Source organism: Odocoileus virginianus, chromosome 3 (genome assembly GCF_023699985.2).
Source record: "Odocoileus virginianus isolate 20LAN1187 ecotype Illinois chromosome 3, Ovbor_1.2, whole genome shotgun sequence".
NCBI lineage: Eukaryota > Metazoa > Chordata > Mammalia > Artiodactyla > Cervidae > Odocoileus > Odocoileus virginianus.
This window is the reverse complement of record NC_069676.1, coordinates 8283518-8352400: the sequence shown is the minus strand read 5'-3', so window position 1 is coordinate 8352400 and position 68883 is coordinate 8283518. Positions and strand designations below refer to the sequence as shown.

At 38.5% G+C, this 68883-nt stretch overlaps 4 protein-coding genes, 1 long non-coding RNA gene and 1 pseudogene across 5 annotated transcripts; all 6 read left to right on the top strand.

Annotated features, from left to right (window-relative positions):
- Window positions 1-8272: 8272 nt before the first annotated feature.
- LOC110146557 (olfactory receptor 7A17-like) lies at window positions 8273-9265 on the top strand. The gene has a single exon (XM_070460267.1). The coding sequence runs from the start codon at window positions 8276-8278 to the stop codon at window positions 9263-9265; it is 990 nt and encodes a 329-aa protein (XP_070316368.1). The 5' UTR covers window positions 8273-8275.
- Window positions 9266-15728: 6463 nt separating this feature from the next.
- LOC110146546 (uncharacterized) lies at window positions 15729-49426 on the top strand. The gene is made up of 3 exons (XR_011484617.1): window positions 15729-16034; window positions 43140-43208; window positions 49177-49426. It is a non-coding gene; the product is annotated as an uncharacterized lncRNA (long non-coding RNA).
- Window positions 20641-21480, top strand: LOC110146556 (olfactory receptor 7A5-like). The gene has a single exon (XM_070458391.1). The coding sequence runs from the start codon at window positions 20641-20643 to the stop codon at window positions 21478-21480; it is 840 nt and encodes a 279-aa protein (XP_070314492.1).
- Window positions 28207-29031, top strand: LOC139032061 (olfactory receptor 7A10-like). Its single transcript, XM_070458388.1, has one exon. The coding sequence runs from the start codon at window positions 28207-28209 to the stop codon at window positions 29029-29031; it is 825 nt and encodes a 274-aa protein (XP_070314489.1).
- Window positions 43227-45162, top strand: LOC139029628 (olfactory receptor 7A10-like). Its single transcript, XM_070458399.1, has one exon. The coding sequence runs from the start codon at window positions 43621-43623 to the stop codon at window positions 44587-44589; it is 969 nt and encodes a 322-aa protein (XP_070314500.1). The 5' UTR covers window positions 43227-43620; the 3' UTR covers window positions 44590-45162.
- A 15403-nt stretch (window positions 49427-64829) lies between the features above and the next one.
- Window positions 64830-65789, top strand: LOC110146554 (olfactory receptor-like protein OLF4; annotated as a pseudogene).
- Window positions 65790-68883: the final 3094 nt, after the last annotated feature.

The window sequence follows — 68883 nt, the reverse complement described above, 5'->3', positions numbered from 1 at the left end:
AAGACGCATACACAACTTTTTGCTAAGATAGATCCCATCACAGACCTGTGGGTGCATGTCCACACTTATTTTGGGGTGGGACCCCCTCCCTTCTCAACTCCCAAGGATCCTCCCTGCACATGTACAGACACGGAAGTCTTCCTTGACCTCAGGAGTGGGCACTTTATCTCTTTACTTCAGCAGAAATCAGCTTCTGCCTCTAGATTTGTCCTTGGAATATCTGGGTGAGAACAAAACTTCAATTTTACTTCACTTGACCAACACCAGCTGTCCAGTCCAGGGGTGGGGCTCACCTATCTTCTACTTCAAGACCACAAAAAAGAAAAAGTCTAAAAATATGGAAAAGTCTCAGGACAAATCTTATACTGCTTAAAATAAGACATACTAAACTCTTACTGTGTCTGCATATACCTTTTTGTGAACTGTTGATTTATTCCTTTTGCTTATTGTTTCTTGGATATTCAATCTGTATGGTGTTTCACATCATACACATATTACTATTTATGCTATTGGAATAAAGGTACTTTTTCCTCTTGACATCAAGGAGACCTTACAGGTGCTGGAATTTTACCAAGCTGAAGAAGTTATTCTTCTTCACCACAATGTCTTAGAGAACATTTGAGCTTACTAGATCATTTTCCTGCAATATCCATTTCATTTCTTTTAGTCTCTCTTGTACTTATATATATATATATATAAAAATATATATATAAATATATATAAATATATATATATATATTTATAGATATATTTATATATATTAATATTTATATTATATATAATATTATATATATATACTTATGACTGTTCTGCATCCTCGTTGCTGCATGCAAATTTTTCTAGTTGTAGCACTGCTACTCTTCATTGTGGTGCGCTGGCTCCTCATCAAGGTAGCTTTTCCTGTTGCTAAGCATGGGTTCTAGGCACACAGGCTTCAGTAGTTGTGATGAATGGGCTTAGTTGCCAAGTGGCATATGGGATCTTCTGGGAGCAGTGATCAAACCTGTGTCCCTCAGGTTGGCAGACAGATTCTTAAGTACTGGACCATCAGGGAAGCCCTCTCTCTTACTTTTTAATTTCTTTTTAAAAATACATGGCAGAAAGACTCATACATAGATGGAACCCCTAGTTTATTGGTCCATGGAAAGGTTAGGAAGTGGAATTTCTGGGTACCATTTATACATTCTTTAGGAGAAAGATAATCTGATTTGACCAGCTTCAATTGTAATGACACAGGCAGGTAGTTCTAGGTGAGAAATGCATGGTAGTAACACAGCCCAGGAGGACTTGGTATGTGTCTGTGCCCTGTGGCTTGAGAGCAGTTCCTAAAGCAGAGGTGACATAACACAGAGGTGAGAATTCAGTCAACAGATAGTATTAAGAAATTTGTTTGAATTCACAGGAAGCCTTGGCAACAAATTAATAAAAGTCAAGAAAGGACATACAAAAAGGGATCTCTGGACTGAAGTGCCAGATGTAGCAGGAAGGCCACCTTGTTCCTCAGCATCCCTGGCACCATCTCTAATCACTCCCCATCTTGCTTATCCCTCTGCCCCAGTGGTTCCAAGTTTGCATTTGAACATGTGGAACAAATACCTTCCTCAGGTCCTTGGCAGTGGCCATTCCCTCTGCCAGGCACAAGCTCCTCCTGATGTCATGCTACATCATTCTCTTTCTTTCTTGAGGTACCTGCTGAATTATCACCTGTTTGCCAGCCTTATTTGAACACTCAGCACAAGATAATATCTCCTATCAAGATTTTTTTTATCCATGGATTTGTTTCCTTCATAGCATTTGTCATCACCTGACAGTTATTTGCATATCATTTTCACCATCCATGGATGGTGAGGTATTTATTTTTAAGCACCCTATGCTTATTGCCTATGTGTTCTTGGAATGTGGTTGGCACTTGAAATATGTTCTTCAAAGACATGCAAGAATTTCTTCTTACAATTGCAGCATATAAGATCTTTTAGAGAATATGCTGAGAATGGGGCAAAATTTCCTATGCAGAGATGAAGTGAGTGAGGCATAATCTCAAGAAGAACTTATCTATAACCAATTAAAGTCAATTTGTTGACTGCAAAATAAAAATTTTCCAGGTTCAGTAATATGGGTAATGCCCATTGGTGTGAAAATTATTCGTGTTCTGTTCTGACACCTTTCTTAATAACTCAGTGATGTATTTTGCATCAATGCTGCTGGCTGATGATCCCCTTGTTAAGTTAGTATCCTGTATACATGGAATCTCTTCACTTCAGTGAAAGAATAAAGCATTTTCCACCTGTGCATCTCAGCTCTCAGTTGTCTCTTTATTTTATTGTAGGAGCTTAGGAATATACCTTAGTTCTGCAGCTACCCACAGCTCAAAGTTAAGTGCAAAAGCTTCAGTGATGTACACAGGTGTCACACTTATGATGAGCCCATTTCTCTAGAATTTGAGGAATAAAAACATAAATGAAGTTCAGAAGAGTCCCTGTGTGATGACGAGAAGAAAATGTACAGATATCCTGGGTGTGATGAAGTACTCTCGACTGCACAGTGCAAAGCCTTGGAACTAAAAATTGTGGTTCTTTGACCATTATAGAATCAGCTTTGCTCTGTCCATTTACTTCCTGGGATTTTCATTTTTAAAATTAAAATTTATGCAGTGTCAGTAACTCATTTTATTAAGCTTTCTCCTCAGTCTAATATAAAGCCAGTTTTTTTAATTTGTATATTTTTTTTAATTTACAAACTTTGTCTGTCTTTGCATAGAAATATATGGAAATTTTCAATTCTTTATAGGGTGAGACATCAATTTTTCAATAATAATTTCTGTTCTGACATTTTTCTTAGTAACATGGTGATGCATTTTGCATCCCAAGTAAATTTTTCTTGTTTTCCCGAAAGAGTAGTTGTTGTTATATTACTCATTTTAAAAAATACAATTAAAAACCAAAATAATGTGTATAATTTTTTACTAGAGGGAAATCTGAGACCATGATTTTTTTCACCTTTGTGTAAATCATTACTTTGTATGTCATATCTTAACTGCTTGTTCTGATAAAGTGAAAGTGTTAGCCTCTCAGCTGTGTCCAACTTTTGTGACCCCATGAACTATAGCCTGCCAGGCTCCTCTGTCCATGGAATTCTCTAGGCAAGAGAACTAGAGTGGGCAGCCATCTGTAGACTTAAATAAAAGTGTGTGTATATGTGGGCATTGAGTTTTATTCTCCTCAAAAGGATCCTATTCTCTTATTCAGCTCCATGCCCACAGTGCCTGCTCTAGTGACTGGTGAAATGCTCACCAAATACATGTCAGCAGGTGGAATCTACACTGAAACAAATTTTGGCAAATAAAATTTATTCATTTAATGCTAGCTATTATACTTAATATGGCTTTTGGGTCAGGGAAAAACATGAATACAAAGAAAAGTTTTAAATTTGCTTTGTATTACTAAGTGAAATATTTATCATGCTATACATCTACACATTGAACTATGGAAGATTGATGTTCCCGTGAAAGGATGTTTTTCACTGGGGTGATGGTTTGATGTGCTTAAGTTGTTTTATATTGAATTTGCTTCCTGATTTCATCTTGAAATATTCCCATGATGCCTATAAATGCTACTCTTTCCATTGCTCTAAACAAAATTAAAATTTTTATGCTCATTAAATGTTCAGTGATAAACAATATAAGTTTCATTTCTTATTACATATAATAGATGTATAATATATACCATATAATATACACTACATATTATAAAATACATATTATATATATATATACACCATACACAATATATACTGAATAATTATTTATATTTATATTATATTATAATTATATATATGATAATATATATCATAATATATAATGTGCAGTATTATTTATATTTGTGTGTGTGGTGTATGTGTGCATGCTCAGTTGTTTCTGACTCTTTGCAACCCCATGGACTACAGCCCACCAGGTTCCTATGTCCATGGAATTTTCCAGGTAAGAATACTGGAGTGGGTTGCCATTTCCTTCTCCAGACCATCCCAGCCCAGGGATTAAACCCGCATCTCCTGCATTGCAGATGGATTCTTTACCACTGAGCCACAAGGAAAGCAGAGGCCCTGTGAGTCCCACCTATATCACCTTGATCCTGTACATTTCTGAGGTTTTCAGCACAACTGCCAACAGTTACCTCCTAAATCTCTTTACCTGACCAAGAAAATCTCTCTGCATACTTGCATGGTTATCTGACAGTGACAGTGGTATAATAATTGCTCCCTCAGGAGAGGAATTACACATTTTCATTTATTTTCTTGGGCTTCAAAATCACTGTGGATGGTGACTGCAACCATGAAATTAAAAGATATTTCCTCCTTGGAAGAAAAGCTATGACACACCTAGACAGTGTATTAAAAGCAAAGACATCACTTTGCTGACAAAGTTTCCTATAGTCAAAGCTATGGGTTTTCCAGTGGTCATGTACAGATGTGAGAACTGAACCAGAAAGAAGGCTGAGCACTGAAGAATTGATGCTTTAGAACTGTGGTGTTGGAGAAGACTCTTGAGAGTCTCTTGGACTGCAAGATCAAACCAGTCAATCTTAAAGGAAGTCAACCCTGAATATTCATTGGAAGGACTGATGCTGAAGCTGAAGCTCCAACATTTTGCCACCTTATGCAAAGAGCCAACTCACTAGAAAAGACCCTAATGCTGGGAAAGACTGAATGCAAGAGGAGAAGGGGATGACAGAGGATGAGATGGTTGGATGACATCACTGACTCAAGGGCCATGAGTTTGAGCAAACTCTGGGAGATAGTGAAGGACAGGGAAGCCTGGAGAGCTGCAGTCTATGGGGTCACAAAGAGTCAGACATAAGTTAGCAACTGAACAACAGCAACAATATGAACTAGACTTTCCTGACATTTAACCTGGTCTCCTGGGAACAGAGTACCATAAAAATAATTTCCTGTCTAACTAGACCAGTGCCCACAGGGAAGCGTTGTGATCAGAGGTGGGAGTAACAATGGAAACAGTGCCTAATGAGCAGACATGGGGAGCAGTAAATATTTTCTCTGCTGCAGTCCCACAGTCTAAATAACCTATAGCTGCACAGGACATGGTTGTTGGTTTTGAAGTTCTACATCTGAAAAAGGACTAATGCTTCCCTCTTTCCTTCTGACCTGCCTGGGAACAGAGCTCCAGTCTTCATCATTCACCATCCAGGGAGGAACTTGAATATCCACACAGGGACTTTCTTCTGATAGTCCCCATCTAGGTGAGTGTGAGTTCTATAGATACTTCAAGAAAGGTTCAGAGAGAATGGAAGTACAAAACTTTCATCTGAGGTCACCTGAGTGCCTAATTATCTTACACCAGAGCAGAGATATTAGTCATGCTGTGTTGCTAGGTTGACTAATTATAATTTGTTTATTTAATATGCTCAAAGGAGAAGTGTCTGATAGACTCAGAAACACAAGAGACTTTGCTGACTATTAAGTGATGGGAATGGAAGTCCTATTCGGAGACATGAATGAAAGAGGAACTGGGAGCTCAAACTGGTTCCGGTAAAGTAGAACAGATTAGAAGCTTACAGTTATGGAGGAAAGGAAACATAGATTTGGAGGCATGGATGGTGAAACATATACCTTTTATCAGCTTTCTAAGATGGGCTATATTTGGCATCTTCCATTTTTTCCCACATCTATTTAATTAAGTACTGCCTTGGAACAGAGTTCTTGAGACATACATTTCACAGTATCTTCTCTCACAGTGAATGTTCACATGAAAAAGCTGTATTTGATATGCAAGGTGGTATACTAATGAGCTTTAGTTTGCAACTCTTTGTTACCAAGTGGTGGGAAGGCAATAGAGACATTTGTAAGGTAGAAGAAAATAATCAGCCAAACTCATCACAAGTTATAATCTTTCACTTAGTGACATGAAACAAGTTTGTTAAATTTTGTATATACATTGAGTAAATTTGTCTACCAACTTAGAAGAATAGATACCTCTTCCCCCACTTTTTGGGTAAAGATTTTTTAATGGTTAGAATGTGTCTGTAGTCTCACTAAGTATAAACAGCTGATACCATGCTAGTTCTTAGATTCAAATGGGTTTTCTGGCTCAAAAACTTTTCATTTAAAATCATTTAGAACCTCTATATCACTTACATTTAAAATCCTCATCTATTGTTGAACATTGTGTATTTTCTGTTGTAAATTGTGGGCTAATTCCCTTTGCTCCTTTTTCTAGTAGAGTTCAGTTAGTAAAATGCTTTATCATTACAAAGATAATGATTCATGTTTCCTTTGATAAATTACTTTAGGGTACCTTATTAAGCATTCTGGGCATCAGGGGAGTATAACTGGGTTTGGGATGGTGCTGGAAGCAAGGAGTCTCTCTTTTTCACTGTCTCCCAGAGACTGCCTGAGCTTATCAGATCTTGTTTTGTAGATAAAGGGGTTCAGCATGAGGGTTACCATAGTGTAGATCACTGAGGCCATCAGACTCATCCAAGAAGATGAAATGCCTGCAGAACTGAGATACACATACCCCAAGGGCAGTGCCCTAGAGCCAGGCAACCACCAAGAGGTGGGATCTATGGGCAGTTTTTATTTTCCTCCACATGTTCTATTGTTTCTTCTCTCTCAGTTTTTTTTTTTTTTTTTAACTTCTTGTCCAGGGATCAAACCTGGGTCTCCCATACTACAGGCAGATTCTTTAGCATCTGAGCTACCAGGGCAGCCCAGCATAAATTTTCTTTTAAGAGAAGGCAAAAAAAGAGCTCATATTAAATGGAATGCCACTTCCTCAAGAAGCTTGCCAACTTGAATTTAGGTACTATTTCTGCATTTCTTATGGTAAAGATAATTTTCTATTAATAGCTAGCACAATGTCCTAATTATTGCGACTGGAAGTAGGAAAAGCCAAGAAGTAACAAAACCAGCAGACCATAATGTGCTGTATTTGTGTGTGTATGTCTGTTTGTGTGTGTGTCTGTGTGTGTTTTCAATGAGCATTTCTCTGGGCAGTGATACTTGGGTTTATATACTCCAAAACGAAACCCCTTAAAAGACAAATCCTGCAGTGTTAACAGCAGAAGGGTATAAGGAGTTGATCCGCTTCTACTCAGAGGAATGAATCAAAACAAACAAACAAACAAAAAACTGTGAGGAACAACATGTGAATTAAGGTCTCAGCTGTAGCAGGGAGGTCACCTTATTCCTCAGCAGCCTCTGACACCATCTCTCATAACTCTCCCAAGTGCTTATTCCCCTAGACACTTTGGCTTCCTTTTAAGTCTAAAACTTGAAACAAGTGACCTACTTAGGACCTTTGCACTGACTCTTTCTCCAACAGGGCACACTCTTTCACCAGGTAATTTTGTGTCTCTGCTTTGTCTTTCTTTAGGCTTCTGTTCAAATTTCTCCTGGTTTGCAGATCTTCTTCAACTCCCATTAAGATGTAACACCTTCATTCACTCTATTTATAATTATTTTTTTCCCCTAAAACCTGTCACCAGGTATATGCTTTTTGTTTGCTAATTTATATTCTTTCTTTATTATTTATCATTGAGAGTTTTGTTCTCAGCAACCTATAATTTTAGCCCAGAATACAGTCAATTGTTGTTGTTTAATAGTTAATTTATGTCTGACTGTTTTGCAGTCTCATGGACTATAATCTGCCAGGCTTCTCTATCCAAGGGATTTCCCAGACAAGAATACTGGAGTGGGTTGCTATTCCTTCTCCAGGGGATCTTCCTGACCCAGGTATTGAACTCTTATCTACTGCATTGGCAGGTGGATTCTTTAGCACTGAGCCACCTGAGAAGGCCGAGACACAGTATTCAACATAAATTCCTCAAATGTATGAAATAATTTTGCATTTAAACTGTGTAATAAGAGTACCTGTTGGTGGAAAACTGACTATGGGAATTTCTATTCACTGTTGTCACAGCTTCCCTGGTGGCTCAGACCATAGAGTCTGCCTGCAATGCAGGAGTCCTGGGTTCTATCCCTGAGTCAGAAAGATCCCCTAGAGAAGGGGATGGCAACCCACTCTAGTATTTTTGCCTGGAAAATCCCATGGACAGAGGAGACTGGTAGGCTGCAGTCCAGGGGTTGCAAACGGTCAGACATGACTGAGCTGAAATGAACTGAAATGAACAGATAACACTTATGATGTCACAGAAAGCCATTTAAAATGACTGAATATAATTTACAGCATTTCACTATGTTAAGGTCTATATATGTAAAAATTAGTCATCTTTCTTTCTGTCCTAGTAGTGATCACTACCACATGGTACCAGGCAACAATACACAAATTTCAGAATTTATTCTTCTGGGATTTTCAAAGGAACCAGAATTGCAGCCCCTCATATTTGGCCTTTTCCTATCCATGTACCTGATCACTGTGTTTGGAAACCTGCTCATCATCCTGGCCATCATCTCAGATTCCCACCTCCACACACCTATGTACTTCTTTCTCTCCAACCTGTCCTTTGTAGACATCTGTTTCATCTCCACCACTGTCCCAAAGATGCTGCTGAATATAATAACTCAAACCAAAGTCATTACCTATGAAGACTGCCTCACCCAGATGTATTTTTTCCTACTCTTTGTACAGTTGGACAACTTCCTTCTGACTGTGATGTCCTATGACCGCCTCATAGCCATCTGCCACCCCCTTCACTACACAGTCATCATGAACCCTGTTCTCTGCGGACTGCTGGTACTGATATCATGGCTAATAGGTGCCTTGAATTCCTTGTTACAAAGCTTACTGGCATTACGACTGTCTTTCTGTACCATCTTGGAAATCCCCCACTTTTTCTGTGAATTCAAAGAGGTGATCCAACTTGCCTGTTCTAACACTTTTCTTAATAATGTGATGATGTATTTTGCAGTTGGACTGTTTGGTGGTGGTCCATTCACTGGGATATGTTACTCTTACTCTAAGATAGTTTTCTCCATACATGGAATCTCATCAGCTCAGGGGAAGTACAAAGCATTTTCCACCTGTGCATCTCACCTCTCAGTCGTCTCCTTGTTTTATTGTACAGGCTTAGGAGTGTACCTCAGCTCTGCTGCTACCCATAGCTCACACTCAAGTGCAACAGCCTCTGTGATGTACACAGTGGTCACACCCATGCTGAACCCCTTCATCTACAGTCTGAGAAATAAAGACTTAAAGAGATTTCTAAGAAGATTCTTCAGGATGGCAGCTATAAAAGGACCAATTGTCCTGGGGCTGAGGAAGTGTCAGTTATTACAGCACTCAAAGCATTAGAGGCAGAAATTGTGATTCTTGATCAGATTTCAGAAAGAGCTCTTATGCCTTGTATTTGTTTCCTGGCCTTTCTATTTCTTTGATTTCAACTTCTCCATATAATTTAAGTAAGTCACTTGATTAAGTTTTCTATTCTGTCTGGTATACAGATATTTTCCTTACTTCTCTAAGTTTATTAATTTTTTTCTGAAATTGGATGAGAAATATTTGAAAATTTCCATTTATTTCATGGGGAAATTTTTTTTCCTGATTTTTTTCTCTTTAAATGAGAGCTATCTTCCCAAGTATTTTTTTTTTTTTTAACTTTCCATAAAGAATTGTCTTGGGTTGTATCACTCACATAGAAAGGCCACACTTAACAGCTAGAGTAGCATATATAATTCCATTGCAGAGTGAAATCTGAAACCAGTTTGTTATTTTGAGTCTCCCATTTTTTTGTTTACATCATAACCTTATTTCCATAATATCTTGATAATATCAACTTTATTCATACTACTGAGTTTTATAACTACTCTTCTGGGGTTATATGCTGCTTGTTCAACCTGTGTCCCTAGTATCTACCATAGTCACCTATTAAAAATCATCATCAAATGTGTATTTCCCAGTAAAATCTATACTAAAAATGCAAATATGAATAAATAAACTGACCTAATATGGTCTTTGTGCTCCAAAATTGCTTCTAATGGTGACTGCAGCATGAAATTAAAAGACTCTTGCTCCTTGGAAGAAAAGCTATAAAAATTCTAGGCAGCATATTACAAAACAGAGACATTACTTTGCCAACAAAGGTCCATATAGTCAAGGCTATGGTTTTTTTCAGTAGTCATGTATGGATGTGAGAGTTGAACCATAAAGAAAGCCAAGCACTAAAGAACTGATGCATTCAAACTGTGGTGTTGAATAGGACTCTTGAGAGTCCCTTAATAGCAAGGAGATCAAACCAGTCAATCCTAAAGGAAACCAACCCTGAATATTCACTGGAAGGACTGATGCTGAAGCTGAAGCTCTAATACTTTGGTTACCTGATGTGAAGAGCAGAGTCAATGGAAAAGATCCTGATTCTGGGAAAGACTGAAGGCAGGAGAAGGGGAGGACAGGATTAGATGGTTGGATGGCATCACCAACTCAATGGGAATGAGTTTGAGCAAACTCCAGTATATGGTGAAGGACAGGGAAGCCTGGCCTGCAGCGGTCCATGGGGTCACAGAGTCAGACATAACATCAACTGAACAACGGCAACAATATGGTCTTATTGTCAGAGATAACCTTAAATATGTCACAGCAAATTTTCAACCTTACATGTAAAAAATTTCTATCTATACATCTACTCACTGAAAAATGGAAAATTGGTGTCCAAGAGAGAGGGAGTCTATATATTGGAGTTAGCGATTGGTTGGTGTGTTTTATAATTGTTTTCCTGGATCACTCAATTTTGACTTTAACATTTCCTGTCCTGATTATGCTTATGACTCCTCTGTTGCTCTGAATGAAGGATCTTCACTTTTCTAAATTTCATCATAACCCCTAAAGATTCAGAAGCAGTGAATGAATAATATCAAGCTGAACCATTTCACATGTCCTTCCTCCTCAGGAATCTTCAGTCTTCATGATCAAAAGATGACTCACAAGCAAGCTTAAATTTCTACCCAGTCATGTGATTCCAGATCACCATTTACTTTGGCACAACATGCACATCCTTCCAGCTATTCCAAGTTTCTTAGAACAGAACTTAAAGTTCCTCATTAAGGAGAAACCAGTGAACCAACTGATAATCTAGTTATCTGAAACAAGTTTAAATAATAATCATGAGCATTGTCTCCAAATCAAAATGTATGCCAGAAATAAAAAGCAGTAGATTGTTATGCATGCTTTCATTACTCTTTGCTTTGTTGTTTCAGTTAGCCATTGCTGCATAACAAGCTATCCTAAATCACATAGTTTATCACAATGTCTTTCTTATCAAGTGAAATTAGATAGCTGGAGGTGCTCTGATCACTATTCAGATGCTCATAAGTCCACATAGCTGAGTTCAACTTTGTGCACATTGTGTATGATCCTATCATCCCAATGTGCTCACTCCATGCCTGTGTGCTCACCTCACATCAATAAATCCAAGAATAGTAGACTTTCAACAAATCCCCAAGGGATGAACCACACTATTTATATCTATATTAGATACTGGTGTGTCTGACATGTATCATCTTGATTCTTTTCATATATGAGATTTCTCAGCCCAACTACAAACCACCAGCTTCTGGAGTTCTTTGCCCAAGAGCTTTATTTGACAATCAACTTTGCCTGGCCTGCCAACTTGCATGACTATCTAGTAGTTGCAGTGAAATAATACCCCCTGCAATGTAGTTCTTCTCATACAGCAAGTCCATACCTGACCTCTAGAAACTGATAAATATTTCATGCAAAAACATAAAATATTGCATTTTTTTGCTGCTTCTGTTAGTCTTTTCCAGGCAAGTTGTTTCTCACATCTGCATTCAAGACTCTCATTGAGGGTGTCTGTCTTTCTTTATGTTTCAAGTTAGTTTCTCTGGCATCATGCCTCCCCTGAGGTGGAACAGGTCAATGCCATGTGCAACATTTTGCCCTGTGATTTCTCCCACAAAAAAATTGAGAGCATATGAGTGAGAGTCCAGCTTCCCCAGCTGTGCAGAAGATCCAGTGACTACATGCCTATCCAGAAAACTGACATAAACTTCATGACAAGGGAGTGGGGAGAGATTAGAAGAACAGCAACCAGGACTCTTGAAGGTCATCATAGATAAGCAGATTCTAACAACTCATCATGAATTCTATCAGGAAATGTTCTAAAACTGTTTACAGTTGTAGGTACTAAGAATGTGCTAAAAAACTGAACTGTACATTTAAAATTGGTGAATTGTATGGTACGTGAATCATGTCTTAATAAAGCTATTTTTAAAAGTTCAAAAATCTTTAAAGAAGGAAATAGGAAACTATAGTCCAATATACCAGATGAATATACATGAAAATATTCTAAACAAGATAGTGGTAAACCAAATTCTATGGAGCGTTAAATGGATCATAACCCAGAATCACATGGGGTTAATCTCTGGGACACAAGTAAGCTTCAACAAAAGCAAATCAGTCAATGTAATACACCATGTGAATCGAATTGAAGGTAAACATCATATGTTAATGACCATAGATGCAGAAAAATCATTTGACAAAATTCAACATTCTTTCGTGATAAAAATTCTACCAAAGTGACTATAGAAGGAATGAACCTCAACAGTAAAATGACCATATATGAAAAGCCCATAGATGGCATTATACTGACTGGTAAAAAGTTGAAAACATCCTCTTTAAGATCAGACACAAGACAAGAGGGCCCACTCTTCCCACTTCTATTCAACATAGTCCTGAAAGTTCTAGTTAGAGTACCTAGGTAAGAAAATACAGGCATCCTGATAGGAAAGAAAGACATCAATCTGTTTGTTTGAAGATGAAAAGTCTCTATATGTATGTATCTATATATCTATATCTATCTATCTATGAAAACCTAAAGGCTGCATCAAAAAACATTAGAACACATAAACAAATTCAGTAAATTTGCAGGATAGAGAATCAGTATGTAAAAATCAATTATGTCTACATACACTAACAATGAACAATCAAGAAAGGAAAACTCTCAATTATAATAGCATCATAAAGGGTGTAAAAATACTCAGAAATCAATTTAACCAAGAGGTCAAATTCCTACACACTAAACTATTTTAAGATTTTCATGAAAGAAGTGGAAGTAGGCCAAATAAATGAAGCAGTGTCATATGTTCTTGGATCAGACCAATTAATATGTCTAAATGGTAGAAAACAAATGAAATAATTACTTTTCCTATCTTAGTGCCTCAGGGACATCACATTTTCTAAATCTAAAGCACATTTTTGTTTATGCAATGAGAAAATCTCTATCAGCTTAAAAGTCTGAATATCCCCAAATTGAATTTAAATTTCCTCATCTACTTAAGATGAGATTACAACACAGTATGTCTTTCCCCAGGGGAAGCTAAATGAATAAATTCAGAAATGTAATCTCAGTTACTTGAACAAAGTTTTATTGGCTAAATGTCTATGGTGTTGGTGGTGGTTTAGTCGCTAAAACGTGTCTGACTTTTTGTAATGATATGAACTGTAGGCTGCTCTGTCAATTGGATTCTCCAGACAAGACTACTGGAATGGGTTGCCATTTCCTTCTCCACCTGATCTTTCTGAACCAGGGACTGAACTGCTGTCTTCTATATTGTAGGTAGATTATCAACTGAACCACCAGGGAAGCTGAATAAATACCTATCAGTTCAGTTCAGTTCAGTTCAGTTCAGTTCTGTTCAGTCACGCAGTTGTGTCCGACTCTTTGCGACCCCATGGACCACAGCAGGCGAGGACTCCCTGTCCATCACAAACTCCCGGAGTTCACTCAAACACATGTCCATCGAGTCGGTGATGCCATCCAGCCATCTCATCCTCTGTCGTCCCCTTCTCCTCCTGCCCCCAATCCCTCCCAGCATCAGTGTCTTTTCCAGTGAGTCAACTCTTAGCATGAGGTGGCCAAAGTACTGGAGTTTCAGCTTCAGCATCAGTCCTTCCAATGAACACCCAGGACTGATCTTTAGGATGGACTGGTTGGATCTCCTTGCAGTCCAAGGGACTCTCAAGAGTCATCTCCAACACCACAGTTCAAAAGCATCAATTCTTCGGTGCTCAGCTTTCTTCACAGTACAACTCTCACATCCATACATGACCACTGGAAAAACCATAGCCTTGACCAGACAGACCTTTGTTGGCAAAGTAATGTCTCTGCTTTTTAATATGCTATCTAGATTGGTCATAACTTTCCTTTCAATGAGTAAGTGTCTTTTAATTTCATGGCTGCAATCACCATCTGTAGTGATTTTGGGGCCCCCCAAAATAAAGTCTGACACTGTTTCCACTGTTTCCCCATCTATTTGCCATGAAGTGATGGGACCTGATGCCATGATCTTTGTTTGCTGAATGTTGAGTTTTAAGCCAATTTTTTCACTCTCCTCTTTCACTTTCATCAAGAGGCTTTTTACTTCTTCTTCACTTTCTGCCTTAAGGGTGGTGTCATATGCATATCTGAGATTATTGATATTTCTACCAGATATCTTGATTCCAGCTTGTGCTTCATCTAGCCCAGCATTTCTCATGATGTACTCTGCATATAAGTTAAACACACAGGGTGACAATACACACCCTTGACATACTCCTTTTCCTATTTGGAACCAGTCTGTTGTTCCATTTCCAGTTCCAACTGTTGCTTCCTGACCTGCATATAGGTTTCTCAAGAGGCAGGTCAGGTGGTCTGGTATGCCCATCTCTTTCAGAATTTTCCACAGTTTATTGTGATCCACACAGTCAAAGGATTTGGCATAGTCAATAAAGCAGAAATATACATTTTTCTGGAACTCTCTTGCTTTTTCGATGATCCAGTGAATGTTGGCAATTTGATCTCTGGTTCCTCTGCCTTTTCTAAAACCACCTTGAACATCTGGAAGTTCACGGTTCACATATTGCTGAAGTCTGGCTTGGAGAATTTTGAGCATGACTTTACTAACGTGTGAGATGAGTGCAATTGTGCAGTAGTTTGAGCATTCTTTGGGATTGGAATGAAAACTGACCTTTTCCAGTCCTGTGGCCACTGCTGAGTTTTCCAAACTTGCTGGCATATTGCATGCAGCACTTTCACAGCATCATCCTTTACGATCTGAAATAGCTCAACTGGAATTCCATCACCTCGACTAGCTTTGTTCATAAATATCTATAGACAATTCCTAATGCAAATGTAAAATTATCACACTAATGATTTAAATAAACACATTTATGCTCCTACAACTCTGGAAATCAAAAGACTGAAATGAGTCTCATTGGGTAAAATCAAAATGATTGTGGCACTGGATTTGTTCTGGAAGCTATCAGGAACAACATATCTACTTTCCTATTCTGAGTAAATATTATGGAGGGAAAAAAAAATCCAAATATATACCTTACAATTAACAAACATTTCAATATGAGGGACTAAATGACAATTCTTAACTTGTGATATAATTATGAAATTCCCAACGATTTTGGACAACATGGCATGGAACTGAGGTGTGCAGAGCCCAAAGTTTATATCAAAGGAATGGAGTTCTCCTCCTCATTCTTGTGAAAGGGAGGAGCAATTTTCTCTAGACACCAGGGGTTGTGTTTCTACTACAAAATACGTTACAGACTCAAGGAACCTAATCTATGCAAGTATGAAATGCAGCCTTAAATTTGGAGAAAATCTTGAATCAGGTTTGGGATGAGGTGCTGGAAGGTTAGACTGAAGAATTCAGAATGTACATGAGGAAGAACTATGGTAATAAGCTGTGGATTCTCTTGACTCTAACCTGGTCTCTTGGAAACCCAGAATCTCCAGGACATTCCCTTTTGTGTTCAGACTAGTGTCCCACTGGGAAACCGTGTGCTTAGGGTTTGGAGTAACAAGACAGAAATGTGCTAATGAGCAGACAAGGGGAGCTATACATATCTCCTCTGGTGCATCCCTCAGCCTGTACAACCTTGGACTGCATGAGGTGTGGTAGTTGCTCTTGGAGTCCTAAGTCTGGCTGGGAGACTCTTGCCATCCTCGTTCCTGCTGTCTTTTGAGGAGCCAGAGCTTCAGTCTCCATCATTAACCATCCAGGAGGAGTTTGAAGTTCCCCCCAGTGACCTTCCTCTCAGAGTTCCCAACCAGGTGAGCTGGCAAGTCCAGGAGGTACTACAGAAAAGGATCAGAGAAAAACATTCTTGAGGTCACCTGATAACCACTTGCTGAGCCCAATGCTAAGAGATTGTTAGTTGTTTGTTTTTCTGATTAACTAACTAATGTATTTATTTATCATGCTGAAAAGGGACGTGAGCATGAACCTTCACAGGGGTGACTGTTGACTATTAAGTGAAGGTAACCCATTAGAGTCAAGAATGGCTGGCATACAGTGCTTCTAGTAAAAGCAAGACTTATTTAAGGGGTTTTGCAGAAAAAGCAAGTAAATAAAAAGCATTTGGTGTGGAGGTAGTCCAGTGAATTGTGGGTATTTCTTTTTTCTTTTTTAAGATGGGTTACATTTGAAACATTTTTATATTTGTAGGAAAGATCCAGACCAATGTATTGCTTGCAAATATTACCTTGTAATAAAAGTTTATGATAGATTAATGTCACATTATCTCTTTTACACTCTGGATATTCAGGTTAAAAAATATCTTTGAGAATTAAAAAGCAGCATGCTAAATAGCTTTATTTTGCAATTATTTTCCTGTGAAGCTGAATACTATCTATGGGTTACTTTTTCATTTGTATTCTCTATTGTAAATAGTCTATACAAAATCTTTACATTTGTGTAGGAAGCATTGGAGAATTTTTATTCTTGTTTTTTATTACATTGTTCCAAACAAGGAACTGGAGTTTTTCTATCAAATCTCTGTTTAAGACTGAGTTCTTTAATGAATGTACAGGTATATATGTAAGGGATTGTGAGTGTCTATTCATAGCGTGTGGCCAAATATATCACTCTGTCTATTCTGTTTTCTCCATATTTTTCTGTACTGAAAAATTGAGCTGTTATTTTAGTATTCTTGAAGATCTTTGATGGAAACAAAAATGAAAGTGAATATTCTTCTGTATGTGTGGAAGCATGCTCAGTCACTAGGCCATGTCTGACTCTTTATGACCCTATGAACTGTAACCCTCAAGGCTCCTCTGTCTATGGATTATCCTGACAAGAATACTGAAGTGGGTTGCCATGCCCTCCTCCAGGAAATCTTCCCAAACAAGTGATCAAATCCTCATCTCCCGTGTCTCTTGCATTGCATAAACTTATACGAATCAGTATATTTTTATATAGGATGAAAATAAAACTTAGGCACTGCACTGCTTTTTCCATGAGTTTAAAAGACTTTCCCTTATATCCTTAGATTTCCAAGTCTTTGCAATTTTAATCTGTAGCCAAAGACCCATGATGTTACTGTCAAATTTTTATTATATTATTTTACTGTATAAGTTAGTTTTGGATTCTCATTCAATTTTGCTTCATATGGTTGATTCAGTTCAGTTCAGTTCAGTCACTCAGTTGTGTCCAACTCTTTGCAACCCCATGAACTGCAGCACACCAGGCATCCCTGTCCATCACCAACTCCCAGAGTCCACCCAAATCCATGTCCATTGAATCGGTGATGCCATCCAGCCATCTCATCCTCTGTCGTCCCCTTCTCCTCCTGCCTTCAATCTTTCCCAGTATCAGGGTCTTTTCAAATGAGTCAGCTTTTCGCATCAGGTAGCCACAGTATTTGAGTTTCTGCTTCAGCACCAGTCCTTCCAATGAATATTAAGGACTGATTTCCTTTAGGATGGACTGGTTGGATCTCCTTGCAGTCCAAGGGACTCTCAAGAGTCTTCTACAACACCACAGTTCAAAAGCATCAATTCTTCTGTGTTCAGCTTTCTTTATAGTCAAACTCTCACATCCATATGTGACCACTGGAAAAACCATAGCCTTGACTAGATGGACATTTGTTGACAAAGCAAAGTCTCTGCTTTTCAATATGCTGTCTAGGTTGGTCATAGCTTTCCTTCCAAGGAGTAAGCATCTTTTGATTTCATGGCTGCAATCACCACCTGCAGTGATTTTGGAGCCCAGAATAATGAAGTCAGCCACTGTTTCCACTGCTTCCCCATCTATTTGCCATGAAGTGATGGGACCAGATGCCATGATCTTTGTTTGCTGAATGTTGAGCTTTAAGCCAGTTTTTTCACTCTCTTCTTTCACTTTCATCAAGAGGCTCTTTAGTTCTTCTTCACTTTCTGCCATAAGGGTGGTCTCATCTGCACATCAGAGGTTATTGATATTTCTCCCGGCAATCTTGATTCCAGTTTGTGCTTCCTCCAGCCTAGCATTTCTCATGATGTACTCTGCATATAATTTAAATCAGCAGGGTGACAATATACAGCCTTGATGTACTTCTTTTCCTTTTTGGAACCAGTCTGTTGTTCCATTTCCAGTTCTAACTGTTGCTTCTTGGCCTGCATAGAAACCACTAATTCTAGTCTAATTGAATTCTTACTGACACTCTCTACATTATAAATTCTTTTTTCTTTTTAAACTTCCTTTCCTATAGATGTATAATCTATATATAATACACACATTTGCATATATATTCATATACTTTTATTCAAATAAATAAATAAATAGAATTATGTGCATATCATACACACTCTTTATATTTTAGTGCAGTCTTGTTTCTTCCTTGTGTCCACTGTTCCATCTTACTCATTAATACCTCATGGAGTTGCCTCCAATCCACTAGTGTTTTGCTCATTCATTATTTCAATGTTGCCTAATATTCAATGCTATGGCTGTGCTATTCACATTTTGAAAACTCCTGGATGTTTCACTCCTGGACACTCTTTCACACTTTCTTTCATCATTTTCCCCTTTGCACATTCATCTTGCAGCATCAGCTTCCTATTTATTGCTTAAACACCTGCCTCAAGCAGCTTTCTCTTTGCCCTGTCATCCACAGGACTGAATGTGGAGACTCATCACCACTGACAACCATTCTTTTGCAAATAGGAAGGTGAGGCTAATCTTTTTGCATATGTTGTCAACCAGTTTAGGAAGATAAATACCACTCTTCCCATTATTTGGGCAAACATGTAAAACTATAGAATGATTAAATTGCCTCTTATAGTTAAAACAGATCATATGTGGTAGATCCAAGATTTGATGCAAGGTTTCCTAATTTCAAAATTAGGAATTTTAATACAATTTAATACAATTTAGAAGTGTGTTTTACCATTTCCCTTTAAAATCCTTTCACTATTTTTGTACATTGTACATTTCCATTTGCAAGTTCTTGGTTTATTCTCTTTGCTGATTTTTCTGCTGCTGTTGCTGCTAAGTTGCTTCAGTTGTGTCCGACTCTGTGTGACCCCATAGATGGCAGCCCACCGGGCTCCACTGTCCCTGGGATTCTCCAGGAAAGAACACTGGAGTGGGTTGCCATTTCCTTCTCCAATGCATGAAAGTCTTGAAAAGTGAAAGTGAAGTCACTGAGTTGTGTCCGACTCTTCGCGATCCCTTGCTATCATAAAGATATGTCTTTTTTTTTTAATCTGGAGGTATATATGGTATATATATATATATTTCCTGGTGGCTCAGACAGCAAAGAATCTGCCCCCAATGCAGGAGACCCGGGTTTGACCCCTGGATCAGGAAGACCCTCCCCTGGAGAAGGGAATGCCTGCCCTTTCCAGTATTTTTGCCTGGAGAAGCCCATGGACAGAGGAGCCTGGCAGGCTACAGTCCATAGGGTCACAAAGAGTCAGATGTGATTGATAGAATAACATATATACACACACATATATTTGCTTTATTAGTTATTCTGAGCATCAAGCAGATGTACAGAGAGCAAGGAACAATACACTGGATGATGGACTCCCCATGTCTTGAAGTTTTAGTAATAGCACAGAAGTCATTTTATTTTTCAGCATCCTCTGACACAACCCTTCATCACCCTCCCTCTTACATTCCCCTGAACACTGGCTTACTTTTGAGCTTGAATATCTAGAAAAAGATCTTCAGTATCATTGCAGGTTCTTTTACCTACAGGATGTGTACATGATCTGATAAACTCTTGTCACCTGTTGTGTCTTCCTTAAATTCTGTTTTCAAACATCATCTAGTTAGCAGATTAACTGAACTCTCAATGAAAAATAAGTGCCATCCACTCACTTTTATACCTGTATCTTTTCTTTATTCATAGCACCTAACAAAAGATTCATAGCATCTTTTCTTTATTCATAGCATGGTATATATTTGCTTACGTTCTTTCTCTGTGATTGGACTATAGGGATTTTTGAAGGGCAAAGTCCAAGACAAAAATTCATAGACAGAGAAGTCATAGAGACCCATTTAACAGGATGAATTCCATAGCAAATATATATGTTGGCGACCCACTCCAGTGTTCTTGCCTGAAAAGCTCCATGGACAGAGGAGCCTGGTGGGCTCCAGTCCATGGGAGTCGCAAAGAGTAGAACACAACTGAACAAATTAGTATGCATGTACACACACACACACACACACACACACACACACATGTAGCTTAACTTCAAAACATTAATTGTAAAGTTCCACCTATTTTAGTATACCCATTTGTATGAAAATTAGTCATATTATTTTTTTCTTTCCTAGCTGTCACATCAATCTTATGGGCCTAGTAATAATACACAGATTTCAGAATTTCTACTTCTGGGATTATCAAATGAACCAGAACTGCAGCTCCTCATATTTGGGGTTTTCCTCTCCATGTACCTGATTACTGTGTTTGGAAACATGCTCATCATCCTGGTTGTCAGCTCAGACTCCCACCTCCACACCCCCATGTACTTCTTCCTCTCCAACCTGTCCTTTGCAGACATCTGTTTCACCTCTACCACCATCCCAAAGATGCTGTGGAACATCCAGACTCACAGCAAAGTCATAACCTACGAAGGCTGCATCATCCAGATGTATTTTTTCTTACTGTTTGGGGGATTGGACGTCTTCCTCCTGACCATGATGGCCTGTGATCGGTATGTGGCCATCTGTCACCCTCTGCACTACACAGTCATCATGAAATCCCAGCTCTGTGTTCTCCTGGTTCTGTCATCTTTTGTTATGAGTTTCCTATATTCCCTGATGCAAAGCTTAATGGTGGTGCAGCTGTCCTTCTGTACAAAGCAGGCAATCCCCCATTTTTTCTGTGAAGCCAACTTGATGATCCAACTTGCCTGTTCTGACACTTTCATCTGTGACCTGGTGGTATATTTTGTATCAGCGGTGCTGGGTGGTGGCTCCCTTGCTGCTATTCTTTACTCTTACTCTAAGATAATGTCCTGCATAAATGGAATCTCATCAGCTCAGGGGAAGTATAAAGCATTTTCCACCTGTGCATCTCATCTCTCAGTTGTCTCCTTATTTTCTTGTTCAGTCCTGGGAGTGTACCTTACCTCTGCAGATACCCACAGCTCACACTCAAGTGTGATCGCCTCAGTGATGTACAGTGTGGTCACACCCATGCTGAATCCCTTCATGTACAGTCTCAGGAATAAAGATATTAAAAGAGCTCTGGGAAGGAATTTGGGAAGGAAACTAATAAAGAGTTAAGTGTCCTGGGGCTGAAGAACTGCCACTGATTGCAGGGCTTAAAACTCAAAGCCATAAATGGTGATATTTAAAAATTTTATTTTGAAGGTAGAACTTGCTTTTTCTATTTATTTCTGGAATTTTTATTTCTTTGGCTTCCATTTATCTATACAAGTTAACTCACTTTATTAAGCTTTCTTCTCTCTGCGATATTGAGAATTTTCCCCTTTGTTGTCATCCTATTATTCCTAATTTATTACTATTTTTCATTTATTTTTATTAGTTGGAGGCTACTTTACAATATTGTAGTGGTTTTTGCAATCTTGGAAAAGAGATATTTGGATATTTCCATTTATTTCATGGGACTATATGCAATTCTTAATAATTTTTCTTAAATGAAAAATGTAATCCCATGTAATATTTCCTTAGGTTTTCTAAGAGTACTAGGTTGTACAAACTCTATGAAAAAACATACTGGGCAACTGAGACAATTGATAAGTTTAACAGTTCAGTTCAGTTGCTCCATCGTGTCTGACTCTTTGGGACCCCATGGACTGCGGCATGCCAGGCTTCCCTGTCCATCACCAACTCCTAGAGCTTGCTCAAACTCATGTCCATCGAGTTTGTGATACCATACAACCATCTCGTCCTCTGTTGTCTCCTTCTCCTCCTGCCTTCAATCTTTCCCAACATCAGGGTCCTTATCAAAGAGTCAGTTGATAAGTTTATATGGCAGGAAAATCTGAGACCACAGTTTTTCACTATATGTCCACCAATCATAGTGTATTACTAACTTAGCTGCTCTTTGTAATAATATAAATTAACATACAATGTCTTATAGCAAGTTATTTGTTTTCATTCTCCTGACTAAGGTACTCCTCTTCTCTAACTCACCTTTGTGTACACAGCACCAACACTAGCTCTTGATTAAAATTGATTATCAAATACATGTCTTTTAGTGATTTCTGCACAGAAAGAGAAATTAGAATAAAAAGGTGAATTGATATCACCTTGAACTGTTGTTGTTGCTTAGTCACTAAGTTGTGTTTGACTCTTTTTTTGACCCCAAGGACTGAAGCCTGTCATGTTCCTTCTATTGATATTGCTGATAATATGGCTCCTCCTTGCATTGCTGTAAATGAAATAACTCCCTGATTTAAAGTGTTGCCATAACAACTAAGGGTATCATGATTAATCATTATCAGTATTTTTCATTATATGTTCCCTTTATGGTCAGAAATCTCTTCATCTTTCTGGTCAAAGAATGTCTGAATCAAGAGCTTGAATTCCTGTCCAGGCATATAAATCAAGGTCACCAGTTTTCCTACACAAAAATGCATATTCTTTCAATCGTTCTTGGTTTCCTGGAAAGGACTCCCAGTAAGATAATCTTTTTAATATAGCTGTCTGAAAAGAAGCCATGAATGTTGTCTTCATATATGATAGCAAGACAAAAGTAAGCAGCAGCAAATTATTATCATTGCCCTCACTTCTGTTCACTTTGATTAGGTATCAGTTAGCTAATGCTGTGCCAGATATCCAAAAAGCCAATGATCAGATTCTATTGTAAAATGTTGTCATGAGCTCTGTTGTTCTCCTCTGGAGTCTATCTGGGTCTCTACTCTGTGCTTCTACATCTCATTAATGATGTAGGATGTGGTCATGGTGCTCTTCTCTCTTGAACAAATATATTATCAGTTTCTGCTATTTATCTATTTTATGCTCTATATTATTGGAAAAAAAGAGCATCAAGTATGAATTGCCTTAATTTAGTACTAGAGTCCCTATATGTACATTTTCCTTTTTCACAGGCAGAGGAGATATCCACTACCACTGCTCAGTGTGAATCAGGTACCTGGGGTTCAGGTTCCTCTTTGATCCATGCCCAGCTGTATTTTATTTCCTTCTAATAGACTTATTTAGTCATGTACGGATGTGAGAGTTGGTCCATAAAGAAGGCTGAGCACCAAAGAATTGATGCTTTTGAACTGTGGTGCTGGAGAAAAACTCTTGAGTTCCTTGAACTGCAAGGAGATCAAACCAAATCCTAAAGGAAATCAACCCTGAATAATTCACTGGAAGGGTGGATGCTGAAACTGAAACTCCAATACGTTGGCCACCTGATGCGAACAGCTGACTCACTGGAAAAGTGGAAAAGACACTTATGCTGGGAAAGATTGAGGGCAGGAGGAGAAGAGGCATCAGAGGCTGAGATGGTTGGATGGCATCACCGACTCAATGGACATGGGTTTGAGAAACCCAATGAGATAGTGGAGGATAGAGGAGCCTGGCGCGCTACAGTTCATGAGGTCACAGAGAGTAGGACAAGACTTAGTGACTAAAAAACAACAATGATAGACTCACTGGCATTATTTATATCCTATAATCTGCACATAGTTAAAATGCACTTTTTAACAAAACATAGAAGTCTTACAGAAATAGCAGGACACACTACACAGTTCTGTTTATGTATAGTTCAAGAAAGTTCACAATAACTCTAATATCATTTTTAGGAAACTCAAAAATTTAATCTCCTGGGTCTTACTGTCCTTGTTTCTGAAGAAAATGTGGGACAGTAAACATAACTTCAGACAAATGTTGTAAGAAACAAATGAAATGTGTAGATATATTTTGATAGGTCCAAATAAAATCTTCAAAGAAGACAGTCATGTGTATGTGTGTTCATTTATATAAATTTTTATTTCAAATAAACATATGCGCACTGATTTGTACACAGTCTCATGTTTTATGTTGAGAGGAAATATGTGAGAAAGATGGAGAGGATACATGTAAAAATAATGAATGCTTGACTGAATATAAAATCAAATAATGTAGAAAATTAGGCACAAACTATAGTGTAAATGGTAGACAACAAATTAAATAATTACTTTTCCTATCTTAATGCCTCATGGACATCACAACCTGAAGCAAGTTTACATTTATGCCATGAGAATATCTCTATCAGCTGAAGAGACTGAATATCCCCAAATTGAATTTAAATTTCCTTTTCCCACTTAAGATGAGATTATATCACAAAATATCTTTCCCCAGGGGAAGCTCAATAAATGAACTGAGAAGTGTAATCTCCATTTCTGGAACAAAATTTTACTGGGAAAAAAAAAAGTCTGTATTCAATTGTAATGTTAAGATAAAATTACCACACCAGTGATTTAAATATGTAATTTATGTTCTGACAATTCTGGAGCTCGGAAGCCTGATATGGGTTTCTCTGGACTAAAATCAACATGTTTGCAGGGCTGGATTTCCTCTGGAAGCTAGAGGGAAGAATCTATTTATTTTCCTGTTTTGCGTTCAGACTATTATAGGGAAATAATATAAATATATTTATTACAATGAAAAAACATTTCAATATGAGGGATTAAATCAGAACTCAACTTGTGATATAATTAAGAAATTCCTAGTGATTTTGGCCGGAGAAGGCAATGGCAACCCACTCCAGTACGCTTGCCTGGAAAATCCCATGGATGGCAGAGCCTGGTAGGCTGCAGTCCATGGGGTCGCGAAGAGTCGGACACGACTGAGCGACTTTACTTTCACTTTTCACTTTCATGCATTGGAGAAGAAAATGGCAACCACTCCTGTGTTCTTGCCTGGAGAATCTCAGGGACGGTGGAGCCTAGTGGGCTGGCGTCTATGGGGTCGCACAGAGTCGGACACGACTGAAGCGACTTAGCAGCAGCAGCGGCAACAGTGATTTTGGACAATGTGGCACCAAGCCAAGCTGTGCAGTGCTCAAGGTTTATATCAAAGGTACACAGTTCTCCTCCTTGTCCTTGCTGAAGAGGAGAAGCGCAATTTTTTCTAGGCATCAGTGGGTTGTGTCTCTACTACAAGTCAATATTTGAAGAGTCAAGGGATCTATTCCAGGAAGGGATGTAATCTATTCCTAAACTTGGAGAAAATCAGGTTTGGGATGAGGCATTTTTCAAAGTTTAGACTGAAGAAATCAGCAAAGTGCATGAGGAAGAACAATGATAATTAGCAGTGGATTCTCTTGACTCTAACCTGGGCTCTTGGGAGCACAGAATCTTCAGGACATTCCCTTCCCTGTTCAGACCAGTGTCCCACAGGGAAATCATGCGCCTAGAGGTTGGAGTAAAAAGAGGGAAATGTGCTGATTTGTAGACATGGGGAGCTGTAAATATCTCCCCTGCTGCATCCCTCACTCTGTACAACCTTGCACTCGATGGAACATGGTTATTGTGGTTAGAGTCCTAAGTTTGGCTGGAGACTCATGCAAGCCTCCTTTCCACTGTCTTTTGTTGGACCAGAGCTTCAGTCTCCATTATTAACCATCCAGGAGGAGTTTGGACCTTCTCCCAGTGATCTTCCTCTCAGAGTTCCCAACCAGGTGAGTTGACTAGTCCAGGAGGTACTGCAGGAAAGGGTCCAAGAAGATCAAATCCATGCATGTATACCTGAAGTCACCTGAGAGCCAACTGCTGGTCCCAGAGCCAAGAGTTTGCTAGCATTGACCTATATAAACAATCAAGTGTAAAATAGAGAGGTGATGGGAAGCTGCTATATAATACAGGGACCCAAGCCCAGTGTTCATGCTAATCTTGTTACATAGATGGTCAACCACCTCCTCAGAATAGGGGCTTCCCTCGTGGCTCAGATGGGAAAGAATCTGCCTGCAATGTGAGACAACTGGGTTTGATCCCTGGGTTGGGAAGATCCCCTAGAGAAGGGAATGGCAATCCACTCCAGTATTCTTGCTGGAGAATTCCATGAACAGAGGAGTCTGGCAGGCTACAGTCCACGAGGTCACAAAGAGTCAGACACAACTGCGTGACTAACACTTTCAGGAGGATAAATAGCCCTATTCCCACTATTTGGGTAAAGATGTAAACTTTTTGAATAGTTCAGTTGCCTCTCGAAATTCAAATAGCTAATATGTGATAGAGCCAAGATGCAGTGCCAAGTTTTTAATTTCAAAAGGTGTTATGAATATAATATAGAGGTTTCTTTTACCATTTCACCTTAAAAATTTCTCACTATTGTTGTATATGAAGCATTTCCTTTTCTAAATTGTGGATTCATTCCTTTGCTCATTTTTCTAGTGGGATGGTGAATTGATAAAGTGACTTGATATCATAGGGATATCTCTTTTATCATTTACATCTTTTTTCTGCTTTATTCGTTATTCTGGGTATCCAGGGGATGCACAGAGTGCAAAGGGGATACACATGGGCAAGGCACTCCCCGTGTCTTGAAGTTTTAACAATATCAGGGAAGCCACTTGATTCCTCAGAATCCTCTAATACAACCCTTCATCAACTCCCTCTTACATTCCCCCAAACAATGGCTTAAGTTTGAAACTTGGATATCTGGGGAAAAAGAACCCCTCAGTTTTTTTCACAGGTTCTTCTCCCTTAAGGACACACATGCCACTCTGATAACCTCTTGTCACCTGTTGTGTCCTCACTGAAGTATCTTTTTAAATATCATTTTGTTTACAGGATTCCTGGATTCCCAATTAAAAAAAAAATAACAGCCCTCTTCTCTTATGAAAGTTAGAGTGTTAGTTGCTCAGTCATGTCCAATTCTTTGCTGCCCCATGGTCTGTAGCCTGCCAGGTTTCTCTGTCCATGGGCTTCTCCAGGCAAGAATACTGGAGTGTAGCCATTCCCTTCTCCATGGGATCTTCCCAACCCAGGAATTGAACTCAGGACTCCTGCATTGCAGGCAAAATTCTTAACCATCTGAGTCAATACTTCATAGCAGCTGCCACCACCTGGCATGAAATATACTTGTTTATATTCTCTCCTCATTCATGATTAGATTGTGGGACTTTTGTAGGACAAAGATGAGACAAGAATTCATAGGCAGGAAAGCCACAAAGACTCCTTTAAGGGGATGAGATTCAAATGCTGTGTGTGTGTGTGTGTGTGTGTGTGTGTGTGCGCGCGCGCACGCGCTTAGTTGCTCAATTGTGTCTGACTCTTCTGAAACCCTTTGGACTGCAGGCTGCCACACTCCTCTGTCCATGGGATTTTTCAGGCAAGAATACTGGAGTGGGTTACTGTCTCTCTCTCTATATATATATATACATATATATATACAGATATATATAGATAGATAGATATATATGTCTAGATACAGATTTCTCTCTCTCCATATATATATATAAAGGCTTAATTTAAAACTTTAATATATGCAAGCTATATATATATAGTTAATATATATATATGAGTTGAGCTTCCCAGGTGGCACCACTAGTTCTAAAGAACCAGTCTGCCAATGCAGGAGACATAAGAGATGCAGATTCGATCCCTAGGTCAGGAAGATCCCCTGGAGGGCAATCCACTCTGATATTCTTGCCTGGAGAATCCATGGGCAGAGGAGCCTGGTGGTCTACCATCCATAGGGTCACAAAGAGTCAGACATGACTGAAGCAATTTAGCATGCATGTAAGCTTGCAGTTAAGCCATATATACATGTGGGCTGCTAGGTAGTGGCTTCCTCATTGGCATATATATATATGGCTTAATTTAAAACTTTAATATATGCAAGCTATATATATATATATATTTAATTAATTGTAATATTTCACCTAGTTAGTAATGTACATTTGTATGAAAATTAGTCATATTATTTTTTATTTTCTAGTTATTACATCTACTTTATGGAACCAGTAATAACACACAGTTTTCAGGATTTCTTCTTCAGGGATTATCAAAGGAACCAGAACTGCAGCTCCTCATATTTGGGGTTTTCCTCTCCATGTACCTGATCACTGTGTTTGGAAACATGCTCATCATCCTGGCTGTCAGCTCAGACTCCCACCTCCACACCCCCATGTACTTCTTCCTCTCCAACCTGTCCTTTGCAGACATCTGTTTCACCTCTACCACCATCCCAAAGATGCTGTGGAACATCCAGACTCACAGCAAAGTCATAACCTACGAAGGCTGCATCATCCAGATGTATTTTTTCTTACTGTTTGGGGGATTGGACGTCTTCCTCCTGACCATGATGGCCTATGATCGGTATGTGGCCATCTGTCACCCTCTGCACTACACGGTCATTATGAAACCCCGGCTCTGTGGTCTCCTGGTTCTGTTATCGTACATTGTGAGTTTCCTGTATTCCTTGCTACAGAGCCTAATGGTGGTGCAGCTGTCCTTCTGTACAAACAATGAAATCCCTCACTTTTTCTGTGAAACCAGCCAGGTTGCCTTCCTTGCCTGCTCTGACACCTTCATCTGTGACATGGTGATGTATTCTGCAGGAGTGCTGATCGGTGGTGGTTCCTTCACATGTCTTCTTTACTCTTACTCTCAGATAGTCTCCTCTGTATGTGGAATCTCATCAGCTCAGGGGAAGTATAAAGCATTTTCCACCTGTGCATCTCACCTCTCAGTTGTCTCCTTATTTTACTGTTCAGTCCTAGGAGTGTACATTGCTTCTGCTGATACCCATGGCTCACATTCAAGTGCAATCACCTCTGTGATGTACACTGTGGTCACACCCATGCTGAACCCTTTCATCTACAGTCTCAGGAATAATGACATAAAAGGAGCTCTGAAAATATTATTTACAAAGTAAACTATAAAAGAGATCATTGACTTGTGTTGAAGAACTGGTATTGATTTCAGGGCTCACAACTTCAAAGCCATAAATTGTGATTATTTGAATCACATTTTGAAACTAGAACTTGCTCTTTCTATTTATTTACAGAATTTTTATTTCTTTGGCTTCCATTTATCTAAAAAACTTAACTACCATTATTAAGCTTTCTTCTGTCTCTGATGTCGAACATTTCCCCCCTTTTTTGTCTTCCAATTATTCCAAATTTATTCCCAATCTCTAATATTAAATATTTGGAGAATCTCATTTGTCTCATGGGAAACTATGCATTTCTCAGTATTTTTTTTCTCAAATGACATATATAATCTTATGTAATCTTCTCTTAGTTTTCCTAAAAGCATAATTATAGGCTGTAATAAACCTATGGGGGAAAAGAAGAACACATTTGAGAAAACAGGGTAATTTATATAAGTTTATAGGAGAGGAAAATCTGAGACCACCATTTTTCACCATATGAGCACAACTGTTTGTGTATCAATAACAGTTGTTTTTCATAACTACATAGATTTAACATATAGTGCATTTTAGCTAATCATTTGCTTTAATTAATTAATTTTAATTAATTAATACCCAGCAAAAATACTAGAGTGGGTATTCTTTTTCTCTTAGACATCCTATATGCACAGTGCCAACACTAGCCCCTGATTTTGTTTACCAAATACATGTATCCTAGTGATGTATCCATGAAAACAGATATTTGAATAAACCATTGGATTAATACAACCTTGAATATGATAAAGCAAGCTTTAACTTATACATTGTAGCACTCTGCATAATATTTCTTTTTCAAAATATACATTTACTTTTTGAAGTAAGATAAATGTCACTTGTTTAAGGGGAATTATTCTTTGCTGTGAAGTTTTGGGAGGTATGTTTTAAGGTTTTTCATTGAATTACTGACTTTTTTCCCTTGAAATCTTCCAGTGATGCATACAAACATGATTCTTTCTATTGCTCTAAATAAAATAACTTATCCTTTTCTAAATTTCATTATGAACACTAAAGGGACAGTGAACAACCACAACCATCTACTATATATCTCCTATACAGGGACATTTCTTCAATCTTTATTATCATAAATGATTCCCAAGACAATGTGAATCTTCTTAGTCATTATTCAGTCAGCTGAGTTTCTGCACCAACCTGCATGTCCTTCCAAGTTCTCCTAGGTAGCTAACAAGGATATCAGTGTAGTCATTTTTTACTACCATTACTTGTGAAAGTGAAAGTCGCTCAGCTGTGTCCAACCCTTTGCAACCCCATGGACCATAGAGTTCATGGAATTCTCTAGGCCAGAATACTGGAGTAGGTAGCCTTTCCCTTCTCCAGGGGATCTTCCCTACCCAGGGATTAGATCCAGGTCTTCTGCATTGCAGACAGATTCTTTACCAGCTGAGCCACAAGGGAAGCCCAAGAATTCTGGTGTGGGTAGAATATCCCTTCTCCAGCGGCTCTTCTAGACCCAAGAATTGCAGGCGGATTCTTTACCAACTGAGCTATCAGGAATTTGATATAAAAATAAATAATGATACAATCAGAAATGCTATCTTCAAATATCAGAATAAATGTCAAAACTAAGATCAAGTGGATTATTGTCATTGCCCTCAGTTCTGTGCCTTTGGGTTATTGTATCAATTATTGCATCAGTTATTGCAGCATAACAAGCCAACATAAAATAAAATAACTTATCATAATGACTATATTATTGAATGAGGCAGTATGATGGGGAGTGGTCCTGAGCCCTGCTCGCTACTTGATGAGTCTGTATTCAGCTAGACGTCTCTTTATGGTGTTTCTAGGACTCATCCATGAAGCTGTGTGACTCAGGTTCTTTTGCCTTGAACACGTTTATGGTCACTTCACTCCTTGTCTATACCCAGTTTATCCATTTACAGAAAAGATGAGTTTCTGAAATATGAATCCCTACACCTTAATGTCACAATTCCTATATCCATATATAGCACTTTGATTTCTTCCCAGATAGAAGACCTATATTCCATACTTCACTCGAAATATTATCTGACTTATTAATTTTTGATTAATTAATACCTCAAATTTAATTTTTTCCTTTTAACTAATTGATTAGTTATACTAACACTATCATATTGCCCCAAATACCGACTTACTGGCATTACTCAGAGAAAATCAATCTCCTCCATCTATCACCTGTACTTTTAAAATATGTGTTGTTTAATGTATGTCATGATATCCTTTTTTTTTTTTTCATTTATTTTCACCAGTTGGAGGCTAATTACTTCATAATATTTCAGTGGGTTTTGTCATACATTGACACGAATCAGCCATGGAGTTATATGTATTCCCCATCCCAAACCCCCTCCCACCTCCCTCTCCACCCGATTCCTCTGGGTCTTCCCAGTGCACCAGGCCTGAGCACTTGTCTCATGCATCCCACCTGGGCTGGTGATCTGTTTCACTATAGATAATATACATGCTGTTCTTTCAAAATATCCCACCCTCGCCTTCTCCCACAGAGTCCAAAAGTCTGTTCTGTACATCTGTGTCTCTTTTTCTGTTTTGCATATAGGGTTATCATTACCAGCATTCTAAATTCCATATATATGTGTTAGTATGCTGTAATGTTCTTTACCTTTCTGGCTTACTTCATTCTGTATAATGGGCTCCAGTTTCATCCATCCATTAGAATGAATTCTTTTTAACAGCTGAGTAATATTCCAAGGTGTATATGTACCACAGCTTCCTTATCCATTCATCTGCTGATGGGCACCTAGGTTGCTTCCATGTCCTGGCTATTATAAACAGTGCTGCGATGAACATTGGGGTGCATGTGTCTCTTTCAGATCTGGTTTCCTCAGTGTCTATGCCCAGAAGTGGTATTGCTGGGTCATATGACAGTTCTATTTCCAGTTTTTTAAGAAATATCCACACTGTTTTCCATAGTGGCTGTACTAATTTGCATTCCCACCAACAGTGTAAGAGGATTCCCTTTTCTCCACACCCTCTCCAGCATTTATTGCTTGTGGACTTTTGGATAGCAGCCATCCTGACTGGTATGTAATGGTACCTCATTGTGGTTTTGATTTGCATTTCTCTGATAATGAGTGATGTTGAGCATCTTTTCATGTGTTCGTTAGCCATCCGTATGTCTTCTTTGGAGAAATGTCTGTTTAGTTCTTTGGCCCATTTTTTGATTGGGTCATTTATTTTTCTGGAGTTGAGCTGGAGGAGTTGCTTGTATATTTTTGAGATTAATCCTTTGTCTGTTGCTTCGTTTGCTATTATTTTCTCCTAATCTGAGGGCTGTCTTTTCACCTTGCTTATAGTTTCCTTTGTTGTGCAAAAGCTTTTAAGTTTAATTAGGTCCCATTTGTTTATTTTTGCTTTTATTTCCAATATTCTGGGAGGTAGGTCATAGAGGATCCTGCTGTGATTTATGTCGGAGAGTGTTTTGCCTATGTTCTCCTCTAGGAGTTTTATAGTTTATGGTCTTACATTTAGATCTTTAATCCATTTTGAGTTTATTTTTGTGTATGGTGTTAGAAAGCGTTCTAGTTTCATTCTTTTACAGGTGGTTGACCAGTTTTCCCAGCACCACTTTTTAAAGAGGTTGTCTTTTTTTCCATTGTATATCCTTGCCTCCTTTGTCGAAGATAAGGTGTCCATAGGTTCGTGGATTTATCTCTGGGCTCTCTATTCTGTTCCATTGATCTATATTTCTGTGTTTGTGCCAGTACCATACTGTTTTGATGACTGTGGCTTTGTAGTAGAACCTCAGGTCAGGCAGGTTGATTCCTCCAGTTCCATTCTTCTTTCTCAAGATTCCTTTGGCTATTCGAGGTTTTTTGTATTTCCATGCAAATTGTGAAGTTATTTGTTCTAGCTTTGTGAAAAATACCGTTGGTATCTTGATAGGGATTGCATTGAATCTATAGATTGCTTTGGGTACTATAGTCATTTTGACAATATTGATTCTTCCAATCCATGAACACGGTATGTTTCTCCATCTGTTTGTGTCCTCTTTGATTTATTTCATCAGTGTTTTATAATTTTCTATGTATAGGTCTTTTGTTTCTTTAGGTAGATATACTCCTAAGTATTTTATTCTTTTTTGTTGCAATGGTGAATGGTATTGTTTCCTTAATTTCTCTTTCTGTTTTCTCATTGTTAGTGTATAGGAATGCAAGGGATTTCTGTGTGCTAATTTTATATCCTGCAACTTTAATATATTCATTGATTAGCTCTAGTAATTTTCTGGAAGAGTCTTTAGGGTTTTCTATGTAGAGGATCATGTCATCTGCAAACAGCGAGAGTTTCACTTCTTCTTTTCCTATCTTGATTCCTTTTACTTGTTTTTCTGCTCTGTTTGCTGTGGCCAACACTTCCAACACTATGTTGAATAGTAGTGCTGAGAGTGGGCACCCTTGTCTTGTTCCCGATTTCAGGGGAAATGCTTTCAATTTTTCACCATTGAGGGTGATGCTTGAAGTGGGTTTGTCATATATAGCTTTTATTATGTTGAGGTATGTTCCTTCTATTCCTGCTTTCTGGAGAGTTTTAATCATAAATGAGTGTTGAATTTTGTCAATGGCTTTCTCTGCATCTATTGAGATAATCATATGGTTTTTATCTTTCAATTTATTAATATGGTGTCTCACATTGATTGATTTGTGGATATTAAAGAATCCTCACATTCCTGGGATAAAGCCCACTTGGTCATGGTGTATGATTTTTTAAATATGTTGTTGGATTCTGTTTGCTAGAATTTTGTTAAGGATTTTTGCATCTATGTTCATCAGTGATATTGGCCTGTAGTTTCTTTTTTGTGTGGCATCTTTTCCTGGTTGTGGAATTAGGGTGATGGTGGCCTCATAGAATGAGTTTGGAAGTTTACCTTATTCTGCAATTTTCTGGAAGAGTTTGAGTAAGATAGGTGTTAGCTCTTCTCTAAATTTTTGGTAGAATTCAGCTGTGAAGCCATCTGGTCCTGGGCTTTTGTTTGCTGGAAGATTTCTGATTACAGTTTCGATTTCCTTGCTTGTGATGGCTCTGTTAAGATCTATTTCTTCCTGATTAAGTTTTGGAAAGTTATACTTTTCTAAGAATTTGTCCATTTCATCCAAGTTGTCCATTTTATTGGCATAGAGCTGCTGGTAGTAGTCTCTTATGATCCTTTGTGTTTCAGTGTTGTCTGTTGTGATCTCTCCATTTTCATTTCTAATTTTGTTTATTTGGTTCTTCTCTCTTTGTTTCTTAATGAATTTTGCTAATGGTTTTTCAATTTTGTTTATTTTTTCAAAAAACCAGCTTTTAGCCTTGTTGATTTTTGCTATGGTCTCTTTAGTTTCTTTTGCATTTATTTCTGCCCTAATTTTTAAGATTTCTTTCCTTCTACTAACCCTGGGGTTCTTCATTTCTTCCTTCTCTAGTTGCTTTAGGTATAGGGCTGGAAAAAATATTTCATGCAAACATGGACCAAAACAAAGCAGGAGTCGCAATACTCATATCAGATAAAATAACTTTCAATTAAAGGATGTGAAAAGAGAAGAAGAAGGACACTACATAATGATCAAAGGATCAATCCAAGAAGAAGATATAACAATTATAAATATATATGCACCCAACATAGGAGCGCCACAATATGTACAGCAAATGCTAATGAGTATGAAAGAGGAAATTAATAGTAACACAATAATTGTGGGAGACTTTAATACCCCACTCACAACTATGGATAGATCAACTAAACAGAAAACGAACAAGGAAACACAAACTTTAAAGGACACAACGGACCAGCTAGACCTAATTGATATCTATAGGACATTTCACCCCCAAACAATCAACTTCACCTTTTTCTCAAGTGTACACGGAACCTTCTCCAGAATAGATCACATCCTGGGCCATAAATCTGGTCTTGGAAAATGTCATTATATTCTAATAGGGCTTCCCAGGTGGCACCAGTGGTAAACGGATCCACCTGCTAATTCAGAAGCTTCAGGAGATGTGAGTTCACTCCCTAGTTTGGGAAGATCCCCTGGAGGAGGACGTGGCCACCTACTCCAGTATTCTTGACTGGAAAATCCCATGGCTGGAGGAGCCTGGTAGACTACAGTCCATGGGGTCGCAAAGAGTTGGACACGACTGAGCAACCTCACTTTCACGTTCTCAAATTAATTTTTTTTTCCTTTTAGCTAATTTATTAGAGTATCATACTGTACGCTCAGTCATGTCCAACTCTTTGTGACCCCATCAGGCTCCTCTGTCCATGGGATTATCCCAGCAAGGATACTGGAGTGGGTGGTCACGTCCTCCTCCAGGGTATCTTCCCAACCTAGGGATCAAACTCACATCTCCTGAAGCTTCTGAATTAGCAGGTGGATCCATTTACCACTAGTGCCACCTGGGAAGTCCTATTAGAATATAATGACATACATTAAAGAAAACATATTTTAAAAGTACAGGTGATAGATGGAGGAGACTGATTTTCTCTGAGTAACGTCGGTAAGATGGTATATGATGGTGTGTCTGTGTGTGTGCTAGTCATTCAGTTATGTCTGACTCTTTGTGACCCCATGGACTGTAACCCGCCAGTCTCCTCTGTACATGGGATTCTCCAGGCAAGAATAATGGAGTGGGTTGCCATGCCCTTCTCGATACGAGGTATATAGGGATTTCTAGTATTCTTCCACCCCTAGAAACATCCATTTGAGTAACTGTCTGTATACAACAATACCTTTGTAAGTGTCAGGATTTTAGGCCATTGATTACTGTACATTAATAGGAGAAAAAATTAGTAAAGACATTTTTCTGTTATCCTCATTACAACATTTCCACAAATGTGCAACAAAGCATGGAGACAGTCACCCTCCCCATGACAGAAAGAAGCTGGTGTTTGTCTGACCTCACTGTAACCCATGCACCAGGGGACCCCCTGCAGCCTCAGGCTCCAGGCAGACTTCCCCAGACTGAGGCTCCAGGAGAACAATGTTCCATGCCCCCAAGCCTGAGGACATCCTGCATTGACTCAAACTGTAGGCCAGTCCTGAGAATAGAATACCATATGATTGCTGAGACCCTAGGCTCCAAGCTTATGTAAGCACGAAGTCAGCTTGACTCCTGTTAACCAGAGCTTTCAGTCTACCCCAGCATGAGGCCAGCTCTTGCAGCCAAACTGCCAGGCCTATTCCAGTATTCCCTGATGCCTCATCAACCCCTGCAAACCCAAAGTCCAGGTCTATCCCCAGGGCTCCAAGCATCAGGCCTTATCACTTACCAGCCCAGATGTAAGACCTGCCCATTTTAGAACTCCAGAAGGAAGCTGACCAAAACACATAACCATGTGGCCCATCCAGAAACATAACAGGCTGTCTGGTGAAGGAATTTCTATGCCAAGACAGGAAGAGATACCAACTTCTTTAAACGCACACTGATGCAAGGCCGTGAGGATCACAAGTACTCAAGGAAAAAAGAAACCACTTAAAGGACTTCCCAGGTGGAGCTGTGGTAAAGAATCCACCTGCCAAGGCAAGAAACACAGGAGACATAGGTTCAATGACTGGATCCAGAAGACCACTGGGTAGGAAATGGGAAACCACTTCAGTATTCCTGCCTGGAAAATTCCATGGGCAGAGGAACCTGGCATGCTACAGTTTATGTGGTTACAAAAGTCAGACATGACTGAACATGCATAAACTGCGAGGAAGCTAATACAGCTCCTATGAATGCTCCTAAAGAAACAGAGATCTGTAAACTGTCCAACTAAATATATGTAATAATCCTCTTAAAGAAATTTAATAAGCTGCATGAAAACAAAAGACAGAAAAAATCAAACAAGGAAAACAATGACTGTTTCTTTTCTGTGCAGAAGTAACTGGGTTTATATTTTCAAGATGACCCTTAATAATACAGAGGCCAGAACTCAACCATTGGATGGTAACAGGTGATGGGGAGGGGGGAGATCCATTTTAATTCATGGAATGTCTTTGCAACCAGATTAATAAAGTGTAAACATACATGGTGTGGAGGAGGGACACCTGTGACTTGAAATTACTTCAGCAGGGAGGTCACTTTGTTGCTTAACATTCTCTGACATCATCTCTCATCACCCTCTGGCTTTCTCATTCCCCTACCAGACACTACCTTCCTTTCCTATACTTGACTGATTGAAATAGCCACCTTCCTCAGGACATTTTCAGGGGCCATTCCCTCTGCCGGACACACACTTCCCCAGATGAGTTCATTCTCCCTGTTGTCTTTTCCTTGAGGCATCTTTTGAAACATCATCTTGACTGCAGTCTTGCCAGAACACCCAATAAAAAATTGCTGCTGCTCTCCACTTTTTCTTTTATACCTGTTTCTGTTTTCTTCATCACAATTGTCACCATCTGGCCTATTATATCATTATTTTATTTGTTTGTATTCTTTCTCCATAACTGGATTGTACAAATTTTTTTTCTCAGTACCCAATACTCCTTGCCTGGGTAGTGCCTGGAAAATATTTGGTACTCAATATATATTCCTTAATTAAATGAAAGATATTTTTTAATAAAAATGGTATAAATTATGCTTGAAAAAGATGCTGAGACTAGTAAAGGAATTCCTTGCAAGAAATGGAAATGTAATGTTCTCAAGGGTCATGGATCCATGAACAAAATATTGAAATGAAATTTGTCTGCTTTAAAATTATATCACAGTGTTTATTTGAGGTTACTAACATGAGCTTGTGTGAACATTAATCTTAAAACACTTTATTGGCAGTCACTTGTACCACATGGAACCAGAAGAAGTTACCTGAGTTTCAGAATGACTTCCGGGATTTTCAGAGGCACCAGAAGTGCAACTACATTTTAGGACTTTTCCGCTCCAAGCACCTGATCACTGTATGCATAAAACTGCTTGTCACTGCAACCATCAGATCAGATTCTTATTTTCATAACCCCATGTACTTTATCTCTTTCTGACCTTTATCAACATGTGTTTCACCTCAACCACTGTTTAGAGTCAGTATGTAATTAAGGAACAAAGTCATGATCTATGCAGGCTGCATTATCCAGATGTATTTTTTCACAGTCTTTTCAGAGTTGGGCAGTATTCTCCTGAGTTTGATGTCCTTTGACTGGTTTGTGACCATTGACTAGTTTGTGACCATCAGAGTACATGTGTCTTTTCCAATTATGGTTTTCTCCAGATATATGCCACAGGAGTAGGATTGTGGGATCATATGGTAGCTCTATTTTAGCATTCTTTTTTTTTTTTTTTTAAGGAATCTCCATACTACTCTACATAGTGACTGTAACAAGTTACATTCCCATTAACAGCATTGGGGCTTCCCAGGTGGTGCAGTGGTAAAGAATTTGCCTGCCAATGCAGGAGATGCAAGAGACAAGGGTTTAACCCCTGGGTTGGAAAGATCCCCTGGAGGAGGAAATGGAAACCCACTCCAGTATTCTTGCCTGGAAAAAAATCTCCCTGACAGAGGAATCTTGCAGGCTACAGTCCATGGGGCCCCCAAAAGTCGGGCACGACTCATCAAGTAAACTACAGCAATGGTGTGTATGTATCAACCTCAGATTCCCAATTTACCCCTCCCTTTTCTCTCTGGTAGTCATAAGTTTCCTTTTTACATTTGTGACTCTATTTCTGTTTTATAAATAAGTTCATTTGTGCCATATAAGTGATACCATATGATGTGTCTCTTCTGATTTACTTTACTCAGTATGATAATCTCTAGGTCTGTCCATATTGCTGCAAATGACATTATTTCATTCTTTTTCATAGCTCAGTAATATTCTACTGTATATATGTAGCACATTTTCTTTACTCATTCCTCTGTTGATGGAAATTTAGGTTGCTTCCATGTTCTGGCTATTGTAAATAGTGCTGCAGTGAACATTGGAGCACATTTATCTTTTTAAATTATGGTTTTCTCTGTATATATGCCTAGGAGTGAGATTGCTGGATCAGATGGTAGCTTTATGTTTAGTTTTTCAAGACACCTCCATGCTGTTCTCCATAGTGGCTGTATCAATTTATATTTCCACCAACAGTGTAAGAGGGCTCCCTTTTCCCCAAACCCTCTCCAGCATTTATAGTTTGTAGATTTTTTAAAATGATGGACATACTGACTGGTGTGAGGTGATAGCTTATTGTAGATTTGATTTGCATTCATCTAATAATTAGTTATGTTGAGCATCTTTTTATGTGCCTCATGGCCATCTTCATGTCTTCTTTGGAGAAATGTCTATTTTAATGTTTCTTTTGTAATTAATACATACTTTATAATAAAGGACTAAGCTACAGCTTTTATCTTGCGATATAATTATGGGTTTTCGAATTGTTTTGGTCAAAGTGTCAGGAAGCCAAGGAGTATGCTGCCCAAAATTTTATATTAAATTTTACAACCTGTCCTTTTTTAAAACAGAGGAATAATAATTTTCTGGAGTTTCAGGGACACTATCCCAATAGAAAATCAATGTGTGAATTTTCAGGGGACCTAAATGATACAGAATCTTCAGTCTTAGACTTTGAGAAAATTTTAACTCCAGGTTTTATGAGGTCATTAGGGTTTAGACTTCTGGAAGGAAGAAGTTAATTGAAGAGTAATAAAGTATGAATTCACCTGGCTCATAACCTGGTCTCCTAGGAGCAGAGAATCAGCAGAAAAATGTCTCATGTTCTTTAGATGAGTGTCCCACTGGGAAATCATCTACATGGATTTGGAAGTAAAGGAGGGAAATATACCTAATGAGCAGGCAGAAAGCTGTAAACACCTTCTCACTTCAGTCCCCTGTGAGTACAAACTTGGATTGCGTGGGGCACAGTTAGCCTTTTGTTGTCCTTGGTCTGGATCAGGGAAGGATGCCTGACCCCTAACAGCTGATCTGTGGGGACTGAGTTTCAGTCTCCATCATCCACCACCCAGGGAGGACTTCCATACAGAGAGTTTCCATCCAGGTTAGTTCTGCTGCCCAAGTGATACAGAAGGTATCAGATAATATGGAAGCTATCTGGTTATCTGAGGTCATCTGAAAGCCAATCCAGTCTAGCCCAGTGTCCAGAGATCACTGTGGTTGTTAGCTTGTTTGGTGTGTGTGTGTGTGTGTGTGTGTGTGCACGTGCATGCACATGGGTGCGTGCTGTGCACGCACTCAGTCATGTTCAACTCTTTGTGACCCAGGCTCCTCTGTCCATGAGATTTTCCAGGCAAGCATACTGGAGCGGGTTGCCATTTCCTACTCCAGGGGATCTTCCCAACCCAGCGATGAAACCTGAGTCTCCTATGGCTCCTTCATTGGCAGGCTGATTCTTTACCACTGTGCCACCTGAAAAGCTGTTTGATTAATAGATCAATGTATTTTTATGATGCTGTAAAGAGACGTGAACATTTAACTCAGCAATTTCAGGGTCAGTGATACCAATTAAATCTTAGTGATGGAAATCCAGTTAGAAGGGGGACCGGGAAGTGTGATGTACTTTGAGTAAAGTGAAATTAATATCCAAGAGCTTATTAATTAATAGGAGTAAACAAATAGGATATTAGTTGTGGAGAGATGTTGAGGGAAGTGTGGGGTTTCCTTTCATTTTTAAATTAGTGCCTATTTGACTATATACTCATATGATAAGAAGATCAAGACCAAGGAATGACTGCAAATGAATCTTTACAATAGCATTTCATGAGATACATGTTTCAGAGTATTTTTTGTCACTCAGGGTGGCCACGTGGGAAAAAAAAATATTTTATATGTCAAAGGTATGCAACCAGCTTTATTCTGCAACTGTTTATTACCTTGTGAGGCTGAATATATATGTGGATTTGTTAGACATTTGCTTTCTTGATGCAAATTATAGGTATGTGGCATTTGATTAGATATAGTGAGTTGAAATATTTTCATTCTTGCTTTTCACTAAGTTCTTTCAAAGAATTGAAGTTTTTCCACAAACTGACTGCTTGCCATTTAGCTCTTTTACATATTATAAATGTGTCTGTGGGCAACTGTGAGTGTTTACAACTTTTCATGATCAAATCAATCCACCAACCATAGACTGCTCCCCCCATTGCATTTTAATTTTTCATTTCTTTGCTGAAATATTTGAGGTGTCACTTTAACATTCTTCAGTTTCAAGTCATTGCTTTAAACAAAAATATTAGTGAAATTTCCTCTATCTCCTTAGTGCTAATAAATCATTTGTGTACCTATTTCCAATGTGGCAAGAAGATCCTCTGGAGAAGAAAATGGCAACCCCCTCCAGTATTCTTGCTTGGAGAATTCCATGGACAGAGGAGCCTGGTGGGCTATAATCCATGGGGTTGCAAAGAGTTAGACATGACTGAGTGACTAACACTTTCACTTTCCAGAGATGAAGTTATTGAATTGTAGTCTCTTTCTAATTATTTCTGATGAAACTCCATTCTGTTTCATATAATGGCCATTTCACAAATTACACGGATTTTACAAATTATATTAACACCAATAGTGCACAAGGTTAACTTTTCTCCATATTCTTACAATCACTTTTTAGCTCTAGTATTTTTGACAATCACCATTATAACAGGAATAGATAATATTTCATTCAGTTTTGACTTGAAGTTCCCTAATGAATAGCATCGTTGTGTGCCTTTTCATGCACCTGTTGACTATTTGAATATCTCTTTGGAAAACGTCTACTCATATCCTTTCTTTATTTTTTTATTTGAATTTCTTTTGCTCCTGGGTTGTATGCTCAGTTGTCAGAGTTGTGTCTGAAGCTTTGCAGCACCATGAACTGTAACCCTCCAGGTTCCTCTGTCCATGGTGTTTTCCAGACAAGAATACTGGAGTAGGTTGTCATTTCCACTTCCAGGAGATATTTCTGACCCAGGGATCAAGACCATGTCTCCTGTGACTCCTGCATTGGCAGGCAGATTATCACTAAGCCACCAGGGAAGCTCTGCTGGGTTGTATGAGTTCCTTTTATAGTTTGAATATTAACTCCCTTTCAGATATCTTGTTTGAAAATATTTTTTCCATTTCCATATCTTTTTTTGGTCATGCTGTTAGTTTGTTCTTTGTGTTTTTTTTTTTTTTTTCCCTGCAGATGCTGTCTAGTTTGATGTAGTGCCACTTGGTTATCTCTTATTTTGATACTTTGTTGACATGTCAAATCCAAAATAAATATTTCCAAGATCTATGCCAAGAAATCATTTCCATATGTTTTCCTCTAGGATTTCAATGGTTTTAGGTCTACTTATGTCTTTAATTCATTTAGGAGAGATTTCTTTGACTACCATAAAGTAGTGGTCCAATATCATTCTGCTTTACGTAGCTGGACAATTTTTTCCAATATTACTTATAGAAGAGGCCATATTTTCCCTATTTTATATTAATGTGTTCTTTATCATAGATTAATTAACCATCTAAGTGTCATTTTATTAATGGGATCCCAATTTTGTTACATAGTTATGTGTGTCTGTTTTTATGCTACACCCTGCTGTTTTGATGACAGTAGCTTTGTAGTATACTTTTGAAAGCAGAAGGTGTGATGACTCTAGCTCTGTCCTTCTTTCTCAATATTACCTTGGGTATTTCTGGTTTTGTGATTTCTTATGAATTTTAGGATTGTTTATCTGTTTCTGTGAGAAATGCCAGTGAAATCTTGACAGGGATTGCATTGAATTGGTAGATTTGCTTTGACTAATATAAACATTGTAAGAAAAATATTTTTTTTCCAATCTAGAAACATGGGATACTTTCCCTTTATTTGTATCTTCTTCAATTCCTATCAACAATGTCTTGTAATTTTCAGCATAGAGATACTTTACCTCATTGGTTGAACTTATTCCAAAACATTTTGTTTTTAATGCTATTGTAAGTACTACTGCTTTCTTTATTTCCTTTTTGATAACTTGTTGTTAGTATATACAGTTGCTACTTATTTTTATATGTCAATTTTGTATCCTGCATTTTAGTGAATTTTTTAATTAGCTATAACATTTTTCACAGATTTTTTTAGGATTGTATTGTATGTATGTCATCTGCAAAAAAAGACAATTTTACTTCTTATTTTCCAAATCTTATGTGTTTTATTTCTTTTTTGCACTTTAATGCTCTGACTAGGGACTTCTAGTACCATGTGGAGTAGGAGTGGTGAGAGAGGGTATTCTTGCCTCACTCCTAATCATACAGGTAAAACTTTTATTTTTTTTTTTTACCATTTAGTATAAAGTTAGCTGTGGGTACATCATATGTGATGTTTTTATGCATGTTAGGTGTTTTTGCTTTTCATCTTCTTACATTCAAAGGCCAGACAGTAATAGGAAAATTATCAGCAAACAATATGAATTTCAGAAATAAATGATAGAATTTCTCATTAAGGGTGGAACATAACATGGTGACAAAAAAGCCAAAAATGGGAAAATTTCCTTATCAGGGATAACAATAGGGAATCCCACAGAGGATTAGGTCCATACACAAAAGTATGGATATAAATTTTGTTACTGAAAAATGTAAACTAACCATTTCAATTTTGTGAGTGAAAGCCATTTGTATAAAGATAACTAATGTTATTTTTCTCCTTTCTTATTCTCAACTTCAACAAATGGAAGAAGAAAATCTCACAGTAGTTTCAGAATTTCTTCTTCTGGGATTTTCAAAGGAACAAGAATTGCAGCCCATCACATTCATGATTTTCTTCTCCACGTATCTAATCACTGTGTTTGGAAATCTGGCTATCATCCTAGCCACCATTTCTGACTCCCACCTCCACACACCTATGTACTTCTTCCTCTCGAACCTGTCCTTTGTAGACATCTGTGTTACCTCTACCACCATCCCAAAGATGCTGTGGAACATCCAGAACCAGGGCAAGCTGATAAGCTATGAAAGCTGCATTACTCAGATGTACTTTGTCATACTCTTTGTAGGGTTGGATGACTTCCTCCTAACAGTGATGGCCTATGACCGCTTTGTGGCCATTTGTCACCCCCTGCACTACACAGTCATTATGAATCCATGGCTTTGTGGCATTATGGTCCTGGTCTCCTGGATCATCAGTGTCTTGCATTCCTTCTTACAAACCTTAATGGTTTTGCAGCTTGCCTTCTATACACATTTAGAAATCCCTCATTATTTCTGTGAACTTAATCAGTTGATTCAACTTGCCTGCACTGATACCTTTCTTAATGACATAGTGATGTATTTTGCAGCCCCACTTCTGGGTGGTGGTCCCCTGGTTGGTATCATTTACTCATACTCTAAGATAGTGTCTTCCATTTGTAAAATATCATCATCTCAGGGGAAGTATAAAGCATTTTCCACTTGTGCATCTCACCTTTCAATTGTCTCCTTATTCTATTGTACATGCTTAGGAGTGTACCTAAGCTCTGCTGTTACCCACAGCTCACACTCAAGTGCAACAGCCTCCTTGATGTACACAGTGGTCACACCCATGCTGAACCCCTTCATATACAGTCTGAGAAATAAAGACATAAAGAGGGCTATGAAAAGATATGTGGGGATGACAGCTACAGAGGGCGCAACTGTCCTGGAGTTGAACAAGGCCATATGAGTACAGGATTTATAATCTTGGAGCCAGAAGGTATAATTTCAGCAGTTTTACCTCTTATCATTCTCCTGTTCTCCCAAATTATTTTCTATTTCAAATCATATGACTTTGGATTTCTTTAAAAATCCTTTTTCTCTAATAAAAAATATAATATCAAGCCTTATAGCAGAAAGTGAAGAAGAACTAAAGAGCTTCTTGATGAAATTGAAAGAGGAAAGTGAAAAAGTTGGCTTAGTTCAGAAAACTAAGATCATGGTATCCAGTCCCATCACTTCATGACAAATAGATGGGAAAACAATGGAATCAGTGACAGACTTTACTTTCTTGGGCTCTAAAATCACTGCAGATGGTGATGCAGCCATGAAATCAAAAGACGCTTGCTCTTGGAAGCACAGCTATGACCAACCTAGGCAGCATATTGAAAAGCAGAGACATTACTTTGCCAACAAAGTAAGAGGGTAACACACAAGAAGGCCAGGGTCTCCAAACAGAGGAAATAGATTGCAAGTGTCAGACATTTTTTATCTCTCTCTTAAGTGGCAGGAGGAAACAAACTAGTGATATATTTTTTCCCCTTCTGTATACAAATTTTAAAAGAGGTTTCTCTTAAAATACTATGTTGCCATAACGACACCTGGTTCCACCTGAACTTAACTTTTCTCAAATCTTGAGCTAACCAATGCATTTTTCTTATGGAAATGTTTGTCTTAAACTATGTTAATATACTATGCATTTATCCCAAACTCTATCTTCAAGTCGGTTCCACCTAAAGGCTCAGAACTGACTTGACAAACCACTATGTTATCCTCATACATTGTTCTCCTAATCCATATAAATGGAACTATTTGTATTGTAATCTGCCATTCTACAAGATTCAAGTCAATAATTTTTTGGCCCAGGATGACTGACCTGGTGCCAAGATTATCTCAAAATGCATCTTGTGGGTGAGGGGCCTTGTGCCATTCTCTGAGTTTTTAGGCATTCCTCTTTCATTAACAGACTGCTAGTACCTATATAACATCCAGCTAAAAACTAGCAGGCAGGTATTCTTTCTGCCCCCTTCTGATGTCTATGTCAGAAGCTTTCTCTATCTCTTTTATACTTTAATAAAACTTTATTACACAAAAGCTCTGAGTGATCAAGCCTCGTCTCTGGCCCCAGATTGAATTCTTCTCCTCTGGAGGCCAAGAATCCCAGCGTCTTTCGTGGTTCAGCAACAACCTTTCAAAATGTCCGTCTAGTCAAAACTATGGTTTTCCCAGGACTCATGTATGGATATAAGAGTTGGACTGTAAAGAAAGCTGAGGGCTGAAGAATTGATGTCTTTGAATTGTGGTTTGGAGAAGACTGTTGAGAGTCTCTTGGACTGCAAGGAGATCAAACCAAATCCATCCTAAAGGAAATCAGTCCTGAATATTCATCGGAAGGACTTGATGCTGAAGCTGAAATTCCAATACTTTGGCCACCTGATGCAAAGAACTGACTCATTGGATAAGACCCTGATGCTGGGAAATATTGAAGGCAGGAGAAGGGGACGATAGAGGATGAGATGATTGGATGGCATCACTGGCTCAATGAGCATGAGTTTGTATTGGCCCTGGGAGTTGGTGATGGGCAGGGAAGCCTGGCATGCTGAAGTCCATGGGTTGCAAAGAGTCAGACACAATTGAGTGACTGAACTGCCTGAAGCCATGCTTTGTTTTGCTTTTTTAGTAAAAGATTAGTCATGAGTTGTATACTCCCTTGGAAAGAAATACACTCAGAAACAATCACATTTATATGTTTATACAAGATTTAGAGGAAGATCTCAGACAGTTTTTTCTTTTTGGGGCCATCACTTTTCTATATCTCTATATTAATTTATAGGTGAACTTGACTCTTATCTATATTGTGTTTTATATCCAGTCACTGACTTTTAATCTTCTCACTAGGATCCTTTTCTCTTATTCAATTCCATGTCCACAATGCCTGCCATGGCCATTGGCAAGAAATAGGTCATTAGGTTATGTGTCTCCATGTGGAGTATTTATTCAGTACAACTTAGAATAAACAAATTAACTTAATATGTACTTGGAGTCATTGTTGCTATTCGGTCACCTAGTCATGTCTGACTCTTTGCGACCCCATGGACTGCAGCACGCCAGGCTTCCCTGTCCCTCACCATCTGCCAGAATTTGCCCAAGTTCATGTCCATTGAGTCGATGATGCCATCCAACCATCTCACCCTCTGTTGCCCTCTTCTCCTTCTCCCTTCCCAGCATCAGGGTCTTTTCCAGTGGGTCAGCTCCCTTGCATCAGGTGGCCAAATGATTGGAGCTTTAGCTTCAGCATCAATCCTTCCAATGAATATTCAGGATTGATTTCCTTTAGGATTGACTTTTTTGATCTCCTTGCTGTCCAAGGGACTCTCAAGAGTCTTCTCCAGCATCACAGTTCTTTGACACTCTACCTTTTTTATGGTCCAGCTCTCACATCCATACATGACTACTGGAGAGAACATAGCCTTGACTATATGGACCTTTTTTGGCAAAGTGATGTCTTTGCTTTTCCACACATGTCTAGGTTTGTCATAGCTTTCCTGCAAAGAAACGATTGTCTTCTAATTTTATGGCTGCAGTCACCATCCACAGTGATTTTAGAGCCCAAGAAGAGGAAATCTGTCACTGCTTCCACCTTTTCCCATTCTATTCACCATGAAGTAATGGGACCAGTTGCCATGATCTCAGTTTTTTTTTTCCAATATTAAGTCATAGATGACCCTAAATATGACAAAGCAAATTTTAAAATTATACTTTATATGCAAAATATTTGCTTTTCAAGTTGTAAATCTACTCATTGACATATGGAAGATTTGTGTTTATCTTTTAGAGGGTTTATATAATGGAGTGAAGGACTTGGAGAGTTTCATGTATTTCAATAGGATTGATCATCTTCCTAAACCTGTTTGAAAATGTCCAGTGCTGCCTACCTATATAAATCCTTCCATTTCTTTTTTTTAAATTAGTTTTATTGTCTATTTTTTTTTCTTTTTTTTTCCATTTATTTTTATTAGTTGGAGGCTAATTACCTTACATCACTACAGTAGTTTTTGTCATACATTGAAATGAATTAGCCATGGATTTACATGTATTCCCCATCCCAGTCCCCCCTCCCACCTCCCTCTCCACCCGATCCCTCTGGGTCTTCCCAGTGCACCAGGCCCGAGCACTTGTCTCATGCACCCAACCTGGGCTGGTGGTCTGTTTCACCCTAGATAATATACATGCTTCAATGCTGTTCTCTTGATACATCCCACCCTCGCCTTCTCCCAGAGTCCACAAGTCTGTTCTATACAACTGAGTCTCTTTTTCTGTTTTGCATATAGGGTTATCATTACCATCTTTCTAAAGTCCATATATATGTGTTAGTATACTGTAATGGTCTTTATCTTTCTGGCTTACTTTGCTCTGTATAATGGGCTCCAGTTTCATCCATCTCATTAGAACTGATTCAAATGAATTCTTTTTAATGGCTGAGTAATATTCCATGGTGTATATGTACCACGAACCTATGGTCACCTTATCTTCGACAAAGGAGGCAAGGATATACAATGGAAAAAAGACAACCTCTTTAACAAGTGGTGCTGGGAAAATTGGTCAACCACCTGTAAAAGAAGGAAACTAGAACACTTTCTAACACCATACACAAAAATAAACTCAAAATGGATTAAAGATCTAAATGTAAGACCAGAAACTATCAAACTCCTAGAGGAGAACATAGGCAAAACACTCTCTGACATAAATCACAGCAGGATCCTCTATGACCCACATCCCAGAATTTTAGAAATAAAAGCAAAAATAAACAAATGGGACCTAATGAAACTTAAAAGCTTTTGCACAACAAAGGAAACTAGAAGCAAGGTGAAAAGACAGCCCTCAGATTGGGAGAAAATAATAGCAAACGAAGCAACAGACAAAGGATTAATCTCAAAAATATACAAGCAACTCCAGCTCAACTCCAGAAAAATAAATGACCCAATCAAAAAATGGGCCAAAGAACTCAACAGACATTTCTCCAAGGAAGACATACAGATGGCTAACAAACATGAAAAGATGCTCAACATCACTCATTATCAGAGAAATGCAAATCAAAACCACAATGAGGTACCATTATACGCCAGTCAGGATGGCTGCTATCCAAAAGTCTACAAGCAATAAATGCTGGAGAGGGTGTGGAGAAAAGGGAACCCTCTTACACTGTTGGTGGGAATGCAAATTAGTACAGCCACTATGGAAAACAGTGTGGAGGTTTCTTAAAAAGCTGGAAATAGAACTGCCATATGACCCAGCAATCCCACTTCTGGGCATACACACCAAGGAAACCAGATCTGAAAGAGACACGTGCACCCCAATGTTCATCGCAGCACTGTTTATAATAGCCAGGACATGGAGGCAACCCAGATGCCCATCAGCAGACGAATGGATGAGGAAGCTGTGGTACATATAATCCTTCCATTTCTATAGATGATATGCCTCAATCTTTTCTAAGTTGCAACATCATCTCTAAAGGAGTAGTGGACTATCATATTATTCATTCCATGTCTACTTGCAGAATGAACAAGATGTTAATCTTCATGAGAAGTTATGACTCACAGGAGAGTTTGAATTCCTTTCCAATCATGTGATTCAGGGACAGCAGATTTTCTGCATGAAAATACAACTCCTTCTCACCTGTCCAAGTTCCCTGGAACAGAACCTCACATTTCTACATGAAAATACAACTCTTTGTCACCTGTCCAAGTTCCCTGGAACAGAACCTCACATTTTAGTAGAGTTGTCTGAAATAAACTGTATCAGAGTTATCATGAACAAAGTGTCCTCAAATATCAGAACAGAGATCACTGACATAAGAAGCAGTGAACTCTTAGAACTGTCCTTAGTTCAGATGACTTTGTTGTATCAGTTAACTATTGTTGTATAATAGGTCTTCAGAAAAGCAAGTGGTTTAATTGAATGCCTTTATTATTAAAAGAGGCTACACAATGTGGAGTTGTTCTGAACTCTACTGGGTTCCTTATGAGTGTGGAGTCAGCTGTCAGGCTCTGCGGTGGGTTTTAAGGCTCATCCATGTCCCATGTGTGTCTATAGTGCCTTTTGGTCTTGAGCCAATTTATGGTCAGTTTACTTCATTTCTATTATTAAAATTCTATTTACAGAAAAAAAAGCCATATTTAACATATAAATTACTTTGACTTCAATGCACTGATCCTATATGTATGTGACACTTTGCTTTTTTCATGGTTAGAAAACATACCTTTCTCTCATTTTAAGGGTGAATCAGCTATTTTTGTGCTTTCTAGGTCCTACTTCAACCAAGAGATTTTTTTCATTTAAAGAATTCCAGTTAAATTAATTTACAAAAAATAAAGAATTCATTGGCATATAATGAACATAATAAATTGCACTCATTAAGTGTAAATTTTGATGAATTAAAGAAACTTTACAGAATCAAGATGGCATACTGCAGTTTTGCATTTGTATATATTAATAATTCAAGAAAATACAAAATACCCGTTAAGGGTTTTGTATGTAATTAGTAAAAATTTAGTTTCCATAAACCTCAATTTTCTTATTTTTGAAAGTGCATGCATGCTAAATTGCTTCAGTTGTGTCTGGTTCTTTGCAACCCCATGGACCGTAGCCTGCCAGGTTTCTCTGGCAGGATTTCCCAGGTAAGAATACTCGAGTGGGTTGCCATTCCCTTCTCCAGTGAATATTTCTGACCCATGTATCCTGCATTGGCAGGTGGATTCTTTACCACTGAGTCGTCTGGGAAGCCTATATTTCTGAAGCTACTGTGGGATTAAAAAACAAAAAAACAACTTCAGAGAGATGTATGGTGAATTTAAAAAGTGTGTGGAAATATATCATTAAATTCAAAGAAAACATTCATGGGAGTGGTCTGTGTATGTGCATTTGTACACATTCTTCTTTCAAATAAGCACAAACACGTTTATGTAAAAATGCACAGACAACTATGATCTCTTCCTTTATGGTGAAAGAGAATTCGAGAAGAAGTTGGAGAGGATAGAAATCAAAGTATGAATGTTTGAATTAACATGAACTGTTAAGTGTAGAAATTCAGAAACAGAATTAAAATAGAATCAGTGACCTTAATTTTCATAGTAAATTATTTTCTTATATTTATTCCTCAAAGGCCTCAGAACCAGACCATCAGGCTCACACTTACATTTATGAAAAGGCCATTTACTGGGCCAGCTAGAGTGGGTAGCCTGTCTCCGGAAGTACTTTAAACTTAGTCTTCTATTAAGATGGAATTTCAAGGTAACATATCCTCACCCAAGGTAAGCTAAACAAATGAAATGAGAGGCTTAAACTTAGTTGACTGAGACAAAAGTTTATTTAATATATAATTAAGTTTATATAATATGTAATATATTTTTATAATATATAAACTAACATATTATAAGGTTTTTGGGATTTGTAGGTAGACATCTTTTGGAAGTCCTTATTTTGTTTACTGGTTTCCCAAGTGGCTTAGTGGTAAAAAATTCACCTGCCAATGCAGGAGATGCAGGTTTGATTCCTGGGTCAGGAAGATCCCCTGAAGGAGGAAATGGCAATCCACTCCAGTATTCTTGCCTGGAAAATCCCATGGACATAGGAACCTGGCGGATTACAGTCCATGGGGTCACAAAGAGTCTGATTCAACTGAGCACAATAACACATTCTGTTTACGACACAGTCTTTTCAGAAGTATACTAAATGAAGTTCCTTGAGGTTTGTAATAAATATCATACACAGTATATGGTAGCCTCTGAATTGGTTGAATATACTTTTCATTAAAGTCTTATATTAGCAAAATACATGGTGAAGAAAAATTTAACTACACCTGACTCTTAACACATGACCACAGTCTTGCAACTCAGACAGTGGTCCATAGATTAGGACCTGCAGCATCAATATCATCCAGGAGCTTGTTAGAAACACAGTTTCTGGGCTCACAGGAGACATACTGAATCAGCATTTATATTTGAACTAGCATCACTAGTTCCCTAGTTTACTAGTGACTCCTGTGCACATCAAAAAGTTGAAATGTTGGTCCAGAATTGATATTCTTACCATTGACATTTGTGTTTGATGATTATTTGTTGGTGTTTATTCTCTGCATTGCCAGTGTTACCAGCCTGTCCCCCCAGACAATGTCAAATATCCACAGGAGGAAAATCATACATGGATGATAAACACTGATACAGAGTTTGAGAACTGAAAGAATCCTGACATATTTCCAATCAAAACTCCATTTGTTACTCAGACTATAATGTAAGCAGATCACTAAATCCCTCTAAACTCCACTCTTGCATGAAGAACAGAGATAATAATAGTAACTGTTCATAGACAATAGGACTTCCCCAGTGGCTCAGTGAGTAAAGAATCTGCAATGCAGGAGATACAGGAGTTACATCTTCTATCCCTGGATCAGGAAGATCCCCTGAAGGAGAAAATGGCAACCCATGCCAGTACTCTTGCCTGGTAAATCCCATGGAGAGGAGCCTGGCAGGCTACAGTCCATAGTGTTACAAGATAGTCATACATGATTAAATGACTAAGCATGCACAAACAAGACTTTTCAAAACAATTAGACAATACATATAAAGTGCTAAGGCCTAAATATATCTCTTGTAATTAACAAACTTTTAATACTGAAGTTTTAAGTAACACTTCTACTGCTATATAAATATGAAATCCCTCATTATTTGGCAAAAGTGTCACAAAGCTAAGGACTATATTATAAAAGTTTTATGTTATAGAAAAAATTGTATCCCTTTTGTTGAGGAGGAAAAAAAAAATCAACCTTCTAGAAATATCAGGAGTTTTATCCCCATCACAAGTCAGGACTTTGAAAGTCCAAGAAACTTAAGCAAGATGAGTTGCTCAATATTATACACTGGAAAAAACAACTTAAGGTTAGATCTCTGGAAGTCAGGAGAAGTATTAGATAAGGAATGATAAAAACTGAATTCACCTGGCTTATAGCCCAGTCGCATAGGAACAGAGATTCAACAAGGAAATTATTCTTTCTGTTCAGGTCAGTGTCCGGCAAGAAGCCCAATTATTTGGAAGCATTTGTGACAAGAGAGAAATGTGCTAATGAGCAGACAGGGTGTTGTGTATAGTCCCCTGCTGCATCCCTCAGGATGGACAGGATGTGGTTGCCGCCTTTGGAGTCCTAAGTCTGGCTGAGTCACTGAAGCTTGACTTCTTTCTGCTCTTCTTGTCTGGGAACAGAGTTCCCATCTCCATCATCTCTCACACAGAGGAGGATTTTCATTTCCAAGTGGAGATCTTCTTCTTGGAGACCCCACCCAGGTGAGCTCTAGAGCCCTGTAGGTGTTTCAGGAGAAGATGGAGAGAGTGAAAGCCAGGGATATTTACCTGAGATTACATAGGGCCAGTTCAGCCTAATCTGGAACCTAGAGTTTGCTGTAATGATTAACACATATGTGTTCATTTATAATGCTAAAAAGAGATGTTAAAATTGAACTCAGCAATGCAGGGGTTAATGCCAAAATTAAATAATATAATGGAAACCCAATTAATCAGAAGGAATGAGAGGCTTTCAGTAGGACATGAGACCAAGGGTCTTGGCAGTTAAACAGAGTAGAGAAGCAAGGTATCAGCTGTGGAGGGATATTCAGTGACATGAAGGCGTTTCTTTTTATGTTCCATTTAATGAGAAAGAACCAGAGGAAAGAATGCTAGCAATTACATTCTTGAAGTGGCAATATATGATAGAGATACATCACAGTGCCTCTTTTAATTGAGTATTCAAGTGAAAATATTTGTTATATATTATGTGGGAAAGGGTATGCAAACGAGCTTACTTTGCATGGCAACATACTCCAGTATTCTTGCCTGGGAAATCCGGTGGACAGAAGAGCCTGACATGGGGTCACAAAAGGTTCGAACAGGACTCAATGACTAAACAAGTGGATCCTAGAACCAATTACCCAGTACTAAAGGGCAACTGGACATATCTCTTTTTCACATCTCTATTATTCCTTATTGTTACTTTTGACCTTTTGTAATTAGTTCTATTTCTAAAACTTGCATCACTTTCAGTTAACTATTGGAAAGCATTCTTTGTGTGTGTGTGTTAGTTGCTCAGTCATGTCCGACTGTTTCTGACCCTATGGACTATAGCCTGCCAGGCTCCTCTCTCCATGAAATTCTCCAGGCAAGAGTACTGCAGTGGGTAGCTCTTCCCTTCTCCAGGGGATCTTCCTGACCCAGTGATCAAATCCAGATCTCCTGCATTGTGGGCAGATTCTTTACCATCTGAGTTATCAGGAAGCCCTTGGAAAGCATTCTTTACATTTGACTAGAGATCAGGTTTCCTTACTGCAATCATATTCACTGCTGGGAGCCGGCACATGAGATCCCACCCATGACAAGGTCATGAGGGAGAAAACCTGACGGGCAAGGCGGATGAGGTTTTCAGGGATTCCAAAAAGCTGCCCCCTGCCCCCGGTGCTCACCTTAAAGATGATATCTGTCTTTCTGATGCTTGCTTCAATAGATTACTCCCTAATTTCTGTGACACAGGCAGAAGGCCTTCCCCAATCTCTCTCCAAACAGAATCATCTTAGAACTTCAATCAATATGTCCCCAAAGGATGGGGGTATCCTATAAGATTATCCAGGATGAAAGGAGTGTTTCAATTTAGACCCCTGCTTGGCAAATGTGTACTAATGCACATGACTGCTCACAACACCTTAATCATAAACAGCATAAAGAACCTGATCACACAAAAGACCCTAGTAGGCACAGAGCCCTTCGTGGGTGAGGAAGCCCTATTAGAGAACATAAAAATATTATTCTAAAAGTGGTTATAGTTAAAGATTTAGAAAAATAAGAGTTTAGAATTGTTAATTTTAACCAGGAATGCTAAACAGAGGCTGCCTCACTGGAGCTGCAGAGTCTTTGTGTGGTAAACCTTGTAGATAAATTTAACTGATAACTTCTGCAAAAAGACTGACCTTTGTGTTCATTAACAGAAAACAGCTTTGCATTCACCTAGGTCATAAAATGTCAATAGGCCCTAAGGCCAGAAGATAATGTACAAGACCCTCATAAACAAAGAAGTACACAGAAAACACCCTGGTTTCGTGAAGAACAAGCTGATGTAATGTTAAACTATCTTCCCCTTAGAAATGTACTAATTTAGGGTATAAAAGCCACCGTAAAAAATAAAGCATTGCCAGACTCTGCCAGAACCTGCAAACACCCCCGTCTGGTCATTCTCTTCTCTCTCTCTCTCCCTCGCAGACTAGGCCCTATCAAGGCTGGTCTCACGTGTCTTCTCTCTCTCTCTCACCGACGCTGTTCATCCTGAGGGTACCCCCTGGATCCTGCCGAGGCTGGACCCCGGCAATTCATTATCTACATATCATATAAGATAAAATTAAAACTTAAGATACTCTTTAGTGTTCACATTTTAAAGTACTTTCATACATCATGTATATTTAAAAAATTCCTGCCTCTAGCAGTCTAATATAAGTTAGTGACCCATCTTGATGTTGTTACATTCAATATTCTTTCAGAAGTTAACTTTGGATTTCTTTCAATCTTGTTTCACACAGTTTTGAACTACTGTATTTAATCTAATCGCATTTTGACCTCCATTCTATTATCCAAAAATCTGTTTCTTTGAAAACTCTTCTATGTTAATGCACACATATGAATTCACATGTTTTTAAAATTTTGTATTTTATATTTCAGTATGGTTGATTAACAATGCTTTGTTAGTTTCAGGTATACAGCAAGGTGATTCAGTTATAGATACATACATATACATATACATGCATATACATACATATGTATACATGTACATAAACATACATATACATGGATCTATTATTTTTCAAATTTTTTCCCTATTTAGGTTGTTACATAATATTGAACAGATTTATCTGTGTTATATAGTGGGTCCTTGTTGGTTATCCTTATTTATACAACTGAAACAGACTCATAGAGAACCAACTTATGGTTACCAATGGGCTAGGGTGGAGGGGAGGTATAGTTAAGGAGTTTGAGCTTGACCTGTACACATTCACACATTTTTAATTCAAATATATGAAAGAAAATCTACACACAACAAATATGCTCTATTTTTTAACATGATATTTTTTAGTTTTTCTCCTCCATTTTTACTCAATACTACCTTACAGATGATCTTCTAAACATCTAGCACAGTGATTCATTATTTCAATGCCTGAAAAATAGTTCCTATTCTGGCTATATGACTTGCACTTTGTGATGGCTTTTCATATTTTTTCATCAAATTACTATTTTTTTATTAACTTGTATCAGTGCTACAGACTATTTTCAGGACAGTTAAGTTAGAACTATGTTTCTCAACAGAACGCAATTTTATGCCCAGGGAAATTGAACCATGTCTGGAGACATTTTTAGCAGCCACATTGCAGAAGGATGGGTGGAAATATGGATGCTGCTAAACATCTACAGAGCATAGGAGAGACATCACCATAGAGAAGGATCTGGTCCAAAATAGAGACAGAGCCAAGACTGAGAAACACCGAATTAAGGCATATCTGTGCTTTTAATACTTATAAATATGTTCAGAATATTTCTCCAAGATATTGTAACACTTCACAATTCTACTAGAAAAAATTACAGAATACTGCATTCATTACCTGTTTATAATTTCCAATTCCAATCTATGTGGCAGCTCTATAAGCTCCCCCCACCCCCCACCCAACGAATAATGGGTTTGAAAGAAACTTCTTGTTTCTCAGACTATTACAGAGTGGGAGCAAGTACACATATATTTGATCACTATGTTCATTTGCTTATATGAAGTCGCTCAGTTGTGTCCGACTCTTTGCGACCCTATGGACTGTAGCCTACCAGGATCCTCAGTCCATGAGATTTTCCAGGCAAGAATACTGGAGTGGGTTGCCATTTCCTTCTCCAGAGCATCTTCCCGACCCAGGGATCGAATCTAGGCCTCCCACATTGTAGGCACTTTACCGTCTGAGATACCAGGGAAGCCCATTGCAGGTATATCATATGATCTTTTTCTATTAAACTGATTTTTTTTACAGACAATTGTTTTTCCATTGACTTTTGGTTAGGTATTTTGGGCCATAAAATATTCTACTTTTATGGTGTTAAATATGTATATCTTCTTACTTCTAAAGTTCTTTCCTTATTTATGACGGTTTGGCCTCTATAGATGTTATGTTTAGATTTCATGATTTATGCCTAAAACATAATAGTTACTCTTAACCTGAGGGCTTAAGCCCTCTGATTTTTTGTTAGATGTGTGACACAGGGAACCACTTCACTCTCTTTCACATTTTCAGAGCTTTATGCTAGCTTTTATTCAACAATCCAGCCTGTTCCAAATGAAATACAAGCTTGTCATATATTAAATGCCCCTGTATACTGAGACATAAGTCCTGACATTCAACAAACAATAAAAAAGCATCTGCCTCCTGTGTTAGGAGATGGGTTGTTTACCACTAGGTGTCATCTGGGGGGAAAAAAAGTATTTGCCAGACAGAAATTTCCAGAATCTTTATATGTTACACTCTTACATGTCAAGGTCTTTGGTAATTTAATTATTATTGATGTGTTAACATACTTACACTGTGTAATATGTTTCAGTTAGTTTTCAATGCTCAATACAATTTTGTTTAATTCAGTTGTTTGAAAACCATGCCATTTAACATAACTGTCCTCTGCCTCACTTTTTTGCTTTATAACATCTTGTTTTCTTAATTGAGTTTCTATATAAGTGCACATATGTTTACATATCTTTCTGAAAATGTAAAAGTGAGCAAAGCAGGTAAAATCCTTGCTTCTTTGCTAATTGCATCATAACGGGAAAAGCAGAGTTCATGAAATAAAGGTGAGTATGATGTAATAAGCTGAGTTGAGTTGCACAAAGAAAAATAATTGGATAAGAGGGTGTATTGTAACGGGGTGCTCAGGATTTTACAGAGTGTGGTCTGAATATTGGACAAGCAACAAAACCATGAACAGTTATGTCCACTGACTTGGCAAAAAAGATATCAAAACCCAAAGTCTGAGAATAACAAAAAAGAAGATGCCACTTAAGAGAAGTGACAAATGAACTTGCTTCATGCTCTATTGGATGACATAAAGAAAAAATCATCAAATAAATATGGAATCAGTTCAGTTCAGTTGTTCAGTCTTGTCTGACTCTTTGAGACACTATGGACTGCAGCATGCCAGGCTTCTCTGTCTATCACCAACTCCTGAAGCTTATTCAAACTCATGTCCATCGAGTCGGTGATGCCATCCAACCATCTCATCCTCTGTCGTCTGCTTCTCCTCCTGCCTTCAATCTTTTCAAGCATCGGTCCTTTCCAAAGAGTCAGTTCTTCACATCAAGTGGCCAAAGATGTTTCAGCTTCAGCATCAGTCCCTCCAAGGAGAATTCAGGACATATTTCCCTTAGGATGGACTGGTTGGGTCTCCTTGATGTCCAAGGGACTCTCAAGAGTCTTCTCCAACACCACAGTTCAAAGGCATGAATTCTTCAGCCTTCAGCTTTCTTTATAGTCCAATTCTCACATCCATACTTGACTACTGGGAAAACCGTACCTTTGACTAGACAGACCTTTGTTGGCAAAGTAATGTCTCTGTTTTTTAATATACAGTTAATGTTGGTCATAACTTTTCATCCAAGGAACAAGCGTCTTTTAATTTCATGGTTGCAATCACCATCTGCAGTGATTTTGGAGCCCCCCAAATAAAGTTTGTCATTGTTTGCAGTGTTTCCCCATCTATTTCCCATGAAGTGATGGGACCAGATGCCATGATCTTAGTTTTCTGAATGTTGGTTCTAAGCCAACTTTTTCACTCTCCTCTTTCACTTTCATCAAAAGTCTCTTTAGTTCTTCTTCACTTTCTGCCATAAGGGTGGTGGCATTTGCATATCTGAGGTTACTGATATTTCTCCTGGAAATCTTGATTTCAATTGTGCTTCATCCTGCCTAGCAAATCTCATGATGTACTCTGCATATAAGTTAAATAAGCAGGGTGACAATATATACACAGCCTTGATGTACTCCTTTCCTGATGTGGAGCCAGTCTGTTGTTCCATGTCCCATTCTAAGTGTTGCTTCCTGACCTGCATACAGATTTATTAGGTAAGGTGGTTTGGTATTCCCATCTCTTCAAGAATTTTCCAGTTTGTTGTGATCCACATGGTCGAAGGCTTTGGTGTAGTCAATAAAGCAGAAGCAAATGTTTTTTTGGAACTCTCTTGCTTTTTTGATGATCCAGCAGATGTTGGCAAATTGATCTCTGGTTCCTCTGCCTTTTCTAAATCCAGCTTGAGCATCAGGACATTCACGGTTCATGTACTGTTGAAGCTTGGCTTGGAGAATTTTGAGCATTATTTTGCTAGCGTGTGAGATGAGTGCAATTGTGTGGTAGTTTGAACATTCTTTGGTTGCCTTTCTTTGGGGTTGGAATAAAAACGGACCTTTTCCAGTCCTGTGGCCACTGCTGAGTTTTCCAAATGTGTTGGCAAATTGAGTGCAGCACTTTTACAGCATCATCCTTTAGGATGTGGAATAGCTCAACTGGAGTTCCATCACCTCCACTAGCTTTGTTTATAGTGATGTTTCCTAAGGTCCACTTGACTTTGCATTCCAGGATGTCTGGCTCTAAATGAGTGATCACACCATTGTGGTTATCTGGGTCATTAAGATTTTTTTTAAATAGTTCTTCTATGTATTCTTACCATCTCTTCTTAATATCTTCTGCTTCTGGTAGGTTTCTACCATTTCTGTCCTTTATTGTGCCCATCTTTTCATGAAATATTCTCTTGGTATCTCTAATTTTCTTGAAGAGGTCTCTAGTCTTTCCCTTTCTATTGTTTTCCTCTATTTCTTTGCATTGATCACTGAGGAAGGCTTTCTTATCTCTCCTTGCTATTCTTTGGAACTCTGCATTTAAATGGGTATAGCTTTCCTTTTCTCCTTTGCCTTTTGTTTCTTTTCTTATCTCAGCTATTTGTAAGGCCTCCTCAGACAACCTTTTTGCCTTTTTACATTTCTTTTTCTTGCCGATGATTTTTCTCCCTGTCTCCTGTAGGTTGTCACGAACCTCCATCCATAGTTCTGCAGGCACTCTGTCTATCAGATCTAATCCCTTTAATCTATTTCTCTCTTTCACTGTATGATCATAAGGGATTTGATTTAGGTCATACCTGAATGGTCTAGTGGTTTTCCCTACTTCCTTCAATTTATGTGTGAATTTGGCAATAAGTTCATGATCTGAGCCACAGTCAGCTCTTGGTCCTGTTTTTGATGACCATATAGAGCTTCTCCATCTTTGGCTGCAAAGATTATAATCAATCTGATTTTCCTATTTGACCATCTGGTGATGTTCACATGTAGAGTCTTCTCTTGTGTGTTGGAAGAGAGTGTTTGCCATCGCCAGTGTGTTCTCTTGGGAAAATTCTGTTAGCCATTGACCTGTTTCATTTTGTACTCCAAGGCGAAATTTGCCTGTTACTCCAGGCATCTCCTGACTTCCTACTTTTGCATTCCAGTCCCCTATAATCAAAAGGGCATCCTTTCTGGGTGTTAGCTCTAGAAGGTCTTATAGGTCTTCATAGAACCATTCAACTTCAGCTTATTCAGCATTACTTTCGGGACATAGACTTGGATTACTGTGATATTGAATGGTTTGCTTTGGAAATGTAATTTTTGAGACTGCATCCAAGTACCGCATTTCAGACTCTCTCTCTCTCTCTTTTTTATTTTATTTTTTTTACTATGATGGCTACTCTGTTTCTTCTAAGGGATTCTTGCCCACGGTAGTAGATATAATGGTCATCTGAGTTAAATTCACCCATCCCGATCCATGTTAGTTTGTTGATTCCTAAAATGTCAATGTTCACTCTTGCCATCTCCTGTTTGACCACTTCCAATTTGCCTTGATTCATGGACCTAACATTCCAGGTTCCTATGCAATATTGCTCTTTTTAGCATCTGACTTTACTTCCATCACCAGTCACATCCACAACTGTGTGTTGTTTTTGCTTTGGCCCCGTCTTTCCATTCCTTCTGGAGTGATTTCTCCCCTGATCTCCAGTAGCGTGTAGGGCTACTAACCTGGGGAATTCATCTTTCAGTGTCCTATATTTTTGCCTTTTCATACTATTCATGGGGTTTTCAAGGCAAGAGAACTGAAGTGGTTTGCCATTCCCTTCTCCAGTGGACCACATTTTGTCAGAACTCTCCACCATGACTGGTCTGTCTGGGTGGCCCTACCCATCATTGCTCATAGTTTCATTGAGTTAGACAAGGCTGTGGTCCATGTGTTCAGATTGGTTAGTTTTCTGTGATTGTGGCTTTCATTCTGTTTGCCCTCTGATGGAGAAGGATAAGACACTTATGGAAGTTTCCTGATGTGAGAGACTGACTGAGGGGGGAAACTGGGTCTTGTTCTAGTGAGCAGGGCCATGCTCAGTAAAGGCTTCTCTTGTGGCTTGGCTGGTGAAGAATTCACCTGCAATGATGGAGACCTGGTTTGATTCCTGGGTTGGGAAGATCCCCTGGAGAAAGAAAAGGGTACCCACTTCAGTATTCTGGCCTGGATAATTCCATGGACTGCATAGTCTATGGGGTTGCAAAGAGTCACGCACACCTGAGTGACTTTCACTCACTCACTCATGTTCAGTAAATCTTTAATCCAATTTCCTGTTGATGGGTGGCGCTGTATTCCTTCTCTTTTGTTTGACCTGAGGCCAAACTATGGTGGAGGTCATGAAGATAATGGTGACCTCCTTCAAAAGGTTCCATGCAGGCACTGCTGTACTCAGTGCCCCCAACCCTGCAGCAGGCCACTGCCAACCCACGCCTCTGATGGAGACTCGTGGACACTCATGGGCAAGTCTGGGTCAGTCTCTTGTGGGGTCACTGCTCCTTTCTTCTGGGTCCTGGTGTGCACAAGGTTCTGTTTGTGTCCTCCAGGAGTCTGTTTCCCTAGTCCTGGGTAAGTTCTGGTGGCTCTATGGTAGGGTTAAAGGAGACCTTCTCCAAGAGGGCTCTTGTCATACCCAGGTCTGCTGCACCCGGAGCCCCTGTCCCTGCAGCAGTCCACTGCTGACCCGTACCTCCAGAGGAGACATTCAAACACAGTTCTGGCTCAACCTCTGTGGGGTCACTGAGTCCTGGTGTGCACAAGGTTTGTTTGAGCCCTCCGAGCATCTCTGGCCGGTATGGGGTTTGATTCCAAACGTGATTTCACCCCTCCTACCATCTTACTGGGGCTTCTCCATTGCCTTTGGACATGGGGTATCTTTCTTTGTTGGGATCCAACATCCTCCTGTCAACAGTTGTTCAGCAGTGAGTTGTATTCTTGAAGTTCTTGCAGGAGAAGAGATGCACACATGCTTCTACTCCACCATTGAGTACTGGAAAATCAAGCTTTCTGATATCTGATATTTGAAATCCCCAAAACAAAATTAAATATATTTGATATAACCTTTTTATATAAGTAGAAGGGAATGGCAGCCCACTCCAGTATTCTTGCCTGGAGAATTCTATGTACAGAGGAGCCTGGCAGGCTATAGTCCATGGGATCACAAAGAGTTGGACATAGCTGAGTGACTAACACACACAAAAATATAGCATTTATGGAGTGATGATTTAACCCTTTTAGTCATTTCTCTCTTGTTGATGTTCAATCTGTAAGAAGTTTTACACCATAAAGATATCACTAGTTCTTTCTTGGAAAAATTTATTTATTTATTTTACCTTTTGTTATTTTTCCTGGGTAGCAGTGGAATATAAATTGTGTGAGCTTATAAACAGTGAGGAGTGTGAGAAGGACATAAGAGTAACTTCTATAAGGAGGCTATGGTGTGCTCTCTCTGTGTATGTATGCCTTGTGGACTGAGAATTATTCTCAGACAGGGGTACATGAGCTCATGTATTCCAAAGTCATTCTTAGAATACAATCAACTGATGATACTAAGGAGATCTGTTTCAATCCAAAGAATTAAAAAGTGCAAAGGGTACATCGTGTGGTTGAGAGATACCCTGTGTCTTAAACTTTAAGCAGCAGTGAGGCCCTTTGTTCTTTAAAATGCACTGACTCCATCATCCACCAGTCTCCTTCTTGCTTACCCTTCTTCCCTCATTGACTTCTATTTTTGGATTTCAGCATCTGAAAGAAGCATCCTCCTCAGAGCCTTTGCAGTGGCTGTTCTCTCTGCCAGGCACACACTTCCCCAGATTTGCTCCAATTCCTGCTTTCTCTGCCTTGAGGTTTCTCTTCACTTGTCACTTTATTTGACCTCTTGCCACAACATCCAATAAAACATGACACCACATAGCTACTCCCTGCTTTATATCTGCGTGGTTGCTTCATAGCTCCGATCACATATGATTTGGAGCTAAGAAGCATACCTATGTAATGCTATATAATTTTTATATTCACTTATGTACCTTCACAATTAGATTGTAGCACTTTGTCTTTCAGCAACAGTGCCTTAGTGATAGTCTACACTGAATATATATATGTATATATATATATGTGTGTGTGTGTGTGTGTGTGTGTGTCTGTATTTCTCAAATATATGAGAGAATTTCTCATTTGAACTATTGACTATATATCGTCATGACTGAAATTCACATTTGGGTATAAAAATTCCTAATCATGGATAAAATGGAGATTGCTTGCAAGAGAATTTTGTTTATGGGCACTAAATATTGGAAATATTTCTCCATTGTAAAGTAAGAATTATAATACTTCAGCTATACTTTTTTTTTTTTGGAAGAGAACTTTTATTTATTTTTAATTTCTATTTTATATCTGAGATCCCCTGGAGGAGGAAATGGCAACCCACTTCAGTATTCTTGCCTGAAAATTTCCATAGACAGAGGAGCCTGGTGGGCCACAGTCCATAGTGTTGCAAAGAATCAGACAACCGGGGGACTGTGCACACACATACACAGAGGTGATTAACCATGTGGTGACCGTTTCAAGTCTACAGCAAAGTGAGTCAGTGATACATATACATGCATCTATTCTTTTTCAAATTATTCTCCTATTTAGGTTATTACAGGGTGTTGAGCAGAGTTCACTGTGCTATACAGTAGGTGGCAGAGGATAAGATGGTTAGGTAGCATCACTGATTCAATGGGCATGAATTTGAGCAAACCCTGGGAGATAGTGGAGGGCAGAGAAGCAGTCCATGGGGTTGCAAAGAGTTGGACAAGGCTTAGCAATTGAACAACAGCCACAAAAATAAGTCCTTGTTGGTTATTATTTCAAACACAGTAGTGTGTACTTGTAATCTGAAACTCCCAATCTGTCCCTCTCCCACTTCACCCCTGGTAAGCATAAGTTCATTCTCTAAGTCTGAGTCTCTTTTTGTTTTGTAAATAAATTCATTTTTATTATTATTTTTAGATTCTATATATAAGGGATATCATACAATATTTGACTTGATTCCCTTAGTTTGACTCTTTCCAGGTCCATCGATGTTGCTGCAAATGGCATTACTTAACTTTTTTTTTTTTATTAGTTGGAGGCTAATTACTTTACAACATTGTAGTTGTTTTTGTCATACATTCACATGAATCAGCCATGGATTTACAAGTATTCCCCATCCCGATCCCCCCTCCCACCTCCCTCTCCACCTGATTCCTCTGGGTCTTCCCAGTGCACCAGCCCCGAGCACTTGTCTTATGCATCCAGCCTGGGCTGGTGATCTGTTTCACTATAGATAATATACATGTTTCTATGCTGTTCTCTCGAAACATCCCACCCTCGCCTTCTCCCATAGAGTCCAAAAGTCTGTTCTGTACATCTGTGCCTCTTTTTTTGTTTTGCATATAAGGTTATCATTACCATCTTTCTAAATTCCATATATATGCATTAGTATACTGTATTGGTCTTTATCTTTCTGGCTTACTTCGCTCTGTATAATGGGCTCCAGTTTCATCCATCTCATTAGAACTGATTCAAATGAATTCTTTTTAATGGCTGAGTAATATTCCATGGTGTATAAGTACCATAGCTTCCTTATCCATTCATCTGCTTGATGGGCATCTAGGTTGCTTCCATGTCCTGGCTATTATAAACAGTGCTGTGATGACTTCAGCTACATTTTAATGCTCATTTCTGTAAAATTGATCATGTTTTCCCTCTTTCCTGTAGTCAACTCCACCTCATGGATCCAGCAAATAATAAACAAATTTCAGAATTTCTTCTCCTGGGATTTTCTGAAGATCCAGAACTTAAGTCCCTCATATCTGGACTTTTCCTGTCCATGTACCTGATCACTGTGTTTGGAAACCTGCTCATCATCTTGGCCATCACTTTGGACACCCACGTCTACACTCCCATGTACTTCTTCCTCTCCAGCCTGTCCTTTTGTAGACATCTGCTTCACTTCTACACCATCCCAAAGATGCTGTGGAACATACAGAAACAGAGCAAAGATAATACCTATGAATACTGCATCACCCAGATGTATTTTTTCATAGTTTTTGCATGCTTGGATGACTTTCTCCTGACAGTCATGGCTTATGACTGGTTTGTGGCCATCTGCCACCCCTTGTGCTATACAGTAATCATGAATTCCTGGCTTTGGGAAAGCTGGTTCTGGTGTCATGGGTCATGAGTGTCCTTCATTCCCTGTTGGAAAGCTTAATGTTATTGTGACTTTCCTTCTGTACAGCCTTGGAAATCCCTCACTTCTTCTGTCAACTCAGACAAATGGTCCAATCTGCTTGTTCTGACAACTTTCTTAATAGTATGGTGATGTATTTTGCCACTGGGCTGCCGGGTGATATTTCAGTGGTTGGTATCCTTTACTGTTACTCAAAAGTAGTTTCCTCTGTACTTGGAATCTCATCTGCTCAGGGGAAGTATAAAGCATTTTCCACCTGTGCTTCTCACCTCTCAGTTGTCTCCTTATTTTATTGTATGAGTCTAGGAGTGTACTTTAACTCTGTTGCTACCCACAGCTCACATTCAAGTGCAACAGCCTCGGTGATATACACTGTGGTTATACCCATGCTGAACCCCTTAATCTACAGTCCAAGGAAAAAAGACATAAAGGGGGCTCTGAAAAGTTTATTTGGAAAGAGAACTTTAAAAGGGACATTTTTCTTAGGGTGAAGAAGTGTCATGATTGCAGTGGTCAGACCCTCAGACTAAGAATTTATAACACTTTGATGAGGCTCTGTGTATAGAACTTACTCCTTTTTTGTATTTTTGGAAGTTTTTATTTCAACTTCTTTATTCAAATTAAGTAACTCACTTTATTAAGCTTTCTGGTCCTGGATAGCCTACCATATCCTTTTGTTGCTTTTTTACTTTACAGAATGTGGTGTTGACCTTGCATTAGAAATATTTAGAAATTTCATTTACCTAATGGGACAAAGTATATTTTTAAAGAATATTTTCATCTCAAAATCATGCTCAATAATTTATCTTTTGTTTTACAAAAAAGAAGTTCCGTAAGCGTTTCTATTACTATGGGGAAAATACACATGGAAACTAATGTTGTCTATAAAATCCATAGTAGAAGTAAATCATATGGCTTTACTAAAGTCATTGATTAGCTCTAGTAATTTTCATCAGGGTAAGGAAAATGTAGGACTATCTGAGAGTGTAACACTGTATACACACACACACACACACACACACACTCACAAATACTACCACTGGTAGCATAGATAGCTATGGGAAGCTGCTGTATAATACAGGAAACCCAGCCTGTCATTCTGAGACTACCTAGAGGGATGGGAGGGGAGTCTCAAGAGGGAGGGAATATATATGTATACACACACACACACACACATTTATGGCTCATTTGCAGGGCTTCTCAGATGTCACTAGTGGTAAAGATCCTGTCTGCCAATGCAGGAGGCATGAGAGATGCAAGTTCGATCCCTGGGTCTGAAAGATCCCCTGGAGGAGACCATGGCAACCCACTCAAATATTCTTGCCTGGAGAATTCCATGGACAGTGTAGCCTGGTGGGCTACAGTCCATAGGGTCACAAAGAGTCAGATATGATTGAAGCAACTTAGCACCCACTCACACACACATGGCTGATTCGCATTGTATTGTTGTATGGCAGAAACCAACACAACATTGTAAAATTATCCTCCAATTAAAAATTTTAAGAATGTGACAGCTCCCAAGAAAAATATATTTTTGCAAAAAAAAAAAAGAAGTGAATCTAAAGCCATATCAATCCTATGTATATCACTATCTTAGCTGCTCTTCTGGATAATGTATACTTTAGCACATATCATGCTTTATAGGTGATCATTTGGATTTATTCTTCTCATTAAAATCTTATTCTCTTATTCAGCTCTCTGTTCATGGTGCAAACCATAGTCCTTATGAAAAACCAATCACTAAATACATGATGCCAAAAGTTTTCTTCATTGAAATACAACTTTAAATAAACAGAGGAGCCAGCATGCATGTGTGCTAAGTCACATCAGTCGTGTCTGACTCTTTGCGACCCCATGGACTGTAGCCCTCCAGGCTCCTCTGTCAATGGGATTCTCCAGGCAAGAATACTGGAGTGGGTTGCCATGCCCTTTTTCAGGTGATTTGGCTGAACCAGAAGAGCCATAACTGACCTTAAATTTATTGGAGCAAAGTTTTAAATTATATAGTGCATTATTATGTAGCAATATTTCTTTTTCACATTGGTTATCTACTCATTGGAGTGTGGAGGATGGTTGTCTAGGTATGCAGGAGTGTATAGATATGGTTTAATAATTTATTGGCATTTAAAATATTTTTTATTGAATTATTTTCTTGTTTGTGTTAAAAATCTCCTGATGCGGCTTACAGGATGGCTCATTGCATTGCTCTGAATGAAAAGTCTCCCTGCTTCAATACTTTGTCATGATAACTAAAGGCATAATGAGTGATCATTATCAGCATCTTCTAATTATATACATATATATATATGCACATACATATTTATCATACATACATATGTATATATGTATATACATATATGAATGTATGTACATATATATTTATCATATATACATATGCATATTTGTATATACATGTATATATTGATCAGTATCTTCCAATTATATATGTGTATATATATATATCTTTTATGCTCAGGAATCTATCTCTATGGATGAAGAATGAATGATGACAGATTTTAAATTGCTATGCAGTCTTAAGGCTCCACATCAGCATTTTTCCTACAGAAATATGCATGTACTTTCAGCCTCTCTTGGATACCTGGAATGTATTCCAAATATATAAAATTTTAATACAGTCATCTGAAATAAACATCTTAACAGAGTAACTATGACTGCTACCTTCAAATACAACAACAGTGCTGGTAATCAAGCAGATCATTATAACCGCCCTCAGTTCTGTTTGCTTGGACAATGGAGTTACATAACTCTTCCTACATACAAGCCATACTACAAGCAAATGATATAACATAGTGCCTTTATTATCAAAGAAGAATGTATGGAATAGTAAGCATAACTTCAGATGGATATAGTGAGGAATAAGTGAAAGGTGTAGCAATACATCATTGAGTCAAATGTTCAAAAGTAAAGGTTGATAGCAGCCATCCTGACTGGCGTATAATGGTACCTCATTGTGGTTTTGATTTGCATTTCTCTGATAATGAGTGATGTTGAGCATCTTTTCATGTGTTTGTTAGCCATCTGTATGTCTTCCTTGGAGAAATGTCTGTTGAGTTCTTTGGCCCATTTTTTGATTGGGTCATTTATTTTTCTGGAGTTGAGCTGGAACAGACTTGTGGACTCTGGGAGAAGGCAAGGGTGGGATGTTTCAGGAGAACAGCATTGAAACATGTGTATTATCTAGGGTGAAACGGATAACCAGCTCAGGTTGGGTACATGAGACAAGTGCTCGGGCCTGGTGCACTGGGAAGACCCAGAGGGATTGGGTGGAGAGGGAGGTGGGAGGGGGGACTGGGATGGGGAATACATGTAAATCCATGGCTAATTCATATCAATGTATAACAAAAACTACTGTAATGATGTAAAGTAATTAACCTCCAACTAATAAAAATTAAAAAAAAAAAAAAGTAAAGGTTGAGCATGTGTATGTATATGTGCATTTGTATATATTTTTATTTACAGTAAGTGCACTCACATACAGGCTTCCCTGATGGCTCAGCAGGTAAAGAACCCACCTGCCAATGCAGGAGGCAGAGGAGGTACAGGTTAGATCCCTGAGTCAGGAAG

What these genes read in the sequence shown, in the direction of transcription:
- LOC110146557 (XM_070460267.1), top strand. Translation starts at nt 8,276, where the DNA reads ATGGTACCAGGCAACAATACACAAATTTCAGAATTTATTCTTCTGGGA.
- LOC110146556 (XM_070458391.1), top strand. Translation starts at nt 20,641, where the DNA reads ATGTACCTGATTACTGTGTTTGGAAACATGCTCATCATCCTGGTTGTC.
- LOC139032061 (XM_070458388.1), top strand. Translation starts at nt 28,207, where the DNA reads ATGTACCTGATCACTGTGTTTGGAAACATGCTCATCATCCTGGCTGTC.
- LOC139029628 (XM_070458399.1), top strand. Translation starts at nt 43,621, where the DNA reads ATGGAAGAAGAAAATCTCACAGTAGTTTCAGAATTTCTTCTTCTGGGA.